Source organism: Coregonus clupeaformis, chromosome 34 (assembly GCF_020615455.1).
Source record: "Coregonus clupeaformis isolate EN_2021a chromosome 34, ASM2061545v1, whole genome shotgun sequence".
NCBI classification, from domain to species: domain Eukaryota; kingdom Metazoa; phylum Chordata; class Actinopteri; order Salmoniformes; family Salmonidae; genus Coregonus; species Coregonus clupeaformis.
In genome coordinates, this window is record NC_059225.1 from 28,941,254 (window position 1) to 29,011,744 (window position 70,491).

The 70,491-nt window shown below is 39.5% G+C and overlaps 1 protein-coding gene across 1 annotated transcript; it reads right to left on the reverse strand.

The window, feature by feature from the left end:
• Positions 1-3,074: 3,074 nt before the first annotated feature.
• LOC121549550 (coagulation factor XIII A chain-like) lies at positions 3,075-39,872 on the reverse strand. The gene is made up of 14 exons (XM_041861349.1): positions 39,848-39,872; positions 39,325-39,507; positions 37,016-37,264; positions 27,930-28,042; positions 27,683-27,790; positions 27,051-27,222; positions 23,181-23,328; positions 22,417-22,526; positions 8,707-8,795; positions 8,366-8,528; positions 6,212-6,505; positions 5,605-5,765; positions 4,983-5,119; positions 3,075-4,870 (listed from the first exon to the last, which is right to left on the reverse strand). The coding sequence occupies exons 1-14, from the start codon at positions 39,870-39,872 to the stop codon at positions 4,729-4,731; spliced, it is 2,094 nt and encodes a 697-aa protein (XP_041717283.1). The 3' UTR covers positions 3,075-4,728.
• Positions 39,873-70,491: the final 30,619 nt, after the last annotated feature.

Sequence of the window (70,491 nt, forward strand, 5' to 3'; positions counted from 1 at the left end):
GTTCCCACCATAATGCATGGAGGAGGAGGAGGAGTTAAGGTGTGGGGGTGCTTTGCTGGTGACACTGTCTGTGAATTATTTATAATTCAAGGCACACTTAACCAGCATGGCTACCACAGCATTCTGCAGTGATACGACATCCCATCTGGTTTGGGCTTAGTCGGACTATCATTTGTTTTTCAACAGGACAATAACCCAACACACCTCCAGTCTGTGTTATGGCTATTTTACCAAGAAGGAGAGTAATGGAGTGCTGCATCAGATGACCTGGCCTCCAAAATCCCCCTACTTCAACCCAATTGAGATGGTTTGGGATGAGTCGGACTGCAGAGTGAAGGAAAATCATCCTACAAGTGCTCAGCATATGTGGGAACTCCTTCAAGACTGTTGGAAAAGCATTCCAGGTGAAGCTGGTTGAGAGAATGCCAAGTGTGCAAAGCTGTCATCAAGGCAAAGGGTGGCTATTTGAAGAATATCAAATATAAAATACATTTTGATTTGTTTAACACTTGTTTGATTACTACATGATTCCATATGTGTTATTTCATAGTTTTGATGTCTTCACTATTATTCGACAATGTAGAAAATAGTAAAAATTAAGAAAAACCCTTGAATGAGTAGGTGTGTCCAAACTTTTGACTGGAACTGTATGTCTTTGAACATAGGTCCAGCAACAATACCCAGATAATTTTACATGGCGATGGAAGTGGAGCCGATTTTGGGGTTGGATAATCCTTGTGAGAATCAAAGACAGTGGACATTAGGTAACATATTAAAATTGGCAGTATATATGGGCGAGAGCACAAATGATATTTAGGAATAGTCCAACTTTGTATCACGCCGCATTAAAACAATCGCTAAAGGGTGTATATTTGAGGGTTCTGTGTTGGTACAGTGTGTAGTTAATTTGTTATTGGCGTAAAAAGACGAAGAAACTCATACAGTGGGGAAAAAAAGTATTTAGTCAGCCACCAATTGTGCAAGTTCTCCCACTTAAAAAGATGAGAGAGGCCTGTAATTTTCATCATAGGTACACGTCAACTATGACAGACAAAATGAGAAAAAGAAATCCAGAAAATCACATTGTAGGATTTTTTATGAATTTATTTGCAAATTATGGTGGAAAATAAGTATTTGGTCACCTACAAACAAGCAAGATTTCTGGCTCTCACAGACCTGTAACTTCTTCTTTAAGAGGCTCCTCTGTCCTCCACTCGTTACCTGCATTAATGGCACCTGGTTGAACTTGTTATCAGTATAAAAGACACCTGTCCACAACCTCAAACAGTCACACTCCAAACTCCACTATGGCCAAGACCAAAGAGCTGTCAAAGGACACCAGAAACAAAATTGTAGACCTGCACCAGGCTGGGAAGACTGAATCTGCAATAGGTAAGCAGCTTGGTTTGAAGAAATCAACTGTGGGAGCAATTATTAGAAAATGGAAGACATACAAGACCACTGATAATCTCCCTCGATCTGGGGCTCCACGCAAGATCTCACCCCGTGGGGTCAAAATGATCACAAGAACGGTGAGCAAAAATCCCAGAACCACACGGGGGGACCTAGTGAATGACCTGCAGAGAGCTGGGACCAAAGTAACAAAGCCTACCATCAGTAACACACTACGCCGCCAGGGACTCAAATCCTGCAGTGCCAGACGTGTCCCCCTGCTTAAGCCAGTACATGTCCAGGCCCGTCTGAAGTTTGCTAGAGTGCATTTGGATGATCCAGAAGAGGATTGGGAGAATGTCATATGGTCAGATGAAACCAAAATATAACTTTTTGGTAAAAACTCAACTCGTCGTGTTTGGAGGACAAAGAATGCTGAGTTGCATCCAAAGAACACCATACCTACTGTGAAGCATGGGGGTGGAAACATCATGCTTTGGGGCTGTCATTCTGCAAAGCGACCAGGACGACTGATCCGTGTAAAGGAAAGAATGAATGGGGCCATGTATCGTGAGATTTTGAGTGAAAACCTCCTTCCATCAGCAAGGGCATTGAAGATGAAACGTGGCTGGGTCTTTCAGCATGACAATGATCCCAAACACACCGCCGGGCAACGAAGGAGTGGCTCGTAAGAAGCATTTCAAGGTCCTGCAGTGGCCTAGCCAGTCTCCAGATCTCAACCCCATAGAAAATCTTTGGAGGGAGTTGAAAGTCCGTGTTGCCCAGCGACAGACCCAAAACATCACTGCTCTAGAGGAGATCTGCATGGAGGAATGGGCCAAAATACCAGCAACAGTGTGTGAAAACCTTGTGAAGACTTACAGAAAACATTTGACCCGTGTCATTGCCAACAAAGGGTATATAACAAAGTATTGATAAACTTTTGTTATTGACCAAATACTTATTTTCCACCATAATTTGCAAATAAATTCATTAAAAATCCTACAATGTGATTTTCTGGATTTTCTTTTCTCATTTTGTCTGTCATAGTTGACGTGTACCTATGATGAAAATTACAGGCCTCTCTCATCTTTTTAAGTGGGAGAACTTGCACAATTGGTGGCTGACTAAATACTTTTTTCCCCCACTGTATATATGTGTGTGTGTGTGTATTTGTGTTGTATTGTGCAGGGCACATTTGAAAAAGAGATCCAGGCCTCAATATGTCTTCCCTGGTAAAATAAAGGTATCACCTGGAACCATAGATATAAAACCTGTGCCTGAAACATCAGAGACTGATGAACTTGGTCTAATAGGATCTCATCCCAGCCTGCTATAATGTTACTGATTTAAGACTGAAGTAAAAGTCAGCTATTATTGTGCTTATTTTAATGAATAGTTTTTAGAGCTTCCTCAAATTAATTTACAGTGGTTAATATGGAACCAATGTCTTGTAGATGGTCTGAATGTTTTCTAGCACTATGCGCAATACCGTTTTTTTTTTTATAAAAAGGTTGGAGTGTCTGTAAGGTGTTTTAGAAATAATTTTTGAATGAAACGGGACCAGTGAACATAACAATGATATTGGCAGTTACAGTGGCCTGTTTACTTTAACCCACCCCATCCGGAAATGTTTTAAAATATTAAATGATTACAAAAAATTGAATGGTGTGACAACAGTATTGTTTTTGAAAATGATTTTATTGTTAATCAAAAGCAGTGCATAGCTGAAATGTTATAAACAGTTAATGGCAGTGAATTAAAATATTTAGTTTGACTCAAAGCCTAAAATTATGGTTTTCCAATATTACTGGTTATACAAAAAACGATCAAACAAAATAACTGAGGAATGGTGCCCACATATGGATTTTACATGGTGTGTTGTTTTTTTTTACATTATACTTTTAAATCTGATGTCAAATTATTTATCTAACGTTAATAGTTGGGTGATGTGCAAAGTTTTTGCAACCAAAATCCCAGTCCAAATAAAAAAAAAATCATGTTTCCCAAATACGCATAGCTTCTTTAAATGCAGTACCTTTTCTGCTTGATTAAATCTACTTCAGATAACACTGGACCGTTGATTAGATTGAAGGTCATGATTGTGTGAGAAATGTACAGTCAAAGGTTTGTAAGATCGAAAATAACAGAAACCGAATCTGAGTCGGCTCATTCGAAACCAAATTAAATCCCTGAGATATAAATGCCATCTAATTAGAATGCATAAAAAACTCTATGCATCATATTCACATGGATCATAACTTTTAAACATTTTGGTCCCTGAGAGTCTTTGGTAACACTAGTGAAGGGATACTGTGACATAACAAAAACGTCAGCTTGCAGTTCTACTGATTATGAATGTAGCATATATGGCTAATGAATGTGTTATGAAGTCCTTATGTAGGTGCCCTTCAACTTTAAGTGTCACCAATGCCTGAAAATACATTGATTTGATTGATATTTGGCATTGCAGAAGAAATAATAAGATAAACTGATGCGCTTGTTGCGGTTTGGCCCTTCCGCTTCTGCCCAATTCCAAATCAACTCTTAGCCCCTAGCCCTAGGCATTTCTGGAAAAAATCTTATCGGTGTAAGAAATCCCTTACAGAAAAATCACATACATTTCACATGTGCTAACATGTGTTTCACATCTCTGCAGTTAGCAAAAGACTGCCATCTGCACTTCTATTTTAGTTAATCCGATTATTCTCTCATCATAGATTTCATATACTTATACATTTCATATACTTATTTAATAAAATAATTTTCCTTGATTGAATTTTTAACAAGCTGATATTTACTTTACTTAAACCCAAAGTGTAGGAATACAGGTGAAATCTGTAATTGACACCGACTTGGTGGTGTAGCAGGAAGGTCGGGATGCCGTGAACCAAGAGTTTGTGAGATCAAAACCCTATAAATACAATGTAATCATGTGTGTCAAATATGTACGTTGAAAACACTATGTTAAAAGCACTGTTTGTGTGTATCCTAACGACTCAATTTTGTTTGCAGGGCATCATCTGTGAAATCTCATTTGAAAAATATTCACGTGAAAGGTCATGTGATCACATGTAAAATCCACATGTGAAACTTCAGCGTTCCAAAAACACATGGCTTCACATCATTTCACAGGTGGACATTTCACCTGTGAAATCATGTTTTTTTTCCGTAAGGGATATGTTATTTGCTTGCCCTCGCCCTCTCATAGGCTAGGTGGAATTTCTTATTCACCAATCAAATCCTTTCAGATCTACACAAGAGCCTCTATTCGTGCATGGTTCTCCGGTCGATGGCAGGTGATTAGCAGGTGGGAGTGGCTTCCCTGGGCAATGATCAGGCCTGGATGCAGATGGCCCAATTGCCTTGGACATTCCCAAGGACCGAGCAGTCCAGGACAGCATAGATCATTGTTTTCACAGACCTCGTAGGGACACATGACTCCATCCAGGAGATGGAGGCGCCGGTAGCGATCTCACTACAAACACACACACACAAACACACACACACACAGATTGGCATACTAAATATACTAATGTAAGTATGAGCATCATCATGATGTGAGATCTTGGAGTTGTAAATCCTGTTACCTGTACAACTTTTCCCGGTATGACATGAAATTAGGCCCTTGCATGGCCATCCTCACGTCACGCAGGCTGAATGGGAACGGGTTGGTGAACTCCACCTTGACAAATACCTCCTGGTTCACTTGCGCTGGTCCACTCATCTGTTCAAATAGAGATAGTCCATTCACAACAATCTATGGTGATATAAGAAATTATAATCATCTAGGGATAATCAACTCTCCTGCGTTGGCTGCATGGATGGTTTTTGGAATGGCTGCTTGATCAAAGGCGAGGAGAGATGCAGCACTCCAGCAGCACAAATAAGGCTTCAATTGGGTACACTACTAATTTACATTAGCTCTTGGGGAAAAACTAAATATCTTTCAGATATACTTTTACAGAACACTTGAAGGGATAGTTTACCCAAATTACAAAATGACAGTTTTTCTTTCCATGTCAGCAGTCTATGGAAAAACATAAGAGAGCAATCCATGATTTGGTTTTGTTTACCTGGCCACTGTCACCAAATTACTGCTGACAAGGTAAGGAAACCAAAAGGTATTTTTCTTTTTTGGGCGAACTATCCCTTTAAGGGAATAAGGAAATACATCCTAATAAAGAGGACTAATGGAACTTCCAGACCCACCGAAAAGAACAGCTCGGGGCCTTCCAGGTTCACTATCTGCATGGCCGTCATGTCCTGGTTGTTCTCCATGCTCTTGGCCGTCACCACGAAGCGCAGATTGGACTGGCAACCCAGCTTGGGCATGTACTTCTGGGCCAGTACGACCACCTGTACCCTCGACGCTGTTGGTTACACGGAGACAGAGTTTTGACAATGAAACAAATTCAATCAACAACAGGAGTACATTTTTGGCAGCACATAACTTTTATAATAATTACCTGATAATTAATATTTTGATTATTTGGGATTCACCGTTGTTTACCATTTGGTACCAGGTTGTTACCTGTAAAGTCTTTTGATGTAAGTACTAGAGAGTATCCCATCATTACCTCACAATCTCTTACAATACAATACATACACACATACCTGCTGTAACAGGATGGTACCGTAAAGCTGTAAAATGACTGTAAAGCATTTTCTATTAGCAGTTGAGGATTTTATTTCAGAGGAGTGGTCTGAAAGCTTTGCAGGACTATCGTACAAAGTTGTGATACATGGAGACATTCTCAAGCCTATAAAGACATACAGTACAGTACGTATGTAAAGGGTCACCCCAGTTTCCACTCACTCTCCATGGGGTTCAGAGTGATGTCAAAGCTCTCCTGCTTGAACTGAGCTTTTTGGATGTTGGTGTAGTACACCGTGGAGCCCACCAGAAAGCCATGGATGGTGCGTGTGTCTTCACTCAGGTTCCTGAAGACCACAGCCATCTGGAAGTCATGGCCAATCATCACCGGCTCCACTGGTGTCTCCAGCGTCATCTCCACGTTAGCCTGTGGGATCTCCTGCTCGTCGTCGTCTTGCATATGTAGCTTGTAGGTTCTCTCGGCTTTCTTCATGGTCTCTTTATCCTTATCGCTGCCTGTGCATGTGTGGGGAGTTGGAGGGGAATAGAGTTAACATGGGACTGGTGGCCTAGGGTGGTCTAGTGATCTAAACCGCTCTCTTCGGAACACATATATCGCTGCAGCAACGGTTTGAATCCGGCCCACTGCTATTTTATCTTTTCTCTCTCTCTATCAAATACAATAGACAAAAAAATAAGAGAGGAGTGGGACTGCCCCACTCCTTAAAAAAACAACCATGGGACTGATATGAAACTCATTGGCAATTTTATTTCACCTATAGGAATATATATACTGTATAGCCCAGGACCTCCACAGCCCAGGACCTCCACATCTGGCTTCTTCTGAGACCAGCCACCCTGACAGCTGATGAAACTGAGGAGTATTTCTGTCTGTAATAAAGCCCTTTTGTGGGGAAAAACTCATTCTGATTGGCTGGGCCTGGCTCCCCAGTGGGTGGGCCTGGCTCCCAAATGGGTGGACCTATGCCCAGGCATTTGGAATCCATAGATTAGGACCTAATACATTTATTTCAATTGACTAATTTCCTTATATGAACTGTAACTCAGTAAAATCGTTCAAATAGTTCCATGTTGGGTTTACATTTTTGCAAAGTAATTTGAAAAGCAGTAATAGCAAAGTCATTTCTATACTTCATTCTTGTTGCATTAGTTTCATGAGATATTTTACAAATGTCACGATCGTTAACGGAAGATACGGACCAAGGCGCAGCGTGATAAGCGTACATTTTATTAAGTACTTAACTCACGACAAAACAACAAACGAGTGGATCCGCTGACTGGAGTTGGACCGGACCCCGGTGGAGCGGATTGCTCTGGCTCCGGAGTGGAGCAGCTGACCGGTGCCGGACCAGGCACCGGTGGAACAGGCACGGACCGTGCCGGACTGGACACACGCACCACTGGCTTGGTGCGTGTCGCCAGCCCGGTCCGGCCTGATCCTGCCCCTCGCACCAAGCCAGTGGTGCGTGTGTCCAGTCCAGTGGTGCGCGTCGTCAGCCCGGTCCGGCCCGTTCCTGCTCCCCGCACCAAGCCAGTGGTGCGTGTGTCCAGTCCGGCACGGTCCGTGCCTGTTCCACCGGTGCCTGGTCCGGCACCGGTCAGCTGCTCCACTCCGGAGCCAGAGCAATCCGCTCCACCGGGGTCCGGTCCAACTCCAGTCAGCGGATCCACTCCGGAGCCAGAGCAATCCGCTCCACCGGTGTCCAGTCCAGCTCCGGCCAGCGGCTCCAGTCCGGAGCCTGTACGGTTTGATCCACCGTCGTCGGGTCCAGCTCCAGTCAGCGGTGCCAGACCAGATCAGGGGCGCAACAGGGAGGTGGAGAGAAAGTGGTGGTCACGCCCGGAGCCGGATCCGCCTCCGAGGCGGAATGCCCACCCGGCCCCTACCCTGTTGTGTTTGTGTGGTGCGGTCGCAGTCCGCGCCTTTGGGGGGGGGTACTGTCACGCCCTGGCTCTGGGGACTCTGAAATGTTGAGCCAGGGTGTGTAGTTTCTGTGTTATATTTTCTATGTTGATGTTCTAGATCGTTTAGATCTATGTTGGCCAGGGTGGTTCCCAATCAGAGGCAGCTGTATGTCGTTGTCTCTGATTGGGGACCATACTTAGGCAGCGTGTTTGGCACTAGTCGGTGTGGGATCTTGTTCCATAAAGGTTTGTTTTGTGTAACCTAGGACTTCACGTATCGTTTGTTTGTTGTTTTGTGTCGTGTTAAGTACTTAATAAAATGTACGCTTATCACGCTGCGCCTTGGTCCGTATCTTCCATAAACGATCGTGACAACAAACTGCCAATAACAAACTTTAAACGTGCAGTTGCACCCTTGCCAGCCTACTCCATTGTCCAGGTGCCACATACCTTCTGGGTGTTTGTACGTCTCTGTAATGTCCATTGGCTCATAATTGTTTCCACCAATAGACTTCGTCACGAGTTTCCTGCCGACATAGGTTGTGTCCACGCTTAGTAACTCAGTTTTCCCAGTTTGTGGATTTAGCTTGTATTTGTGAACGTCGCTATTCACCTGAGGTTAAAATAAATAGATACATGTGAATATTAAGACTGATTTTAATTAAATAAAATGCATTGCAAGTAATAAAGCTTAACTGTGTTATGCTTCATAGTGGCATAGAATGACAATGAAGGTATTCAACAAAGTGTTACTGGTCAAGCATAAAGAAGATGTATTATTATTGTTTTACCTCAGCAAACACAAACGGGGCATCAAATTGATAGCTGAGCATTCCTTCCTTGATGGCTTTGACAGAGCAAGGTCCACAGCGGTAATATCCTGCAAAAACAATATCAACAACCCATGACCCTGTCTGTTTGACTTTTAAAGGGATAGAACACTTTTTAAAAAATATAATAGCTTATTTTCTACTTCCCTAGGGAGCTGTTGTTTCATCCAACCCGTTTTGATATGTCGTTAGCTGGTTATTTAGCATTGTCTAGCATATATTGGCTAGCATTTTTTCAGAATATAGTAATGCTATTGGAAACAGATTGTATTAGTTATCAGGGCATTGCTACATTCTCCAAAAATGCTAGCCAGGAGAATCTGGATGTTGTTAAATTACTTAGCGATCATTTTCAATCAATGCTTTTCAGAGCCATTTTCTTCATTTTATTAATTTTAAGTGGCGCAGTGGTCTAAGGCACTGCATCGCAGTGCTAGCTGTGTCACTAGAGATCCTGGTTAGAATCCAGGCTCTGTCGCCGCCGGCCGCGACCGGGAGACTCATGGGCGGCGCACAATTGGCCCAGGGTCGTCCAGGGTAGGGGAGGGAATGGCCGGCAGGGATGTAGCTCAGTTGATAGAGCATGGCGTTTGCAACGCCAGGGTTGTGGGTTCGATTCCCACGGGGGGCCAGTATAAAAAAAATATGTATTCACTAACTGTAAGTCGCTCTGGATAAGAGCGTCTGCTAAATGACTAAAATGTAAATGTAAATGTCATAGTTGACATGTAGCTATGATGAAAATTACAGGCCTCTCATCTTTTTAAGTGGGAGAACTTGCACAATTGGTGGCTGACTAAATACTTTTTTTCCCCACTGTAATTCCCAATTTCTTCTAAAATAAGTTGAAATTGAAAAAAATCTTTGGTGAAATGACATAGACAAAATTATTACCATCCAAGAGCTAATACCTGGTTGCACAGCCTTTGGCCAAGATAACTGTCAACAAACGCTTCTTGTAGCCATCAATGAGCTTGCTGCACCCCCCCCCCAAAAAAATCCTCAGCTGCAAACTGCTCCAATTCCGCAATATTTTAGGGATGTCTTCCACCAAGTGCTGTTTTCAGTTCTCGCCATAGCTTTTCGATGGGATTCAGATCTGGACTCAATACTGTCCACTCCAAAATAGTCCGGCTTTTCTTCTTGAACCATTCCTGGGTGCTTTCTGATGTGTGTTTTGGGTCGTTGTCCTGCTGGATGACCCCCAACCTTCGACGGAGACTCCTTTTCTGGACACTGATGACTCACAAAGGTCTCTAGCAAACAGATGCGATGCTGTAATTCTGATTTATAATTACCATATTTATCTGCAATCTGTAGGGCTGATCATTTTAGTTATCATTTTGCATAGCAATGCACCATAATCCGTTTTTCCCCAACATTCACAATCCCTGCAGCCCATAGACACGTTTTTCCTTTTCATGACTCATCTTTCACTGGGTCTGAAGCAGAGGGATCTGGCCCACAGATTCAACATCCACCAGCAGACTGTGAGCTGCATCGTGACAACATGGGACAACTTTCTTAACACATTTCTTTGTTTCAGCCCTATATGGAGGCTCTGTCAGTGACAAGGAGATCCTGAAGCAGTCCGACATCGTTTCTCTGCTGAAACCAGGGATGGCCATAATGGTGGACAAAGGTTTCCTTGTGGACGACTGTGTGCCCTGCAAGGCCTTTTGATCAGCTTTCCTCTGAAAGAGAGCGCAGATGCCAGCAGCAGAAGTCAGGGAGACGCAATACATCTCGGCTGATGGTCCCCGTGTAGCGGCTGATTCGTAGATTGAAGGAGCACAAGCTGTTTGACACTGTCATCCCTCTCTCCATCGCTGGGAGCATCAACCAGCTCTACACCGTTGCCTACCTCCTCATTAACTACCAGAATGGGCCCCTGGTCAAAGTACTAGTGAAGCTGTCAATTTCAATACTATTAGACTGGTAACTGATTTCCCTGTTTGTGTTTCTGCTTCAGTTTATGTTCATTGTTGAAAGTCTATAGCCTGTGTTTAACAGCTACATTCAGAACCTCTCTTGAATATAAATTCCATTATGTAGGCCTGCACTCTACGATTTTGTCCAGTGTTCTCACTAACAAACCAACATGTTTCCCCAAAACATTTGACATCACTATCATTTTAACTACATTGTTGGATTCAGGGGGATAAAACAGTTATCAACTGTTTTCATAATCTAAAGCCTTATAATTCATAACATTAGGAAACATCTGCTGAAATAATCACAGATATGGTGAAGATGTACAAAAGGTGTTTTAGCTTGTAAGATTACAAATCATTAGAGAGAAACAACAAGAAGGCACAACGGACATTTGTAATTAATATTTTAACAAGTCATCTCTGGAAAAAAGTTATATATTTATTTAAATGTAAATTACACATTTGCATACATTTCGACGAGGAGATCGTTAGGCATCTCTGCAAGTAAGAGTAAAAAAATTAATGGTTAACCTTCTCTCTGATTGCTTCCCAAACTTGCCGATCTCTGTGGATGCGCTGGATCAGCATGTCCTCCTGGGCATACACCACAAAAATAACACCACTCCAACCCTGAGATCAGCATCTGACCTTGCACCTGCCAGTGGTTTGCATGCTGGTGTACCATTCTGGGCCTTGAGGTAAGGGCAGACCACGTAGCTCTTGACATTTGGGCACTCTCTCTCAAATGATGGACGCTTTGTGGGGTCATAGATGAGCCCATCAGGAGATGCCCCAAGCCAAGGGGCATCTGGGTGGATAAGAAATCCTCAGGGGTAATAGTTGACATTCTGGAAAAAACGGTATTCCTCCACAGCAGAAGAGTCCATCTCCAGACCTCTCTTCATCTCTGCAGACAGATAAGTTCCCCTGAGGATTCTGTCAGCCAGGTGTTCTGCAGAACTCTGCACCCTCACATGGCAGACCTCTCTGAAGCGGGAGGAGGTTATCCGTGGCTTGCGAAGGTGATGCCACTCCAGCGATAAGCTCTGCTCTCTCGTAGCACTCAACTTTGTGGGTCGTTTCCAGTGTAGTTGCCAGCCCATGTGTAGGAATTCATGCTCACTATGGACAAACGACTACACAGCTGGGTCAAGGCTGTAACCATCAAATGGCAGAGGTTGTGAAGGGGGGGCATCTTCATTGTGAAGTGATGTTGCAAGTTGTTGTAGCAGGCTGCTGGTATGCCAAGATGTTCCCTGCCTGGATGTCAGAATCCACTAAATGGGACCTCAGTGGACATGTCCATTGTAGTGACCAAAGGGGCTGTAGCGTTGACGAAGTCCCTGTACACCTCTGCCACTTGGAGGACAGAGAAGTCAGAACCCCCACCCCCCTATAAATGGTATTCCTGTGATAAAGACAAATAAATTATTTCAGTCATAGGGCCTGTAGCAACTGATAATGTAATAAAATGCCAATATTGTAATAGCTGCTAATAATGTAATAACTTTTGCATTTATAATGTAATAAATGCTGATAATATAATAAATTGCCAATAATGTAATAAATATGCTGAACGCATAACGTAATAACGTTTCTGCGTATAATTAATAATGATTACATTGTGTTATTATAAAATGATGAAGTGGCAACAACAACAAATATTCATGAATAGTGTAATAACTTTAACCAATAATGTAATATTCAAAATTTTTCCCATGCATATCAAGTGTCATGCTTCAGTAATAGCTTACGACACACCAAACCACATTCCTGAATCCTAGCACTAAACCTGACTATAGCAGTAATATCAAGACTTTCAAATGACACAATTGACCCGCCAATAAGTACTGTGCAGTTTGCGAATGATTCGTTCTCTGTGAACAACTATTTTTACTGACTCGAGAGTCACGATTCGTTTTTCTGAATGACTTGTTTATTTTAGTCGTTTGTTTGACCTGCTAGTGCTGGCCGCAATGAGTCCTACAGCAGGATTAATACACGCTCCTCCGGCTCAGCGGCTCCAGAGATGTGCTCCGAACACCAACTGTCTGTCATTTGCTAGCAGGGAAATAGATAATGAGCATAGAGAAGAAAAATACATGTTTAGAACTGATAATTGATCGCATGGTGGAAGAATGACTGCAATTAAATGATTATTGAACGTTATGATGGACACAGCTTTGTAGAACAAAAACATACACAGTTCGAGTTCGTGAACGACCGTTTTACCAACTTGCCTATCCTATGTAACCACTCGATTCTTGACTGATACGCATACACAGGACCATCGGGTTCAGGCGAGTGCCCCGTTTATTGTCTGGCTGGCAATAAAGCACGCAACGTAGGTGTTCAAGTTAGAATCAGACGATTATGAATTTACATTCCTCCAGCTCCATCTTCGCCATAATCCGAAATGAAAGGGCAAACATGGCTATAATAACACAATGTGATCCTATAGTTTTACATAATTTAAAAGAATAGAACCCATTTTTTTCTTTTAGGGAGAGATTGAAATGTATACAATAGTTACCTGGAGGAAAATGGGGGAGTGTCATGCTTTTTCAATTTCAGTCAGGGGGAGGGTTTAGTGTTAATTTTTGTATTTAGTCCAGGGGAGGGTCATGTCATTTGTAATCAATGAAATGTCATATTTCTCAGGGTTTGAGAATGAGTTGCTTATTATTGTATCTCATGTGTGCCTGATGCTGCCCATCATCTCTGATTCTCTGCTGGGCGCACAATATCAAGTGCACCTAGAGTGGTCTCAATAAAATGATCCATAGCCTATACTATAGGCCAGGGATCATCAACTACATAAATGTGTTGGCCGAATCAAAATAATTTGTAGACTGCAAATTGACCGCAAGAAGCCCAAGCAGATATAATATTTGACTAAGACATAATCATTTCAAACCTTGCTTACATTTGTATATGATCACGTGTCTCTCTATTATATGTGGAAATAATTGGGTACAGATTTCCCAAATGAAAATCACTGGGAGCTGATATCCTGGTATTTTAAAAATGTTTTATGTACAACAATGAAAGTGCCAAATAAAACCACCCGCGGGCCACCAGTTGGGTAACCCTGCTATAGGCTATAGGCCCAAGTTATACAAAGAGCATGCTCGGAGAAGCACGGGGCAAAGTTATATTTCTAAGAAAATGTACTTCTTTCCTGAGTTTTTGCGCTGCTGGGATGGTGTATATAAAACTGCAGTACACACTGCAATGGATAGGCGTTCCCAACCATGAGCCCAGGTCAGCCCTGCTCTTGCTGATGTAAACCCTTTTGTGCTGCCTAACCAATGACTGCTGTGTACTTCAGGAGGTGAGTCAATTTGTTAAAAAAATGCAATATCTGTGTGCACGGACTGGGCCTACGGATCTCCTGTTGATTGAGTTTGAGAAGGAGAGCATGAAGATGAAAAGGAGGACTGAAGGTAAGCTTGCTATTGCTATAATTGATTTTAATAAAAAACTATTTGTTTCGTTGCCCCTGATGAAGCTATTTATGAGAGTTATTGACCTCACAATAAGTCATTTTCGAGAAATGTACCTAACTTACATTACTTTGTAGTGGTAGCCGCGGAGATGTACAGCACATGGGTGCAGAAAGTAGGCTAATTCGAGAAGGCCTAATTCATTTAAACAGTTTTAATTTTAATTTGACTTTAGGCTACTAACAACAAGAAGCCTATTTCTTCCTATTCAAGAAATAAGAGGTAGGCCTACCCGTTTGACAGATGGAATTATAGTCTACTATCCATAGATTTTGTCAGCCAATTCTTTCAGTCACCATTAGCGTTGAATATTTTCCCAGTACACATGTTCCATCCCAAGAATAATTCAATTTTCTGCCAAGTAACCCGGTATTTCCCACCAAAACTGGAAGTGTCATTCAAAAGCTTAGAAATATGTCTGGATTTGATTAGAGCTTTGATCGGCATGAAAATTCAAGCCTGGTGCTCCCTGAACCTGATGAGCCATATATTAAATACATTTTATGAGCCCTACATTAAAGATATTCTATGAGCCCAAGCCCAAAAAAAGCCCAAATGATTGTGCTGTTATCCAATGCATAACCCATGATATATAGGCTACCGCACATTACGCATGACAGAAAAACATAAAAGCCCATAGATGTAGCTATGCTCTCTTGGGTAAATAAATTAAAGAAGCTCCAGTAATATTTTTTAGTGTGGACTGTATCACTGGACTGTATTGTTTTATACTGTATTATATGGACTGTAATTATGCACCTCGCGCAAACCATGAAGCTGGGATAGAACATGCCATACTAGTGCAGGACATGCGGCCTACAAAGTTACAATTATAGGCTAGCGAATTTTATTTTATTTTTAAATATAATAGGGCCTATTTTACATTTGTATAAGTAGTAGGCTGACGCGTATATACAGTACCGTTCATAATATTTCCCCTAATGTTATTAGCCTACCTCCTTTTTCTCTCTCTATTGTTGCTTCATTCCTTTCTCGCTTTCAACAGTTAATTTAAATACATTTTGATGTCCTTATCATCATCATTCTAATGACATGCTTGAATAATATAGGACTAGAATAAGATGCAGATGGCTTTCACTCCTCTTCAGGAAGATTGAAACATTATGGTCTGAATAAATAACTGCTATAGTCTACCGCAATTGCGCATTCTCTGTTCTTTCAAACTACCCGTGGGTTCTATGGGCTGCTGTATTTAACATTCAGCAAACAAGAGTTTGCATCCCTCTTCAAATAGTCTATTAGTATAAGAAATCCTAAAGAAAAATGTCCAGCAAGCTATTCTAGTTTAGCTTTTCCTGGGACTCCAAGAGCTAAGGAGCATTTTTTAAGGAGAGAGGCCAGCAGAGCACAGGTGCATATTGCGCAAGAGACAGAGGCTATAAGTCATTAGCCTATTATGCATAACTGCGCTCCATACTGAGATGAGCTGTCTGTCCGCATCCTGAGCGTTGATGATTGATCATGCAGATAGCTGAGAAAAGGCCTTAGAGAAGCCAGATTTAGACATTGCATATAATTTAACAGTTCCATTTCATGTCATGCTGTTCATAGAAATAATGTATTATAATTTACCAGTTTCTTAGAGTTATTTATTCCTGGAAAAGGGAGTGGGTTTGGGTGGGAATTTTCGGTAAATCTTGTTAACCCGGTTCCCGCTATTCAACCCTGGTCACCATGCACCCCTTAAATATCTCAGTGTCAGTGAAGAGCTTGGTGTGTTAAGTTAAAACAAGGGCTCGAATTGGGGGGTATCTGAGGGTATTGTGGCTATTGTTAAATAAAATGCTAAAAGCATAGGCCTACCCCTTGTTATCTTAAGATTAAAACATTAAAAAATTGACCTGATTATATAAAGCGGTCTATAACGACACTTTAGTCCGCAATGCTTTATGTTAGAAACAAACTGTAAAATACCGGGGAAATACGTGACCGATGCATATGGTATATCTTTGGTTTGTCTCTATGATATTCAGATGCTGCACTACAACCTTCTATATGAGACAAAAAAATCGACTTTACTTGGGACAAACAACAATTTATTTTGTTTTATTGGCTGGGTGGAATTGTCGCCATCTTGCTTTTACCTATCCCTTTTGGATCTACACAAGGGTCTAGAGTGTAGGGACCACTAGGGATTGTTTCTGGATTGGCATAATCTCATGTAGCTCTTGTAACTGAGGCATATTGGCTACACAATCAAATGTATTTATTTAATTGTAAAGCAGTTGTCAAAGACTAGCTCAGGTTATGATAAATGCTCAACATTTTACCTCACTCAGCCAGTCTCTTTGGGTCTTGCTGACAGGACCACTATCCTGTTAACAGGGCCTGGCTTCACACCCTAGGAATACCAAGGGGCACTAAGAACAACACATTCACATCACTCATTTATATTATTCATATTAGCTTTCGATAACCATCCACAAAGCCTTACCATTGTTCTTGGCTTGTGCCACCTCTGGTCACTTTCAGTGCAACTATGGACAGGGGGAACCGCACCAATCCAAAGTTGTGAGTAGTGGGCTGTCTGGTAGAGCAGTTCAACTGTGTGGTTGCACAAAGTAGTCCCAGCAACACAGGAACAGTGGGCCAGGATGACAGGGAGTGAGTCCTTTAACACAATCTGTGAAGATAATGAAAGGATAAAACAATAATTATTTCAATAACAGTGCTGTTCAAATGTAAGTCAAGAATAATAGAAACAGAATGACAACACAAAGAAAAAGATCCTCAAACTAGTTTCTGGGGAGCCTATCCTAAATTCACAAGTCAATTATTTTGAATATGACCGTTAAACTGTACTATGTTGACAACACTAGAATCAATTTCCAAGTAGCCTCACCATTATTTTAAGACACTTATGAATCCACAGGAACTTGTTTATAACAACCAGAAAAGTAAAGCTTTGTGCTTACTCTGTTCATCCTACTCTCAAACTGTGTGGCTTTTCAGATTTCCTCATTGACCTGTAACAAGTCGCCCTCACGCTGATCTCTCTTGTCACCTGATCTTTATTGGAAACTGAGAAATACAAATAAATAGAACAACTTATCCTTTTAGAAAAAAATTCTGCTCATCAATATCAAAATCAAGGGGAACTGACCTAATAACAAATGGGTAGTTTTAACCCATCTAGATAGATAACTAAGAATATGATCTAAAGTATAGCTAGCAAGATAAATTGAAAACGTTAGTCAAGCTGAGAGACTGAAAGCTTGCAGCTAGCTAGCTAGTTGAGAATACTCACCCTCGTAGTTGTCGATGTAACTCGATATGTACATCCATTCTCTTTTTACGTTTTTGAAGCAACAGCTGATGCTCTCACGATACGGAACATTGTTCACCGTAATACGGGGGAGGTCTTGAAGGCAACGGGTGTAGAAAGACATTTCGTGTTTACTGTGTTTTGACAGCTGTCAGTACAGAAGATCGCGTCAGGTGGTACACAGGAAGTCGCTGGGCTGATGGAGCTTAAAAGTGGAAGTGGGCGTGCATCAATGGAATTAGATTTTCATAATTGCAAGCTAGGACTGATGGTTTGGTTAGCCAAGATAGCAAGTGTGTTTGTTTGGTTACCAAGGCAACTACTCATGTAGCTACACTATATAGTGAACTTGCTAGCTACTTAAGAGGATGTTGAACACATTTCAATTATAGCCTTGGTATAAGAGGGATAATCAACTTGGGACTCATAACGCAACTCTGTGGAAGGTTAGTTCCACTCTGCTAATGCGTCGTGGAACACACCTTCCACGTCGTTCATTATTTTCCATAGAACGCATAGCCCCTAGTTGATACTCTGAGATGATATTCAAGAAATAATAAGGAATTCCCCTTGACCACGCCCACAAATTGGGGAAAACAAACATTCTTTCCAATTGACCCCCATTTTAAAAAAGCAAACTTTGCCATCTATTTTTTTTGTTATACAGAAACAACAAAATATGACCATGTGGTGAATGTTGGACGGAGTCAGGCGCAGGAGTAAAATAACTGGATTCAGATGTATTCCTTCCAGACATACAATGAGCCTACAACGGCAATCGAAACAGGTACAGGGGAAAGAATCCTCCCTGACCAAACACAGTCTCAGAAAATACAATAAATGTAATGACACAGGGGAAAATCAACACTAGCTAAATAAATGAGAGAGTATCTCAACCGAGCTACTCTCCTCCCACATAGAACAATCACTCACAAAGACAAGGGGGCAGAGGGAACACTTATACACAGACTAATTAGGGGATGAGCAACCGGTGTGTGTGATTGACAAGACAAGACAAGAGGAGTGATGAGAATGGGAGCGGCAGTAGCTAGTAAACCGGTGACAACGAACGCCGAAACCTGCCCGAACAAGGAGGGTAGGCAGCCTCGGCGGAAGTCGTGACAGACGAAATGCTGCTGTGTTGTTCAATGTACATGTAACCAGGCCAAAAATCCCGACCTGTGGTTCCCAATGGTCCCAGGTAGGGATATAGAGCCTGCGAGAAGAGCCCTGTGGCTTCAGGCTATTTGGCATGGGAGAGTTGGAAATGTGGGGAGCTGTGTGTGGAAAATATTTATTCACAGGTAAGACATTTAACTTGATTAGTATAGTCCATTTGTAACTCCACTCACTACTTGTAGCTGTATAGTCCGTTTGTTTGTGTTGTTGGTCTTGGCAAGCTTAACTAGTCACTCAAATTGCTGCTAGCACCGCCATTAAAAGGGGCATGAGGGAAGCCCTACAATATTACATTTTTTCTAAGTAGTGACAACGCCCAATGTTGAAAAGTAATCTTTAGACATGTTGTGCTTTTCTTAAAGGTAGTTTTGTAATTGACTAAAACAAGCAGACAACAAGAAAATTGCGTTTGAAAAAAGTGAAGTTTTTGTTGTGAGCCAATTGGGTAACCACAGGTTGTTTTCCCCACAGGCGGGTAGGGCAGCAACGTTCTATCTAATACTGACTGGGACTATTACATAATGCTCATTCAGGAGCTAACATGGCTGCCATTTAAATGTTGTAGTGCTATGTGAATGCATCATAATGCAGAAACCTCAATGTCCCAACTCTCTAAACACGTGGCTCTGGATATAGCGTGAAGTGTGTAGGATATCTTATTTTGCAACAAAACACATTCTAAAGCACATCTACAGTAAATGTTTTAAAAGTATGAGAACAGCCATAATTCATATACATAGAAAGGGCCCAAGAGCATTCATTTCAGATGAATAAATGCAAATGTGAAAACATTTGCGTTTATCACATTTTGGAATCAAAACCTTCACATACAGTGGGGTCCATAAATATTGGTACCCTTGATAAAGATGAGCAAAAAAGACTGTATAAAATAAATGATTCTAATACAAACACTGAGCTACTGTATATTGTATAAAAAATATATACACTGCTCAAAAAAATAAAGGGAACACTTAAACAACACAATGTAACTCCAAGTCAATCACACTTCTGTGAAATCAAACTGTCCACTTAGCAAGCAACACTGATTGACAATACATTTCACATGCTGTTGTGCAAATGGAATAGACAACAGGTGGAAATTATAGGCAATTAGCAAGACACCCCCAATAAAGGACTGGTTTTGCAGGTGGTGACCACAGACCACTTCTCAATTCCTATGCTTCCTGGCTGATGTTTTGGTCACTTTTGAATGCTGGCGGTGCTTTCACTCTAGTGGTAGCATGAGACGGAGTCTACAACCCACACAAGTGGCTCAGGTAGTGCAGCTCATCCAGGATGGCAAATCAATGCGAGCTGTGGCAAGAAGGTTTGCTGTGTCTGTCAGCGTAGTGTCCAGAGCATGGAGGCGCTACCAGGAGACAGGCCAGTACATCAGGAGACGTGGAGGAGGCCGTAGGAGGGCAACAACCCAGCAGCAGGACTGCTACCTCCGCCTTTGTGCAAGGAGGAGCAGGAGGAGCACTGCCAGAGCCCTGCAAAATGACCTCCAGCAAGCCACAAATGTGCATGTGTCTGCTCAAACGGTCAGAAACAGACTCCATGAGGGTGGTATGAGGGCCCAACGTCCACAGGTGGGGATTGTGCTTACAGCCCAACACCGTGCAGGACGTTTGGCATTTGCCAGAGAACACCAAGATTGGCAAATTCGCCACTGGCACCCTGTGCTCTTCACAGATGAGAGCAGGTTCACACTGAGCACGTGACAGAGTCTGGAGACGCCGTGGAGAACGTTCTGCTGCCTGCAACATCCTCCAGCATGACTGGTTTGGCGGTGGGTCAGTCATGGTGTGGGGTGGCATTTCTTTGGGGGGCTGCACAGCCCTCCATGTGCTCGCCAGAGGTAGCCTGACTGCCATTAGGTACCGAGATGAGATCCTCAGACCCCTTGTGAGACCATATACTGGTGCGGTTGGCCCTGGGTTCCTCCTACTGCAAGACAATGCTAGACCTCATGTGGCTGGAGTGTGTCAGCAGTTCCTGCAAGAGGAAGGCATTGATGCTATGGACCGCCCGTTCCCCAGACCTGAATCCAATTGAGCACATCTGGGACATCATGTCTCGCTCCATCCACCAACGCCACGTTGCACCACAGACGGGCGGATGCTTTAGTCCAGGTCTGGGAGGAGATCCCTCAGGAGACCATCCGCCACTTCATCAGGAGCATGCCCAGGCATTGTAGGGAGGTCATTTACATTTTACATTTTAGTCATTTAGCAGACGCTCTTATCCAGAGCGACTTACAGTTAGTGAGTGCATAATTTATTTTATTTTATTTTGCATACTGGCCCCCCGTGGGAATCGAACCCACAACCCTGGCGTTGCTCTACCAACTGAGCTACATCCCTGCCGGCCATTCCCTCCCCTACCCTGGATGACGCTGGGCCAATTGTGCGCCGCCCTATGGGTCTCCCGGTCACGGCCGGCTACGACAGAGCCTGGATTCGAACCAGGATCTAGTGGCACAGCTAGCACTGCAATGCAGTGCCTTAGACCACTGCGCCACTCGGGAACGAGGAGGCCACACACACTACTGAGCCTCATTTTGACTTGTTTTAAGGACATTACATCAAAGTTGGATCAGCCTGTAGTGTGGTTTTCCACTTTAATTTTGAGGGTGACTCCAAATCCAGACCTCCATGGGTTGATACATTTGATATCCATTGATAATTTTTGTGTGATTTTGTTGTCAGCACATTCAACTATGTAAAGAAAAGTATTTAATAAGATTATTTCATTCATTCAGATCTAGGATGTGTTGTTTAAGTGTTCCTTTTATTTTTTTGAGCAGTGTATATAAATGTTATTATACTAATACAATTGCTCATGTCATATGACCATACAGTAGCACCACCTGGAGTTTAATAAACAGCATTGGCACATGGATTGGAACCAGTGCTGTGGTCAGCGGACATGAAAATGAGGCTCTTTGGCCACGCACACCAGGTTTGGTGTTGAAAAACAGAAGCATATGTAGAAAAGTGCCTCATACATATGGTAAAATAAGGTGGTGGATCTTTGATGTTTTGGGACTATTTTGCTTCCACTGGTCCTGGGGCCTTTGTTTAGGTCAATTGCATCATGAACTTTACCAAGTAACAGGACATTTTAGGCAAAAACCTGGTTGCTTCTGCCACAAGGCTGACACTTCGCCGCAAGTGGATCTTCCAGCAAGATAATAATCCCAAGCACTAATCAAAATCCACAAAGAAATGGTTAATTGAGCACAAAATCAACCTGTGGTTTGAATTGAAGAGGGCAGTCCATAAGCGCAGATGAAAGATATCAAAGATCTGGAAAGATTCTTTATGGAGGAATGGTGGTCTAAGATCACTCCCGACGTGTTTGTTCTCCAATCTCATAAAACATTGAAAGGCTTAGTGTCGTTATCCTTGCAAGGGGAGGGTGCTAGAGTATTGAAAACAGGAGTGGCAATAATTTTGACCCCTATCTTTTTTAGATTGTTTTGTATTACTTGTTAAACAAAATATATTTCGCTGAGCAATTGTATTAGTATAAAAAAACAATTTATTATTTTTTTGCATACAATATAGCTCAGTATTTGTATTATTTATTTAGCCTAGTGGTTATCAAGGGTGCAAATTATTATGGAACACACTGTATCTTAAATGGTAGTGTTTTCATTAATTTGATTATGCAATTTTGAAGCCCATTCTAAGCCTGCAAAATGTGTATACAGAAGTGAAAATTAGGTCTCCCTCTCCCATCATCCTATTTTCTCTCTTACCATCACTGGTTTCCTGGGGGGTTGCATCCACCACCTGCCAGCCACCTAAGTCCTGGTCTGCGGGGAGGTCAGATCTGGACAGGTAAGCCTCGTTCCAGCAATGGTAGTTCCTGTGGAGACAATGTACACCTCTCACAAACACTATCTGGCATCCTGCACCTCTCACAAACACTATCTGGCATCCTGCACCACTCAGAAACACTTGCTGGCTTCCTGCACCACTCATGAACTTACTTACATTAACTTACTACATTCGCACACACTGTGTGTATGTATGTATGTATGTATGTATATATATATATATATATATATATATGTATATATATATATATATATATATATATATATATATATATATATATATATATTTTTTTTTTTTCTGTTGTATTTTTGACTTTATATTTTGTTTACCCCATATGTAACTCTGTGTTGTTTTTTATCGCACTGCTTTGCTTTATCTAGGCCAGGTCGCAGTAGTAAATGAGAACTTGTTCTCAACTGTCTTACCTGATTAAATAAAGGTGAAAATAAAAAATGAACATGAAATGAACACTATCTGGCATCCTGCACAACCATTTTCTTTTTGGAGCACGACCCAGTGATATAAAGATAACAGGGACATGTAGTCCATTTCACCCCCCACCACGCTATGACTAAACTGTTCTTACAGTACGTAGAGTGAAATAAATATTGAAGATATAGAAACCTACGTTCTGGGATTTCATTTTCATTCAATACAAATGGATAAGCAGAAATATAACTACCAGATAGAGTCCCTGGTAAGGCGCTCGTTCAGTTCAAGTTGATTTCCCACAGAGTTGAAGATGAGATCCGTGATTATGTTCCCTGTGTTGTCGTGGGCGGAGTTGAAGTTGCTGACCACCCTGGCAGGGATTCCCAGGCACCGCAAGACTGGGGAAGGGGAGGGGACACCGTTAAAGAGGCAACACTTCAAAATAAGCACAAATTAATTAACATGCAGTCGTTAACAGGAATGCATGTTTAACTAATACATTCAATCAATTGATTAGAGTGGATTTATGGACATAACATTCAGAAGTGTGTTTGATTTGCACAGCAGCGGGCCTTGTGAGGAAACTGCTTCCTATTTTTTTCTGTCAGTGGGAAATGGGCTTTGGGGTTTGTTCACCTTAATTACACATTTTCCACATCTTATGCATACCTAGAAAGTGGCCTATGGGCCAGACTAGTCAGAAAACCGAGATTTGTATATCGAGCTATGGCTTAGCATTAGCATCTATGGCAGTGGCTGTTGGTGCCGTTTTAAGATGAGGTAGGATTATTTAGTTTTTTATGAGCATGGCCTTATTTCTATTACAGCATATTGGATGACTGTCATTCATATTCCATTCACCAAGCTCAATGTAACATCCATAGGTTTAGGCTACTACATGATACAAAAATTCAGAAACCTGAAAATAGCTGTGCAGCGACACTCCCCATCCAATCTGACAGAGCTTGAGAGGATCTGCAGTGAAAAATGGGAGAAATTCCCCAAATACTGATGTGCCAAGCTTGTAGCATCATACCCAAGAAGACTCGATGCTGTAATCGCTGCCAAAGGTGCTTCAACTAAGTACTGAGTAAAGGGTCTGAATACTTATGTAAATGTGATATTTCAATGTTTTATTTTTTTTTTATAACTTTGCAAAGATTTCTAAAAACCTTTTTACTTTGTCATTATGGGTTATTGTGTGTCAATCAATTTTAGAATAAGGCTGTAACATAACAAAATTTGGAAAAAGTCAAGGGGTCTGAATATTTTCCGAAGGCACTGTATAAATGCCTGTAATATTTCCATTTTGGAGAATCTCTTATACAATGGGTTAAAGTTATGCATAGTAACCCTAGGTGTAAAATATGAAATAATGGCTACTTCTCAGAAAGTATTAAACCGTCAAAAGGAGTAAAAAAAGATTGTCCACTATGGACATGTCTATTTATTATGGTCATCGAAATGTTAGCTATTCAAATCCGATCCAACAATAATATCAAGGGGCTAGAATTCCAAGACTTAAAAACAAAGATGGCATTGTACGCTGATGATTCATGTTTTCTTTCAAATCCACAATTTGGATCCCTCCACAGCCTCTTAGAGGATCTAGATAATTTTCCTAACCTCTCTGGATTACAACCAAATTATGATTAGTGTACTATATTACTTATTGGATCACTAAAAAATTTAACTTTTACATTACCGTGTAGTTTACCAATAAAATGGTCTGACGGTAAAGTGGACATACTCGGTATTCATAGAAATTATCTCACGTCAATAAATCTTAATAAAAAGTTAGCAAAAATAGATAAGATCTTGCTACTGTGGAAAGGAAAATACCGGTCTATTTGAGGAAAAATCACCCTGATTAACTATTTAGTCATATCCCAGTTTACTTATTTGCTTATGGCCTTGCCTTCACCTAGCGACTTGCTTTTGAAATTATATGAGCAAATAATATTCCACTTTATTTGGAATGGCAAGCCAGACAAAATTAAACGGGCCTATTTATATAATGAATATTAATTCAGAGGGCAGAAATTATTCAATATTAAAGCATTAGACCTCTCACTAAAGGCTTCAGTTATACAAAAGTTACAGTATACTTAAATCCATACTGGTTCTCTGGCAGATTAGTAAGAATGTCTCTCCCCATGTTCAAGAATGGCCTTTTTCCCTTTATTCAGATTACAACCTCTCACTTTCAGTTATATGAAAATTAAATAATCTCCAAAATATCACTATTTTTAAAACAAGCAATATAAAGTTGGTAGCAATTTCAGTTTAATCCACCAGAAAAGACAGAACAAATATTATGGTTATTATGGTTTGATCAAAACAATTATATATTTGGAAAAATGTTTAACTGGACTGGTGGAGTTATCACATATGCAGCTAACACAAATATATGGAAATGTCTGCTCTTCTAAAAATTACAACCAACTAATTGCAGCATTACCGCAAAAATGGAAGAGGCAAGTGGAAATGGGAGAAAGTAAGGAACTTGTCTGTCGGAACTTGTTAAAGACCAACATTGGTTAAAGAAAATGGTGATGTATAAAAAAAGTATATCAGTTTCATTTAGAGCTGTGCATATAGATGGCAAAATAGTTGAAAATAGATTTTTGATGTACCGATTGCATGGCACATGGTTTATGAACTGATATGCAAACCGACGCTGGATTCTAAACTTAGTTTTTCAATTTAAATTATTATACAAAATTATTGCAACCAATAGAATGTAATACTGTATATATGGGGGATACAACTATCCCAGCTCTGCAGATTTTGCTGCAAAGAGACAGAATAATTAGATAATTTGTTTTGGTACTGTCCATTTGTAGCTTGTTTTTGGTCGCAGGTTCAGGAATGGCTGAAGAATTACTAACTCTGCAAATAGCACTGCTGGGTGATAAAAAAAAAAAAAAGCCATAGTCAATAGATCAATAATATAATAATACCCTTAGCAAAAAAAATATATATTTAACTTACAATCTGTAGAAACTATGAGAATAGAAAGGTTCAGAACTTTTGTGAAACAGCACAGTTGAAAAATATATGGCAAATAGAAATCAAAACTGGATGGTCTTCAGAGATAGTTGAGGGTAGCTGAAGGATGGGACTAAAAACAAACAAAAGATAGCTATTATAAAATATACTGTGTCTGTAAAATGTATATAGTGTATATATAAGCTGGAAGTAGAAGCCTAAGTGTTGTTGTCCATTAGTTTACTCCAATTAGCGGAGGGGTGGTAGGGGAAAATAATAAAGGAAAATATATTTGTACAAAAATATATTGTGGCATACTACAGGTTAGCCACCTGCTGGAGGGATTGATGGTCAATAGAAAACATGCCCATCCAGTTATAAACTGCAGTTTTCAACTAAGAAAAGGTTGCCTTTACAAAAAGAAAAATTGATCAGCTTTAATATTGCAGATGGATTGTGGCTTCCATCAATGTAATTGTCTGCTGGACATGCCAGGTCTCGACGGGCTCTCCGGCCAGGACTAATTAGGGTTGATTTGAGGTTGGTGAGTAATCAAGGGGCTGATTGCTCACCAGCCGGACGTGTCCCATAAAGTTGCCAGAAGGGCAGCACATGCAAGGTTGGGACAGGGGAAGAGAGGTTGCTCCCGTATAGTCGTGCTCAGGACCAGACAATGGAGGGAGCTCTGTTTGTTACCCTGGAGCCCAGAAGACGGTATTCCATTCTCTTTCTTTATTATTTAAATAAACACCCTTGAAACCAAGCTATCACACTTGGGTCTGATCAGTGTAAACGTCTTGACAACACCCCCTGATCTGCCACACTATGTATATTTTATGTATATATTTACAAAAAATAATTATGGGAGATTGGAAATGATGCAGACAATTACATTGATGGAAGCCACAATCCATCTGCAATATTAAAGCTAATCAATTTTCTTTTTGTAAAGGCAACCTTTTCTTAGTTGAAAACTGCAGTTTATAACTGGATGGGCATGTTTTCTATTGACCATCAATCCCTCAGTGCAAATCACAGGTGATTTGGAAGACGTGACCAATGGTGTGGGGTGGGCATAATAAAGTTGACTGAATTTGAAAATGAAAAGGGTATTTTATGGGGCACTCACAGGTGTTGAATGTCCCGGCATAGACCCAGCACTGGGCATAGCTGACAGGCCCTTTGTTGGCGTACTGGAGCAGGATCTGGTCGCTGCCAATCCAGAAGGTTGGTGCAGTGCCAAGGGAGTAGTCCTCACTCCAGTTGCCCACCAAGACCCCGTGGTCATCTTGGGAGTTCATCTGGTTCCACAAGGAATGGAAAGATATTGACCAAAAAAACAAAGAGATTAGTGCCCCAGGCATAAGGATATGTTAGTTTGAAATTAAATGTTCAGAGTAAGTTGATAAAAGCATGCAAAACGAAATTGTGTGTTTAATTAAGGCCGGTACCACATCACTAACAGGGACATTTTTTCCTTTATTCATATCACAATCATCCAGTTGAATGTAGACACAATACACCTTTTTTAAAACACTTTTTCCTGAAATATTATATAAAAATAAGCAAATGAGGCAATATCTCATTCAATATGTACAGTATCTACTGCAAATCACATTATGTGGATGCAGACTGAAGTACAGGTTAAATGCTTGGTATGTCTTGTGGTTGTGAAAAGCACTTGGCTCTTCTCAGTGCTTATACTAGGGATCATTTTGGAATTTATGTAGTGTGCTTATGTTATCTGCAAATATCACTCACCATTGCAGCTCCTATCCTGCAGACTTTGACAGCATCGGCTCTGTTTACTAGAGGCATGTGTGAGTCATCCAAGATTTTGATACAGGCATCGAGAATCCCTTCCTCAAACTACAAGAGAGAAATAGAGCCTTCAGCCTCAAAAAAGGAACAATATTGACAACTGTAAATGTGTGTGTAAAGTATACAGTATATTGCAGCATCTGATCAGTGTGTGCGTGGGGCGTGAGTATGTATTATTTTACTGTACCTGACCATAAAACCATTGCCTTCCACCCCCTGATTCCATTTGGTATATGCAGCCATTGTCGTTCATCACGTACTCCCCCCTGTCTTCCTCGTTGGGCATGTACACTTCATCATCTAAAGAAATGATAAATAAATTGCAGCCTCATTACCAGAATCTGGTAATTTGTTACTTTAGATGTGACTACATTCTTCAATTGTCCAAATAATTGACCATAAGCATTGTAAATATGAGAATTGGATGTTCATCATTTATTACTAATGCCTAACCTGTGTTTAAAAATGCATCCCTGTCACGTGAACTAATTGAGATGGTGGTCGCATGTCCTGGAATGAAGTCACATCCAGTTGAGCTCCGTATACTGTCTGGTGTCCAAGTCTTAGTTTTCATACAGCTGATGTTCCACTATCCAAACCCTCCTAATGGCGCATTACATTGGTGGCAGCTGTGTTTTTGAGCGTTTTTTACGTCTGTGGAACCTATGTCTTCGGAAGTTATCGCTGGACTTAAGTGATGTGACCACGCTAGGCTGCATACATGCTAGCCAGGCCCACTACTAGCCCTGTGGAGTTAGCATACGAAGAGGAGCGTGGGCAGCTGTCTCTCACTCACTGCTAGCTGTATTAGAACCCATGTCTGAAACGTCATTACCAACTAAGTACATTTTACCCTGACTTTTACACATATTGGACCTTTCTTTTGCTTTGTGGACGTAATGGGAATGGGGTTTCTCCCGCCATTCTGGACTGTCTCGAGCCTTGGATTCTACAACTTGGATGCAACAACAATTCTAACTATGTGGCTGCATGGAGGCGCGCTCGAGTGGGAGAACCCTGCTCTCCGATCGGCTGGTTATCCATATGGGATGGATGGAGCTGCCTACCTGTGTGCTGCGTGGGAGAACTATGCTACCGGCTACTGTTTTTGTGAGTGACTTGTGAATGTGGGACCGAAGGAGGCATTGGGGATGCGTTTCCCATATGACTGTGGGCCTGCTGTGTGCATGCGGACCGCACCTGATCCTCGTGGACTTCGATGGTTTGGTTGGTTAACCTCTACGGGATCGGTGTCCCCTATACAGGACTGTTGAGCTAACGTGCGCTAATGTGATTAGCATGACTGTTGTAAGTAACAGCAAACTTTCCAGGACATAGACATGTCTTATATGGGCAGAAAGCTTACATTCTTGTTAATCTAACTGCACTGTCCAATTTACAGTAGCTATTACTGTGAAAGAATACCATGCTATTGTTTGAGGAGAGTGCACAACAACAAAAACGTTTGATACATTCACCTCTGAAGGTAAATAATGTACTTACATTCAGTAATCTTGCTCTGATTTGTCATCCTAAGGGTCCCAGAGATAAAATGTAGCATAGTTTTGTTTGATAAAATCCATTTTTATATTCAAATGTAGGAACTGGGTTCTACAGTTTGAACCCCTGCTGTCTCTGGCTCCACACCCACACCGCCCTGCCATCTAGATGTGTGAAAGTTAGTGTATAAGCTAATGATCCATCATGTATGACATTCCTGGGTGTGTAAACTTACATTTTGTATTACCATATCATTTTTGTATGTTCTCTATAGTTATGTACTTGAAAATGTATCAATTGACCAATTCGGCACATTTGGGCAGACTTTATACAAAATAGTCCAGTATTGCAATGCTTCACTGGATCAATCTTAAACTTTGCACACACACTGCTGCCATCTAGTGGCCAACATCTAAATTGTGCCTAAACTGCAATATTATACTGTGTCCTTTCTCTTGCATTTCAAAGATGATGGAAATAAAAAAAAATATTTTACCAGATCTAATGTGTTATATTCTCCTCACATTTCCACATATTTCAAAGTGTTTCCTTTCAAATGGTATCAAGAATATGCATATCCTTGCTTCAGGTCCTGAGCTACAGGCAGTTAGAATTGGGTATGTCATTTTAGGCAAAAATTGAAAAAAAAGGGTTCATCATTGAATACTATTGTCCAAGTCTTAGCTTTCATATAGCGGATGTTCCACTCTCCGAATCCTCTAAAGTGGGCATTACAGTATGTTAAAAATGACACATGCATTGGGGCAGCGAATTCCCTGGGATGTTACTGAGCAGTCCCATAGTTGTCTGACACCTATTTAGGCAGTGTTCATTTTATTAATGTCCCTTACAGAAAAACCAACATGATTTACACTTGATAACATGTGTTTCAATTGTGATCTTATGTGAAGTTAATGTGATAACTTGTGGCAACATGTGATAACATGAAACTACACATGTGAAAACATGATCTTGTGACATGAATGTGACAACATGGGGATGCAAAATTTCAACGCAAGAATGCTAATTTGATTTTCAAGTGAAAGTTTTTCACATGTGAAAATGCAATTCCACGTTTGAGAGTTAGAATCTTCAATTCACGTGACGTGAAGAAGTGTTATTTTCCTCATGTGAAAAGGTGGTGTTAATATGAACTACAGGTGGTGCAGTGTTTTAATTTGCAGTTTCACATATGGTGTCTCTTTTATTATTTATTTATTTTATTTTATTTTTACATGTGAAAATTTCACCTCAGCATGTGAAAACAGCTATTTCGCAAGTAAAAATGTGATTCCACACACTTTTTTTTTGTAAAGGGAATGAAACAATATGGGGGTTTCAAAGTAAGTGGTACAATGTTCAGCTAAAATAGTGTAAAAGTATTTAAACAATGACAATATGATTACATTTGACATGATCACTTAGTACTGACTTTTCAATATGACCCCACCTGGGATTTGAACTCAATCTCTGGATTTGGGATATGCTGATCGTTCTGCTGCAACACAAAGTCTGTAGCATTCCTCTACACATTCATCACCTATAATACATCTCTGCACTTAACAAAATACTTCCATCTGCACTTCTATTTTAGTTAACAGTTAATCTGACTATTCTCTCATCATTGATGATGTGAGGGGTTTTCTGTTTAGTTGTCTTATGTTGGTGGGGCATATTATTATTGTAAATATAATATTTTTAACAATGCTGAGATTTACTTTACTTAAGTCCAAAGTGTTGCAATACAGGTGAAATCAGTCATTGACACAGACATGGTGGCGTAGCAGGAAGATTGGAATACCTTCAACTAAGAGGTTGTGAGTTCATATCCCAGGTGAGGATATTTCAGATAGATTGTAACTTCCATCAATGTAATTGTCTGCATCACTTCCAATCTCCCATATGTTTTTATTCTTCTCGCAAATATATATATATATATATATATATATATATATATATATATACACACACATATCCTTTTTTAAAATATATTTCCCTTCATTACTTTCCAACCCCACCACCCCTTCCCCAATTGGAGTAAACGCTTAGGCCTCTACTTCCAGCCCATACACACTATATACATTTTATGGACACAGTCAAATTCTACAATAATTATAATTTGTTTGTTTTTACTCCTGAACTTCCTCTGATCATTTTCATGATGTCCATCTGGTTTGATTCTATGTGCCATATCTTTCTAACTGTGCTCTTTCACAAAAGCTCTCAACCTATAACCTATATACTTATTATGGACACAGTATGCTTTACATTAGTTACCTTGTTATTAGTTGTTGTTATTAGTCCCATCCTTCAGCTCCATTCAACACCTACCATCTATCTCTTAACACCATCCATATTGGACTTCTATTTGCCATATATTTTTCAACTGTACTGTGATGTTTTACAAAAGTTCTGAACCTTTCTATTTTCATTGTTTCTACAGATCGTAAATTGAAAATAAACATTTTTGCAAAAAGTATTATTATATTATTGATCGATTGACTATATGACTTTTCAGATCACCCAGTAGTGCTATCTGCAGGGTTAGCTCCAGGTAAATATTGCAATCCTTTAGCCATTCCTGGACCTGTGTCCAAAAACAAGCTACAAATGGACAGTACCAAAACAAATGATCTAATGATTCTGTCTCTTCGTAGCAAAATCTGCAGAGCTGGGAAGATTGTATCCCCCATATAAATAACATTCTATAGGTAGCAATAATTGTATATAATAATTTAAATTGAAAAATTCTACATTTTTGAATCCGGCGTCATTTTGCATATCAATTCATAAACACTATGCCATGGAATCGGTACGTCAAATCTCTTCCCAACTATTTAGCAATCTATATGGGATGGCTGTCAATCCTTTGGTCCTTAAATGAAACTGGTATACTTTTTTATTTATCACAATTTTCTTTAACCAATTATATTCTTTAATGCAAGGCTGACAGACAAGTTCCTTACTCCCCCCCCCCTTCCACTTTCCTTCTCCATTTTTGCGGTAATGCTGCAATTATTTGGTTGTAATTTTGGGTAGAGCAGACATTTCCATATGTTTTTGTTAGCTGCATGTGCGACAACTCCACCAGTCCTACCGATGATATCATTTACAAAGACTATAATTCGTATATTTGAGTTTAACCACAATATTTGTTACATTACTTGTTCTGTCGTTTCTGGAGGATTAAATTGAAATTGCAACCAACTTTCTATGGCATGTTTTAGAAATAGTGATATTTGGGAGATTATTTCCTTTTTAAAGAACTGAAAGTGTGAGGTTGTAATCTGAATAAAGGGAAAAAGGCCATTCTTGAACATTGGATGAGACAATCTTACTAATTTGCTAGAGAACCAGTTCGGATTTAATTATAACTTTTGTATGACTGAAGCTTTTATTGATGGGTCTAATGCTTTAATATCTAATTATTTCTGTCCTCTGAATTCATATTCATTATATAAATAGGCCCGTTTTAATTTTGTCTGGCTTGCCGTTCCAAATAAAATGGAATATTTCTCATAATTTTAAAAAACTGTTTGCTAGGCGTAGGCAAGACCATAAGTAAATACAGTGAGGGGAAAAAAGTATTTGATCCCCTGCTGATGTTGTACGTTTGCCCACTGACAAAGACATGATCAGTCTATAATTTTAATGGTAGGTTTATTTGAACAGTGAGAGACAGAATAACAACAACAAAATCCAGAAAAACGCATGTCAAAAATGTTATAAATTGATTTGCATTTTAATGAGGGAAATAAGTATTTGACCCCTCTGCAAAACATGACAATACTTGGTGGCAAAACCCTTGTTGGCAATCACAGAGGTCAGACGTTTCTTGTAGTTGGCCACCAGGTTTGCACACATCTCAGGAGGGATTTTGTTCCACTCCTCTTTGCAGATCTTCTCCAAGTCATTAAGGTTTTGAGGCTGACGTTTGGCAACTCGAACCTTCAGCTCCCTCCACAGATTTTCTATGGGATCAAGGTCTGGAGACTGGCTAGGCCACTCCAGGACCTTAATGTGCTTCTTCTTGAGCCACTCCTTTGTTGCCTTGGCCGTGTGTTTTGGGTCATTGTCATGCTGGAATACCCATCCACTACCCATTTTCAATGCCCCTGCTGAGGGATGGAGGATCTCACCCAAGATTTGACGGTACATGGCCCCGTCCATCGTCCCTTTGATGCGATGAAGTTGTCCTGTCCTCTTTGCAGAAAAACACCCCCAAAGCATAATGTTTCCACCACCCTGTTTGACGGTGGGGATGGTGTTCTTGGGGTCATAGGCAGCATTCCTCCTCTTCCAAACACGGCGAGTTGAGTTGATGCCAAAGAGCTCGATTTTGGTCTCATCTGACCACAACACTTTCACCCAGTTCTCCTCTGAATCATTCAGATGTTCATTGGCAAACTTCAGACGGCCCTGTATATGTGCTTTCTTGAGCAGGGGGACCTTGCGGGCGCTGCAGGATTTCAGTCCTTCACGGCGTAGTGTGTTACCAATTGTTTTCTTAGTGACTATGGTCCCAGCTGCCTTGAGATCATTGACAAGATCCTCCCGTGTAGTTCTGGGCTGATTCCTCACTGTTCTCATGATCATTGCAACTCCACGAGGTGAGATCTTGCATGGAGCCCCAGGTCGAGGGAGATTGACAGTTCTTTTGTGTTTCTCCATTTGCAAATAATCGCACCAACTGTTGTCACCTTCTCACCAAGCTGCTTGGCGATGGTCTTGTAGCCCATTCCAGCCTTGTGTAGGTCTACAATCTTGTCCCTGACATCCTTGGAGAGCTCTTTGGTCTTGGCCATGGTGGAGAGTTTGGAATCTGATTGATTGAATGCTTCTGTGGACAGGTGTCTTTTTATACAGGTAACAAGCTGTGATTAGGAGCACTCCCTTTAAGACTGTGCTCCTAATCTCAGCTCGTTACCTGTATAAAAGACACCTGGGAGCCAGAAATCTTTCTGATTGAGAGGGGGTCAAATACTAATTTCCCTCATTAAAATGCAAATCAATTTATAACATTTTTGACATGCGTTTTTCTTGATTTTTGTTGTTGTTATTCTGTCTCTCACTGTTCAAATAAACCTATCATTAAAATTATAGACTGATAATTTCTTTGTCAGTGGGCAAACGTACAACATCAGCAGGGGATCAAATACTTTTTTCCCTCACTGTAGGTAAACTGGGATAATACTAAAGATTTAATCAGGGTGATTTTTCCACAAATTGACAGGTAGCAAGATCTTATCTATTTTTGCTAACTTTCTATTAAAATTTACTGGAGTGAGATCATTTATTTCATTTGGGATATGTATTCCGAGTATATCCACATCACCATCAGACCATTTTATTGGTAAACTACATGTAATGTAAAAATTGTATTTTTTAGTGATCCAATACCTAATATAGTACATTTATCATAATTTGGTTGTAATCCAGAGTGGTTAGAAAATGTATCTAGATCCTCTGAGGCTGTGGAGGGATTCAAGTTGTGGATTTAAAAGAAAACATGAATCATCAGCATACAATAACACCTTTGTTTTTAAGCCCTGGATTTCTATTTTAATTTAATCCCTTTATTATTGTTGGTTCTGATTTTAATAGCTAACATCTCGATGGCAATAATAAATAGATATGCCGATAGTGGACAACCTTGTTTCACTCCACTTGACAGTTTAAAACTTTCTGAGAAATTACCATTATTTACTATTTTACACCTAGGGTTACTATACATGATTTTAACCCAATTTATAAGAGATTGTCCAAAATTGAAATGCTCCAGGCATTTATATATAAACCCGAGTCGTACTTTATCAAATGCCTTTTCGAAGTCTGCTATGAATAGTAGGCCTGGTTTCCCAGATTTTTCATAGTGTTCTATTGTTTCCAGTACTTGCCTTATATTATCTCCAATGTATTGCCCATGTAAAAAACCTGTCTGATTTAGAATGAATAATGTCCGACAATACCTTTTTTAATTCTATGCGCTATACATTTTGCTAGAATTTTTGCATCACAACACTGAAATGTAAGGGGCCTCCAATTTTTTTTAAATGTACTGGATTTTTATATTTTCTACTTGTATCCTGTTTCAGTAATAATGAAATCAGACCTTCTTGAGTGTCTGATAATTTACCATTTACATAGGAGTGGTTAAAACATGCCAATATCGGTCCTCTGAGTATATCAAAAAAGGTTTGGTATACCTCGACTGGTATGCCATCCAACCCTGGAGCTTTCCCAGGCTTAAAGTCTTTAATTGCATCCAGAAGTTCCTCCTCTGTAATTTCACCTTCACATTAGTCTTTCTGTATGGCTGTTAATTTTACATTATCAATAGAAAAAAATCTCTACAATTTTCTTCAGTTAGAGGAGATGGAGGCGACTGAAACGAAAACATATGCTTAAAGTACTTTATTTCCTCCTTCAAAATATAATTTGGTGAATCATGGGTGACTCCGTCATTTGTAACCAGTTTCAAGAAGAAATTTTTGGTAGCATTCCTACGTTGAAGATTAAAAAAGAATTTGGTGCATTTTTCCCCATATTCCATCAAGTTTGCTTTATTTTTATAATACATTACACTTGATATTTCTTGAATAAGTTTCTCCATTTCTTTTTGTTTTTCCTCTGTTACGGTTTTTATTGCTATCTATCTGTTCTGTTAGACCTTCTATTTCCTTTGTTAGTGTGGACTCTTTTGACCTGAATTGCTTTTGTTTTCGAGATGAATACTGAATTGCATGGCCTCTAAAGATACATTTTAAAGGTGTCCCATACAATAAGGGGATTTGCTGTACGTATATTATGTCGGGAAAAAAATCTGTTATAAATTCCTCTGTCCTAGTTAAAAACAAGTTATAATCCAATAGGCTTTGATAAAATTTCCAATATCCTCGCCCACGTGGAAATTCAGTAAGAGTAATGTATATGCCAATTATATGATGGTCCGACCGCATTCTGTCCCCTATCAACACTTTTTAAACTTTTGGTGCCAACGAGAATGACATAAGAAAGTAGTCAAGACGACTAGCTTGATTGAGTCTCCGCCATGTATATCTCACTAGATCAGGATATTTAAGCCTCCATATATCTACTAGTTCTAATGTATCCATGACATTCACGATTTCCTTAAGAGCATGAGGGTGATTGTTTGTAGTGTGATTTCCTTTACGGTCCATTGAGCTATTTAAAACGGTATTATAATCTCCCACCATAATAATAGTCTTGAATTGCTTGCAGAGTTGATAATTCATTATATATATTGTCAAAGAAGTGTGGATCATCATTATTTGGTCTGTAAAGGTTAATGAGCAATATCTGTTCATGGTCCAATAACATATTTAAAATAATCCATCTACCTTGCGTATCTGTTTGGACAATTTGCACATTCGGATCGAAATTACTGTTAATTAATATCATCACCCCTTTTGAGTGTCTTTGCCCATGGGAGAAGTATATTCAAAGCACTGTTTGTGTATGTATCCTAACGACACATTTTTGTTTGCAGAGGCATCACCTGTGAAATCTTGTAATTTGAATCCGCATGTGAAAGGTTAGGGGATCACGTAAAAATCCACATGTGAAACTTCATGTGAAATATCATCACGTTAAGTGTTCCAAAAACACATAGTTTCACATAATTTAACATGTGGAATTTCACATGTGAATTCATTTGGTTTGTCCCGTAAGGGGTGTATAATGCATATGTTTTTTATCTTATCTTAAGCGGTCCTCAGAGGACAAACAAAAATCCACATAGATTCCACTCACTGGACGCCCAGGCGTTGAACAGGAGGTAGAAGTCTGTTCCAGTGTCCTTTGGTGTCCTGGAGATTTCATTGGAACCGATGACCGCCACATTCGTGTAGTACTTTCCGATGATGGCGTTCGCGGAAGGGGTGATTCCCACCACGCACTCATCCCCTAGTTGCTGTATCATGCGGCCGGTCCAATTCACATTTTGCGAGCTGTCAAAGGAGACGATAACCTTTGTGCCATTCAACACGTTGGCATCGATACCTGAGGGAGAAGGTGACATGACAGGGGAAACGTCAACACATGTAGACACTCATGTTTTCACTGGTACTAGCTTAGTATTCAATATAAACTATGTGGTAACAACTGATACTTTCTGGTACATTCGTCAAATAATTAACCTCAGTTGGTAACAAATGGTACCAAGTTGCTACTTGTTGTAATGAGTCTTGATGAAACAAAGCAAGTAAATCACAAGTTAGTACTGTGTAATTACTGTGTTACCATGACATTTATTTTATAAATACCTGATAATTTTCTGTACTGTAAAAAAAAACAGTTGAGTTAACAGCACATCAACCAACACAAGTCGAGGTCTGTTCAATATCACCACAACATTACAGAAGATAGGCGGTAGTCTGTGCAGTGCAACTGCAATAAAGGGGACCAGAAATTCAACAAACCATCAGTAGTGGAACAAGTACTCAATCGTCATACTTGGGTAAAAGTACAAAGTAAAGGCTATACATCAAATTCCTTATATTAAACAAACCAGACGGCATTTTCTTGTTTTTTTTAATTGACGGATAACCAGGAGCACACCAACTCTCACACATATTTTACAAATGCAGAATTTGTGTTTAGTGAGTCCATCAGATCAGAGGCAGTAGGGATGACAACACGTTACATTGATAGGTACGTGAAATGGACCATATTTCTGTCCTGCCTGAGCATTCGAAAAGTAATTTTGGCTGTCAGGGAAAATGTATGGGAGTAAAAAGTACTTATTTTCTTTAGGAATATAGTGGAGTAAAAGTCGAAAGTTGTCGAAAATATAAATAATAAAGTACAGCTACTCAGGGAAAAAATTTACTTAAGTAGTACTTCAAAGTATTTTTTACTTAGTTACTTTACACCACTGCAAACCATTAACTGCAGATGGATTACTAGGCTGCTACTAGTAAGCTGCTGTAGCTGCACATAAATCAATTCACATACTGTATCTTCATAACACTTTCATAATTTCAACAAGGATGATGCATGTCCGTTTGCACCATTATTTTAGAAGTGCCTCACAATTATCAAGCAACCTCTCACTTAAATCCAATAAATGTAGGCTAAAGGATATTTTGTGTAATATTGCGCTCTGTCTGCTTATTTTTATTATTCCCTATTTTCAAAACCTTTTGAACACAGTAGACTAAGAATTTCACAGCAGATGTAAGAGAAGAACACCACATTCAGGGAGATAAAAATATATTGAGCATGAAAGCCTTTTCAAGGCATAAGTAAAAGGTAAGTCAGTTGAAGATAAAAAAATGGTCACTCTGCTGTCGTTCCAGCTTTGATTGTACTTAGTTGACATATTGCTGACACTAAAGGGCCTAGGGCTCGATACAATCCATATCGCAGAAGTTCCGTGCTATAGCGCCATTAAAATTTAAAGGCAATGTTCCTACGTTTGTGGAGACTGCGTTCACAGTAAACACTGCCAGCTCAATCGGAAATTACCTTTAAATTTCAATCGCGCTTTAACGCAGAACTTCCGCAATATGGATTGAATCGAGCACATAGAGCAGCAACCTTTTTCATCAATTCCACTGTGAGTATGACGTAAGCATTCAATATAATGTGTGAGAGAGACCCTGGACACGTCCCTATTCTACACCCTTCTTCTGAAGTGTGCACGCTCTTTCATGGATTCAACAGTGGTGGAAACTCCCTAAATCCATATTGGGAAGTGACTTGGGGAGAAGTGTGGAGAATTGGGAGGCACCCCAAGATTACTATCAACAGATGTTACAGATGTTTAGATGGGAATATGTCAATAATCTGTTTTCGTTTCAACTTGGCACTTTTATCAATTAGTGGTTCTAATTGGCTACAGAGGCTAAACACAGATGACGGAGAGGAGACTAGGGTAGGAACAATTGTATTATTGAGATGCACCTTCGCCTCTGAAACACCAACTCCTCTCATTTAAACTATTACCAAATGGTGAACACTGTAATTCATACATCACCCTCAGTCAAACAATGCATGTAATGCCATTTTTAACCAACAGAAAGGAATTTATAGTATATTGGTGGAAAATGTGTTCTTACCAATGTAAAACTCAATCTGGAATTTGTCAATGGGATTTACGGGCTGGTTGAAATGGAGGGTCATCTTAAACTCCTGGGCCCTACGGATGATGAGAATGTTGTCTTTGCCTCCATACAAGTGACAGTGGTGGTCCATCTTGTTCTCATTTTGCATCATGTCCACTTTCACACATTCCAGGGTGGCTGCAAATAAGGAGATCACAGGCAAAATAATGATGTTTAAATAACCAGGTAACAAACGTAAAATGGTAGAACCCTTCATAGAGGGTTCTAGGTAGAACCATATACAGGTGGTTCTTTGAAGAACCCTACCATAGAGGGTTCTAGATAGAACCCTTTGCAAATTATTCCATCCAGAACCAAAAAGGGGACAACCGAAGAAGCCTGTATGGTTGTACTTAGCACCTTTTTTTTCTAAGTGAATGTACATTTTTGTATTTATTAAATAACACAATACCGTACGTTCTTCATGAGGCCTTATTTTGAGGGCCTAGTTTTACGCTAATACAGCTATTGATGTTACGTTTGATACCGAAGCTCAGAGGCATGTGTCAAAATCCCTAAGCAGTTTATTTTTTCTTTATTTAACTAGGCAAGTCAGTTAAGAACAAATTCTTATTTACAATGACAGCCTACACCGTCCAAACCCGGTCTACGCTGGGCCAATTGTGCACCGCCCTATGGGACTCCCAATCACGGCCGGTTGAGATACAGCCTGGAATCGAACCAGGGGGTCTGTAGTGACTGCTGCGCCACTCAGGAGCAGTTTACTTCGAAGCAGTGTGCCGGTGCCTCTGTCACTTTATCAGAAGCATGTGATCAATGACGTCCAAAGCTTTGTTTCGATGAACAACCACTTGATTGGTTTGGTATTAGTTTCAGTAGAAGACAAAAAGACTACCCTGCGCACACGCTATGGCAGCGTTTCCCACATTTTAGTTTTTGCCTCAGCACCACACAGATTATTCAAATAATCAAAGCATGATGATTTTGATAAGGCAAAAACCAAAACGTGCACTTGGGTTCCTTAGGACTGAGTTTGGAAAACGCTGCCCTACGGCGTGTGGGATGTCATCTATAATTTCCCAGCATGCGCTATTGCAGGTAGATTTTTTTTGAATTGTTTGTTTTAATATCTACGTTTGTGCATGTACATTGATAATCTTATGGTACACAAAGATAAATAACATACAGTTTTCTAAACTAATCCTATCAGTTCATTCACATTTTTTGCTCTCGTTACAGAAATGTTTGTTGCAGTTTAAATGTTTTAGGTAGTCTCCACACAATGTTCCTAACCCTGGCACTCATTCTGAATGCAGGTTGTAGGTGAATAAAACATTCCAACTGTTGCTTATTTCAACTCTGGCTGGATTCCAATAAAAAATTACACATCACTTTGCAAGCCAGCATAATGTGACTTGCAGGTAGGGTTGCAACATTCTGGTAACCTTCCCAAAATTCCCAGGTTTTCCAGAAACCCTGGTTGGAAGTTTCCTTGAAACGGAAGCAGAAAATCCTAAATCCTTCAACCACGGTTTTTGGACAATGTTGGAATTTGGGGAAATTAACAGGAATTTTGAAACCCTACTTGCTAGCCCAATGTGGCCTGAGGTATGAACTGGGATACAATAATGCACTTATAACTAAAGGTACAAAGGATGACCTTACAGTGTACCACTACTGTGACAAGTGTTTGTACCCCCCTAAAGAACAAATCTAAATTTGAAACTCATGGTTTAAAGTAGTGATGGGGAAACGAAGCTTATTGAAGCATTGAGCCTTTCAAGCCAATTGTGTCTAAAATACGTTCATTACTCAAGGCTTTGATCAACACAGTGTACGCTAGTGGCGCCGTAGCGCTTGCACAGTGCAGCCATGTCAGGTGGTTATTTGACAAAACAAAGCTTCGGACATCACTGATCACGTTTTTCGGATAAAATGATACAGGCATCGGCACACTGCTTCTAAGTACACTGCTTTGCAATTTCAACATATGCCTGAATGTAACATCATTAGTCTACAGGCCATATCAGGCATGCAAATCACATTATGCTGACTTGCAAGGTGATGTGTAATTCCTATTGAAATCCAGCCAGTGTGGGGATTTCCAACTTATTGAATTTTTATCAACAACAACCAGTATTCAGAATGACTTCCATAATAGATGAGACTACCTAAACCATCTAAACTGGAACAACCATTTCAGTAACGGGTGCAATAAATCCAAGTAACATATTGGATTAGTTTAGAAAATGTTTGTAATTTATATTTGAGTAGCATAAGAATAATGAATTAATCATTCAATCATGCACAAACATAGATACTGAAACAAACAATTTAAAAAATCTGCTTGCAATAGAGCATGCTGGGAAATATGATAATGATGGGCATGGTTTTGGTTATGAGTGGGTATGAGTTTCAGGGCCCTGTATTAGGATAAAACAATGCCCTCAAAATAAGGCCTTTTGAAATACATATGGTATTGCTTTATTTACAGTACCAGTCAAAAGTTTGGACACACCTACTCATTCAAGGATTTTTCTTTATTTTGACTATTTTTACATTGTAGAATAATAGTGAAGGCATCAAAACTATGAAATAACACATATGGAATCATGTAGTAACCAAAAAATGTGTTAAACAAATCAAAATATATTTGAGATTCTTCAAATAGCCACCCTTTGCCTTGATGACAGCTTTGCACACTCTTGGCATTCTCTCAACAAGCTTCATGAGGTAGTCACCTGGAATGCATTTCAGTTAACAGGTGTGCCTTCTTAAAAGTTAATTTATGGAATTTCTTTCCTCCTTAATGCGTTTGAGCAAATCAGTTGTGTTGTGACAAGGTAGGGGTGGTATACAGAAGATAGCCCTGTTTGGTAAAAGACCAAATCCATATTATGGCAAAAACAGCTCAAATAAGCAGAGAAATGACAGTCACAACTCAACATCAACTGTTCAGAGGAGACTGCATGAATCAGGCCTTCATGGTCGAATTGCTACAAAGAAACCACTTTTAAAGGACACCAATAATAAGAAGATACTTGCTTGGGCCAAGAAACACAAGCAATGGACATTAGACCGGTGGAAATCTGTCCTTTGGTCTGATGAGTCCAAATATGAGATTTTTGGTTCCAACCACCGTGTCTTTGTGAGACGCAGAGTAGGAGAACGGATTATCTCTGCATGTGTGGTTCCCATCGTGAAGCATGGAGGAGGTGTGATGGTGTGGGGGTGCTTTGCTGGTGACACTGATTTATTTAGAATTCAAGGTTTGCGCTTAATGGGACTATCATTTCATTTAACAGGACAATGACCCAACACACCTCCAGGCTGTGTAAGGGCTATTTGACCAAGAAGGAGAGTGATGGAGTCCTGCATCAGATGACCAGGCCTCCACAATCACCCGACCTCAAACCAATTGAGATGGTTTGGGATGAGTTGGACCACAGAGTGAAGGAAAAGCAGCCAACAAGTGCTCAGCATATGTAGGAACTCCTTCAAGACTGTTGGAAAAGCATTCCTCATGAAGCTGGTTGAGAGAATGCCAAGAGTGTGCAAAGCTGTCATCAAGGCAAAGGGTGCCTACTTTGAAGAATCTAAAATCTAATTTGTTTAACAGTTTTTGGTTACTACATTATTCCATATTTGATGTCTTTTATTATTCTAAAAAAAAAAACTTGAATGAGTAGGTGTGTCCAAACTTTTGACTGGTAGTGTGTATGTGTGTGTGTGTGTGTGTGTGTGTGTGTGTGTGTGTGTGTGTGTGTGTGTGTGTGTGTGTGTGTGTGTGTGTGTGTGTGTATGTATGTATATTCACTTAGGATCTCACTTGGTGGATGAATGCAACAACCATGTATCTGTCACTAACAAAGCAGTCATGGGTGGTGACTCCACAGTTTACTCAGAAGGCAAGGCACTCTAGGAAAGGTTTGAATAAGACTTTACACTAAGCAGTTTCTTAATTGAACACTTTTCCGGTGCCTATATGGGTCCACAGACTCAATGGTTTCAGTGTTGATTCAACACTTTTTTTTAACACTGAAGAATTTGCTGTGTAATGTGTGTTGATTGTCATTTATCATAGAAGCCCAAGGACTCGGGTAAGAAATGGTGCTGCAAATTTTTTGGGGGGTATTTTAATCTGATTACACAGATTTAATATGATTTAATCACTTACTTACTGATTACAGAGAATTAACTAGTTGTTTTTTCTCTCGCACACTCGCACACACACACACTCCCAACACTTATTCTATTTTTCTTGTACCATCACTGGAGGGTCCACGGGGCACTGCCACAGCCTCCCCAAAGGGCTCAATTTTGGGCAGATGGTGGTCATCTTGCTCAGCATTGGAGCTACAGATGGGGCTTTTAAGGCGCCCAAGGAATTTGGTCCCGAAACAATGTGCAGAGTAAGGCATGTTGAACGCAGGGGTCAACAGTTGAAGCTGTTCTGTAGATAAAAAAAAAAAAAAAGATAACAAGTGGTCAAGGAGATATGTACTGTATTCACAAACAGAAAATGCAATTGTATCTATGGGAATAGCATTACAAATTGCAACCAGGGCCGTAGCTACATATGAGGACACCGAGGTCCAGACCTCGGTAATATTTTCGAAATTAAAAAGAAAATAATGCTTTTTTACAAATCGAAACTCAGTCGGGTTCTCAACTTCAAATCAAATAGAATTTTATTTGTCCCATGCTTCGTAAACAACAGGAACTTTACTGTTGAGAGTTAGAATAGCAGAATTCACAAGATGCAATTTCGAAACTTGGTTGTGCATCAATTAACCCATGTCAGTTAAAATGTTTTAGGTTGGTATGTATATTAGTCTAGGTAGTCTAGCCAGCTAGCTAAATTTGTAGTAATCCTGGCCAAATTATCGACCCGGCTGTGCCCAGGGTACCTGATCTCCAGGGGGCCCCCATTGATTTCGTTAGTCACTCTCACATTTTAGATATCACAGTAACATGGCATACATGTAAGTCATGGGAAAAACTATCGGTGAAAGATACACAACAATTGGTCAAAATGCATTGAAATATTTCAGGTTGGACAATAATCTGGAACCACTGGTTCAGGCACATCAATATGCATGAGCTAACATGATGCACCACTGGTTTGATTGATATCAAAAGCTAGTTTTCCATCTAGTTGGCAACAGATTTTCCTTGGAATGTTCTAAGATCCGCATAAAAACCATATGCACATTTTCCCACTAGATGTGTTTCCATCAAATTGACTTGTTGCAGATAAAAGGCTGAGCGTGATGACGTAGCGCACATAAAAATAACTTGAGCGGTTAAATTCCCATGTTAAATGGGTTTCCATCTCATTTTCAACTCTACTGTTGGTTTTGTCACGACAAATGTTGCATTATATAGCAAATCTGCCCACTCTGGTCTTGGCTCGTGCGTTCTAGCAAACAGCTTGCAGATACAGTGCAGGTATAGCCTACATGATGAGATTATTACGGACAAAAGATAAAGATTATTTTTATTTGTCAAATGGCAGTCAAGCATCAATCATCTTGTCACCATCCTGTGAAGTATCTTATTTCATCTGTAGCCTAATAAACTGCATGCTTTCGCGAGTTGTAGTTGGAGGACATCACAATATTGGGTACCGGGGGTAACTAGCCCCCTGGGGTAGTTACCTGTCATTTAGACAATGACTATCCCAATTAGCACTAGTTTATTCTAATTTGCTAGCTAGCAACTTCACTAGCAGTAAATGCTAGCCAGCTAGCTAGTTAGCATAAGCTGCTAGGAGTGCTAGCCATCAACCTTACTACCAAATCGTCTGAGGTAATACATTAAAAAAGATAACGTAACTTAATTGCAGTTGTAAATCTTTCCACTAGTGACTGATAGCTTTACAGTTAATGTTACTTTATAGCCTTTTAGCTATTTTACACAGCATTTTATGTCATATGGCTAGCTACGTTTTTAAGAGAGCTTTTCAATTGGCATCTCTCCCCCTGTTTTCAGTCACAGGTGGGGACTGGAGTAGGTGTGAGCAGTGCAGGAGATGGGCTCATGAGTTGTGCTCCAATGGTACTGGAGCGTTATTTGTGACCTTGGAACAAATTTGAATTGTGCAATAGCAGAGCATAAGAGTTGCCACATCAATGTTACACTGAATGAATTAGCTAAGTTATTATGAGTTATTTTTGTTAAATGTTATACTCCAATGTTAATTAATATTATTAGTAATATTATATTCCAATATTTTATTCCAATGATTTTTTTTGTATTATTAGTTAAAAACAAATAATGAAAACCTTTTGGTCCCGAATGTCATTTTAAAGACTGCTGGGATTTAAAATCTTACATTATTCAAATAATATTTAGTGCAATTTGTACATAATGGATTGTATGGAAAATGAACAACAAAGAAAGGACAAAGAAATGAATGTGCAGGTGAGTTAAAAAGAGGGATTTTACATCAAATCTCCTCATAGTGCAGATATTAATGGGGACATGTGCAACACCATTTCCCCCCCATGTTTTATTTAAATAATTCAAACAAGACAACTAGACTTTGCTTTTAAGTATTACTTCCTAAATTAAATGGTTAAATGGGGGGGAGGAGGAGTTACCCCAGTACTTAAAAAAAACGCCCCTTTTCTAAAAACAACATTTCATGAAATGCCTAAAAAAGTGTAAACTGTAGCCATTTATTTCCCTTTATAGTTTATTCGCCTCAGCATGACCTTCATCCACATACAAAAAAGCAACGTTTAAACAAAAAATTTTTTATCAGTAACTAGACATTGTTCTTAGGGGGGGTTAGTCACCCTTTAGTACCCTATCATCACGTGACTCCAAGTTTACTTCGATATGATGGTTATTATATCAATAAGGCGTTTCCACCCCCATTTCTCACATAATTATTTTTACAGACACCAGCAAATCCCACCTTGTCTAGCGTATTTTGTTTTGTCGATATTTGGAAAGTTTATCGTCAAATTTGCTGTTTCCATCAGGCTTATCATTACATTTTATATTCAACATACTTTACTCAAACAAAAAGGTTGGATGGAAACCTGGTTACTGAGAGAATTATATTGCTCTATTGTTAAAGAATGACACATAAACTACACACACACACACATCCAAAGATTGCACTTTACATTAATGTATTAATCTATAAAGGTTTAGATGTAGTTAACTGTTTATTATTCGTTTTTCATAGTTTATACATTTGTAACAAACAGTTATAACACAAAGGTTAACATTTTGTGATTTATTATTTTGGTGCTTGCCAAATAGTGAGCTTGTGGGCCTATTGCAACGGACATTGGCCAGCATACTAACACCAGGTAATATCTCATTAAACCGCACAGCTGATCTCATTTGCAACCATCGTTTGACACCGATTTAACGCTCCCTAAAGCGGATGTCGAGCTTATCTTTTAGTCCTGATTGGTGGCACCATTTTTCAAGACTATTTAGCCCTCTGGTGATTATTATCATCAGAACAAACAGACTAAGGGCGATTTTTGTACTTGACAATCGTTCCATACAACTGAAATAAACTTTTTCCTCATTTACCATGGTAAATATACGGTCATTTACCCCAAGTTATGTAATCCATTAATTAAAGTTTGTCTTTAAAAAGTATAGTAATTTCTTATGAAGACCGGGGGGAAATATCCCTGCACTTTCAACAATTGAAATGTGTAACTAAAGCAAGTAATAGTGATGACTTATATAATCTTTTATCAAATGAAAATGTTGGCTAGTCTAATAAAGTTATTTCAAATGGCACACATATTATTTTGCCATTTTTAAGATGAATAATGTATAATCCTACTACTCCAAATTCTTATAAGTATTTTACATTCATCAGCCTTACGGTTTTCGATGCTCCTGATAAGTTGTTTTTCATTGGAGACGGGAATAGAGAGCATAGACAACCAAAGCTGCAGCTGTCTGGTATCAACGTAAGATCAACTAAATCACTGGTTTATTCGTGTGGGTTTTTCATTGCAATCAAGTTTATTTTAGCACACAGGTGCATGTAACCTCCTGTTTAGTATCGGTTTCCATGTGAAGTTCCATGTCTTCGTTCCAATCCACCCTATATGACTGAATTGTTACTGACTATAATGTTATTATTATGTTATTATTGCCAGCCAGTGCAGCATAGGCTCAGTATTCAGGAAATAAATAAATGGCAAGCCCACAATTTCAAACAATGTGCTTTAACTGTTTGTTAGATTCATAAACATTGTTAGATCGATAAACTAATGCTTAACAGTTTATAAACTCTGTATGAACCCTTTATACATCCTTTCTAACATAAAACTTTATGTAAAGTGTTACCCTTCTGAAAGATGATAGACTGTTATGGAAATCATGATGGAGAGCTTGAACACAGCCTGTCAATATCATAAATGGCAAACGTTGATATTTCTCTCCTTCAAGAAAATGCAATCAAGATTGTTCAAGTGAGCCATTATAGATTCATTTTCAGTGCTATATGGACATCTCATTTTGATCCAGCTACATGACAAAAATACATATCCAGCCACACATCTTTGGTCGCAAATTTCAGTCACAATATAGGGCCAGTTTCCCAGACACCGATTAAACCTAGTCCTGGACTAAAAAGCATGCTCAATGGGGAACTTCCATTGAAATATATTTTTTTGTCCAGAACTAGGCTTAATCTGTGTCCAGGACACCAACCCACAAAAAATATTGAGAAAATAATTCCCACTCACCTTAAGAGGTCAAAAGCTCAGGTAGATATGCAGTTGGAGGAAGAGTCACGCCAACAGATGTCAAGTGAATGTCGCCCATGTGTTTATATAGACCATTGAGTTCCCCTTCCAAAACCTGCCCCTGTCAGTGCCCACCCTCACCCGTGTCATTTAGGGGAAGTCCAAGACAAAAGTTGCTGACAGGAGATTTTTGAGTGAGGTCGTTCTGACCTTAATGAAAACTGCTTTGAAGTCATAATTCTGTATTTCAGACATTTTTTTTTTCTCTTAAAATATAAAGAAATCATCAATATTACTGTAGGTCACAAAGGACATTAATTGAATTGAATAAACCTTATTAGGTTACACTTTATTTGGATAGTTCCCTCAAGATGATCTACAGATACAGTGGGGAAAAAAGTATTTAGTCAGCCACCAATTGTGCAAGTTCTCCCACTTAAAAAGACGAGAGGCCTGTAATTTTCATCATAGGTACACGTCAACTATGACAGACAAATTGAGGAAAAAAATTCCAGAAAATCACATTGTAGGATTTTTTATGAATTTATTTGCAAATTATGGTGGAAAATAAGTATTTGATCACCTACAAACAAGCAAGATTTCTGTCTCTCACAGACCTGTAACTTCTTCTTTAAGAGGCTGCTCTGTCCTCCACTCGTCACCTGTATTAATGGCACCTGTTTGAACTTGTTATCAGTATAAAAGACACCTGTCCACAACCTCAAACAGTCACACTCCAAACTCCACTATGGCCAAGACCAAAGAGCTGTCAAAGGACACCAGAAACAAAATTGTAGACCTGCACCAGGCTGGGAAGACTGCATCTGCAATAGGTAAGCAGCTTGGTTTGAAGAAATCAACTGTGGGAGCAATTATTAGGAAATGGAAGACATACAAGACCACTGATAATCTCCCTCGATCTGGGGCTCCACGCAAGATCTCACCCCGTGGGGTCAAAATGATCCCAGAACCACACGGGGGGACCTAGTGAATGACCTGCAGAGAGCTGGGACCAAAGTAACAAAGCCTACCATCAGTAACACACTATGCCGCCAGGGACTCAAATCCTGCAGTGCCAGACGTGTCCCCCTGCTTAAGCCAATACATGTCCAGGCCCGTCTGAAATTTGCTAGAGTGCATTTGGATGATCCAGAAGAGGATTGGGAGAATCTCATATGGTCAGATGAAACCAAAATAGAACTTTTTGGTAAAAACTCAACTCATTGTGATTGGAGGACAAAGAATGCTGAGTTGTTAAATAGAAATTGAATTACTAAGTGATCAAATGTAATCATATTATCATTGATTAAAGATTTTTACACTATTTTAGCTGAACGCTGTACAACTTAACTTAAAGGGGCAATCACAGTTGCAAAATCAATTTTTGGACTTATAAATTAATTATATGTACCCATTGATTCTTGAAGAATATTACTTATAAATGCCTCATGAGCTTAGTTCAACTGTCATACCCCATCAGAACCCAGAATATCAGCTTGTTTTACTCCAATGTTTGTAAACAAAGTACATGTAAACAAAGGCTGTATAAACATTTTCAGATGTATTTAGTGTTAAGTATTTCATTAGGATCCTCATTAGCTACTGCTAAAGCAGCAGGTACTCTTCCTGGGGTCCACACAAAACGTTTTCAAACCACCGCTTTACCCATGTGTTTTCTGTCTCTGGCCCAACCCATGTGTTCGCATTTGGTGAAAGGTGGGGAAGGTACTCAGATCCAGGCCGAAGCAAGGCTACATGTGAACATTGCACAAACATGGCCAGCTTGAGTGTCAATGCATTTATCAACAAAAAAAATCTATGGATGTGTTTTTCTTACAAAGACATCATTCTGATTTGCTTATAAAGACAGTATGCCTACACTTTACCTAGCAAATGAAAATAAGTTGTGTGTAGAGTACAACCACAGATAGAACAAGGAGCAGAAACATATTTAGTCCAACTTCAGCTGTCCCAGAACTAGCAAGGTATTTAATTATATTTATATGGTTTATTCTAAGGATTTGACTGTCTAACCACACACTGCCATGCACAGCTCTCTGGATGAGGTTCTGTCTTCAAGTCTTCAGTGGGTGATGAAGTCCCTTCCATCTATGTAATGCATTACAGGTTATGGACAGGTACAGTCAGGTGGCAAGAGGGGTGGAGTGCATGACAGTGTTCTGCTGATATAACAATGTAAAGATATTACACCTGTGTATCATCTTCTATTGTCATTCAGAGCCGATACAGATACTGGACCTATCAGCATTTTGTCTGGTGGTAGATGTTAGTCATTATCCCTTCGTATGGTGTCCCAAATAATGTTTGAAGGATACACAGAGTCCCCCCGTACCATTCAAATCAATAATAACTAAAGATGATGAAAAGTAATAGATGTGTCTTGTTTAATTTTAATGCTGAGTGCAAGGTCTCTCCCAGTTCAGACATCTGTATCAAGCTGTCTTATAATCAGGGGATTCCATGACAAACCATCTCTCCTGTCCTCCATCTGTAGAAAAATAATGTAGAGTTGATACACACAGCACTGATAACATTACCAATGGTTGTTAGGTGAATTCCAGGACAGACAAGTGATAGTATTTTGACCTATAACCAGATAAAATGTGACCAACCTAAAGTGGGACTGGTGCCTAGCCACGTACTGCCTCAGTCTTCTGCTCATGATATGGTAGGGGGGTTCCCACGACACTGCTGAACAGTTCAAATGAATTGGCTAGCTAGCTAGCTAACGTTAGCTAGCAGGGATCTCCTTCGCTAGCCAGTTTGAGTTGAAACATTATCGATCGCAAGCTGGCTAATGTTACATCCTATCAAACCTTATCATCAGGTAGTGGGTTCGATCCCCGGGACCATACACAAAAATGTATGCACGCATGACTGTAAGTCGCTTTGGATAAAAGCGTCTGCTAAATGGCTTATTATTATTATTATTATTATTATTATTATTATTATTATTATTATTATTATTATTATTATTATTATCAGGTGCAATGCTAGCAATGCAAATCTTCCTCTCTATGACATTACATCACATCACATTACGGAGAGGCTATGTATTTAGCTAGTTACATCATAGTATCACTGTATCATAGCTAGCTAGCTACTCACCACACACTAGTCACAGCCATCATGTCGTACGTTTGTGGTATCTAATCCATTCCTTGCCTCTTGCACAATATAGTTGAATGCATCAGAAGTTTACACCAACTTTATGGAAGACCATTTTCAATCCTATGTCGAGCAAGTATGCGTGCGTTGCAGATTTGACAACCTTTCCACAACACATGGCAGCTGGGGGTGGACCACACCTTGATGTCTCTGGGCAATTGGACATCATTGGCAATGTAAGTAATCCATACCAAACCCATCCATACCCGTCGTGATGCACTCACTTCCAAATCTCGCTTTGGACGAGACTGACATTATGACCATAAATATCCTATTTACTATTTGTAGTCAATTTTGACACCAGAATAATTATTTCTGACTCATATCGATGCCACATAGGCCGTTTATAACCAGAAAAGTTGGTTCTAGGAGGCAGTTCCTCTTGAACCTTTTCACATGTGAGGAGAATAAATGTTTTCACCACACGTGATTTGCAGTTTTTCAAGTGGAAATTGTAGTTTTACGTGAAAAACTTTCATGTGAAAAACAAATTAGCATTTTTTCAGATGAAAAATGTTCACGTTAAAATCGAATTTGCACTTTCACACAAAATTTCAAATGTTGTTGTCAAGTGTAGTTTCATGGTGTCACATGCTCAAATGTTGCATCCCCATGTTGTCACATTTATTTCACATGAGATCATGTGCTTTTACATGTTGTCACATCTTATCAAATTAACTTCACATGTGATCATGTGAAATTCATGTGTTTTATCCGTAAGGGGTAACTTCAGCCAAATGGTTAGTTTAGCACCCCTTGTTTCTAGGAAACCATAGACAAAATGAATAATGTGACCAAATATTTAGGAAGAGGTCATCATTTCATGGAGTCTGTGAAGGAAGAAACCACATGGAAAAAGTGGTAAGAACGTTAGTCCAAAAAACTGATTTTCACAAAGTCTAATTAATTTTTTGTGTTATAGGTTTCATGATGCTTGCGTCTAAACCAAAGTAGATAGCTAAAAAAATATTGTACATCAGTTGGGGCCTCTATAAAATACAAAATGAGGTCCTAAACCTCATGAAGCTGGTTGAGAGAATGCCAAGAGTGTGCAAAGCTGTCATCAAGGCAAAGGCTGGCTACTTTGAAGAATCTCAAATATAAAATATATTTTGATTTTGTTTAACACTTTTTTGGTTACTACATGATTCCATATGTGTTATTTCATAATGTTGATGTCTTCACTATTATTCTACAATGTAGAAAATAGTAAAAAAAATAAACAAAAACACTTGAATGAGTAGGTGTGTCCAAACTTTTTACTGGTACTGTATGTTTACGTGAATTATGATTATTTCCAGGGATATACAATATCCTGAAATACATGTAGATACATTTGTTAGAAAGAACACAATATTTGCCTTGATATAGTGATGCTGAATAAAAAATTGTCTCAACATACCCACGTTGAAAAACGTATTATTAGAGAATGATTTTAAATAAATAAATAAAATGTTGTTTCTACTCGACTCTAGAGTAATTTCTACTTGGGAAGTTCTACAGCTGTACCATCGAGAGCATCATGACTGGTTGCATCACCGCTTGGTATGGCAACTGTTCGGAATCCGACTGCAAGGCGCTACAGTGGGTAGTGCGTACATTCCAGTACATCACTGGGGCTGAGCTTCCTGCCATCCAGGACCTCTATAACAGGCGGTGTCAGAGGAAGGCCCTAAAAATTGTCAAAGACTCCAGCCACCCAAGTCATAGAGAGCTCTCTCTGCTACCGCACGGCAAGCGGTACCAGAGCGCCAAGTCTGGGCCCAAAAGTCTCCTTAACAGCTTCTACCCCCAAGCCATAAGACTGCTGAACAGTTAATCAAATGGCTACCTGGAATATTTACATTGACCCCCTTATATGCATTGACCCCCTTTTTTATGTTTAATTTTTTGCACTGACTCTCTTGTACCGGCTCTATGTACACGCACTGGACTCTAACCACACACTCACACATCCTACACTGACACTCCAACACACACACACACACACACACACACACACACATGCATATTGACACCACACACACGCACACATTCCTTCACACTCTTCACATTCGCTGCTGCTACTCTCTGTTCATTATCTATGCATAGTCATTTTACCCCTACCTACATGTACATATTACATCAACTACCTTGACTAACCCGTACCCCTGCACATTGACTCTGTAACGGTACCCATTGTATATAGCGTTGTTATTATTATTTTATTGTTACTATTTTTCCATTAGTTTATTTAGCAAATGTTTCTTACTTACTTTTTTAAAACTCTGCACTGTTGGTTAACAGGGTACTTTGCAGTGGGTATTACTTAAAAGTAGGCCTACTGTACTGAAAACTCTAGTGTAGCAACTTAATACACTTATTAGATCACTCACACAGAACACAAGAACCATTCGAAATACACTTGCCATTATTATATCTTTACGCATACTGAACTAATTTAGAGCAGCATACAATGAATTGTTTGACATCTTCCTCTCTACATGTCAGATATTAAAACATGACAGTGCAATTTCTGCGGCTAGTTGAAGTTCCTCATTTGAACACTTCCTATAATCTAGATTGAGCAGAAAGCATCCCAGCTGGGTCATTCAGACCCTTTCTCAGTAGGTCACTGGCTGCTGACAAGTCTTTGACATGACTCGCTCAAACTACTCAGCATGACCTGCGTTGAGATTCCTCAAAGATCTCCTCTTGATGACTCTCTGCAAGCGATGGCCGTCACGGCTCATTTTCCCATTAAGACTCATAGAGTCAATAAAAATATGTTTTAATTGAAATATTAGCTTTTGTCTGAAGTCGAAAATAGACGGAACATTTTAAATCTTATTTTACCAATGCACTAACAAGGCTTTTCAGCATATGCAGCTTGACACCTGCTAGATTACTGTAAATATATTGATATAATGTACTTCAACAACAGATGTACTCACATTGGATGGGTTGATTTAGGATTCAAACCTTCTCTCAAACAGCATAATGCATACTCTTAGAGTAAGTTTACCCCATTAATGTACTTGGTAATGTAAACGTGTTTTTTCATGTAAAACATCATCCCATTCCACTCATCCCATTCCACTTCTTTCTAGTCCAGGACTAGGTGTAATCTGTGTCTGCGAAACGGCTCCTTTACCCTACATGTGACCTAGACTAATACATAGGCCTAATCCCTAGATGGGAAATGGACAAGGTAGTTGACAGCTTTTGGAACAGATTTTGAAGCTATAGATGGTGTATGTTCCTGTTATAGATAATGGAGTAATGCAACCTTATATTTTGGGTTATGATATGGTAAGACAGTTGCGCTATGCTCTTAAGACATTTTCAAGTTATATTATTTAAAGGGTCAATCTGCAATTGAAACATATAATGTTTTACTATTAAATGATTTACACACACTTATTGATTCTTGAAGAATATAACTTATATAAGAAATGCCTCATGAGCTTAGTCCAATTGTCATACTCCATCAGAACCCAAAATATATGCTTGTTCTACTCAATTGTTTGGAAACAATATAATTGTATTTTCCTCTGAATATGATTGAAATTGTCATTTTGTATCATTACCTCTATTGATTGATGAATTTGAGAGTGGTTACATTTCTCCACCCCAAATAGTCACTTTACCCCTACCTACATGTAAATATTACTTAACTTACCTCGACTAATCCGTACCCCAGCACATTGACTCGGTACCTGTACCCATTGTACTATAGCCTCGTTATTATTATTTGATTGTGTTACTATTTTTCCATTAGTTTATTTAGCAAATTTTTCTGACTTACTTTTTAAAAACTCTGCATTGTTGGTTCAGGGCTCGTAAAGCATTTCACGGTAAGGTCTACACCTGTTGTATTCGCCGCATGTGACAAATAACATTTCATTTGATTTGATTTAAAGTTGTGCCAAGGGACCCCTTATTTTGGAAAAGTTATGTTTTGAAAACTGTTATGTTTATATGAATTATCATTTATTTCCAGGTATACACAACATCCTGAAATATATGAAGATATCTTTGATAGAAAGAATACTATATTTCCCTTGACGTAGTGATTATACATTTTCTATTTAAATGCTCAACATACACAAGTTGAAGAACTTCTAATTAGATAATCAACTTTAATATTTTTCTAAATAAATATATTTTTTTGTTTCTTCTCGACTCTAGAGTCATTTCTTCCTGTGAAGTGTACAGGGAAGAAAGTTAACAGGGTACTCTGCAGTGCCTTATTACTTCAAAGTAGGCCTACTGTACTGAAAACTCTAGTGTAGCAACGTAATACACTTATTAGATCACTCACACAGAACACAAGAGCAACCATTCATAATACACTTGCCATTATTATATATTTTAGCATACTGAACTAATTTAGAGCAGCATACACTGATTTGTTTGACCTCTTCCTCTCTAAATGTCAAATATTAAAACATGACAGTGCAATTTCTGCGGCTAGTTGAAGTTCATCATTTGAACACTTCCTATAATCCAGTTTGAGCAGATAGCTTCCAAGCTGGGTTACTCAGACCCTTTCTCAGTAGGTCACTGGCTGCTGACAGTGCTTTGACATGACTCACTCAAACTTCTCAGCATGACATGCGTTGAGAATCCTCAAACATCTCCTGTTAATGACTCTCTGCGAGTGATGTCTGTCACGGCTCATGTTCCCATTGAGACTCATAGAGTCAATAAAAATATGTATAATCAATTAATTCAAATAAACAATGTTTTAAGTGAAATATTAGCTTTTGTCTGAAGTCGAAAATAGACAGAACATTTAAAATCTTATTTGACCTATGCACTAACAAGGCTTTTCAGAACATGCAGCTTGACACCTGCTAGATTACTGTAAATATATTGATATAATGTACTTCAACAACAGACACACTCACATTGGATGGGTTGATTAGGATTCAAACCTTCTCTCAAACAGCCTAATATATATTATCTTAGAGTAAGTTTACCCCATTAATGTACTTGGTAATGTAAAAGTGTTTTTTCATGTAAGACATCATCCCATTCCACTCATCCCATTCCACTTCTTTCTAGTCCAGGACTAGGTGTAATCTGTGTCTGCGAAACGGCTCCTTTACCCTACATGTGACCTAGACTAATACATAGGCCTACTCGCTAGATGGGAAATGGACAAGGTAGTTGACAGCTTTTGGAACAGATTTTGAAGCTATAGATGGTGCATGTTCCTGTTATAGATAATGGAGTAGTGCAACCTTATATTTTGGGTTATGATATGGTAAGACAGTTGCGCTATGCTCTTACGACATTCATAAGTTATATATTGTGGTCCTCTGTAGCTCAATTGGTAGAGCATGGCGCTTGTAACGCCAGGTTAGTGGGTTCGATCCCCGGGACTACCCATATGTAAAAATGTATGCACACATGACTAAATCGCTTTGGATAAAAGCGTCTGCTAAATGGCTTATTATTATTTTATTTTTTTGAAGGGTCAATCTGTGATTGATGCATATATTCTTTTTACTTTTAAATGATTTACACACACCCTTTGATTCTTGAAGAATATAAATTCTATAATAAATGCCTCATGAGCTTAGTCCAATTATCGTACTCCATCAGAACCCAAAATATATGCTTGTTCTACTCAATTGTTTGGAAACAATGTAATTGTAATGTAGTGTATTAAGATTATGACTTTGATAAGGTTTTAAGTGGAACCTGGGAGGATGTTTATTCAGTTTCAGAGGGAGCCATTTTGTAGTGACACCCCTGTTCGTTGGAGACAGGTGATTGGACAGTAGAGGGAGCCACCCATATTTTTGTATATCTTATAAGTATAGGCTAGAGACAGAGAACGTTAGAGCGGCCATTGCAATTTGGGAAACACTGCTCTCCGGATGCTATATACATCTGTACACTTATGCTGAAATCTTGTGATATGAATAAAACTTATGATCAAAGTTCAGTATAAGCGGACTCCTTTGTTACAGCATTATTAGCAACATTTGACTCGACACTACAAAATGGCGTCACGAAAAGGGACGGTCTGCGTCTCTCCTATGTTCCATTCATGGGCGCCGAGCTGACTCTCGTTCCAAAGTCATGGCCAGATAAGGGTGAGTTTCCTCACCACTTTGGGCATTTGTTAGTTCGAAGGCTATTTGAGTGTGCGCTGGGGAGATGTACCGTAAAGGACCGAAGTGTGCTGTGTTGCTTTTATTGCTGAGAAAAGGGGTCTGGCCTAACCATTCTAAATTTGTTTGTACTGGTAAACAGCGCAAAAAGGGGGGAGAGTGTCTATAGATTGTCTATAGAGATATTTTGCTTGAATAAGAGTTCAAGAACAATCGATTGAGAGAGGAATAAGTAATGAGGCCTAGGCAGATGTATGTAACTTAGAGCCGCTGTGGATCATGGACAAGCCCTGATACAGGCGACCTCTTTAAGGTGGGCCAGAAATCCTATAACGCGTTAGATGTGTTTTAGGTGAGTCCTGAGGACTGGAGACCGTGGTATATTGATAATGCATATTACCGCTCAGCTGGTGGTTGACGAATTGTTTGTTTGATGTGATCTCTCGTATCGATTCCACTGGGTTCTCGTGGTAGCACAAATTTAGCTAACAAATTGAATTTTACGGCACGGCGGAGGGAGAAATGCTAACGTGGCCTGCTAATTATGCTTCATGCTACATGCTAATGCTAATGCTAAATGCTAAATGCTAAATTCATGCTACATGCTAATTTTTGATGCGGGTTATGATTAATATTTGTTCCTTGGTGGTCCATAGGAATGGGACGAGCCACCAGAAATGTGTTTAGTTAGCTTGGGCTTGGTGCCTGGTGTTTTGTGAGCTCTGTTAAGTGTTATTGTTTGACTATAAGGGGTAAAGGAGAGGAGCTATAGCAGAATGCTAACGTTCTGTTGTCTGGAGCTGAGAGGGCTCCCTTCCACGGTGAAATCGTGTTGATGAATGTACTGTGCATACGTGTGATTTTACGACACTAGAGTGACGTAGGGGTAAATAGGTCACTCCTCTGCTACACTGTGCAAGGGGGGAGACACAGACGAAGGAACAAAGAGAAGACATTTAGAGTCTAATGGTGTATTCTGGTTGTTACATCAGCTGTTGTTTGAAGATGAAACTGTTTTCTTGAGACCTATTGAATTGATAAATTAGATATATGTTGACGGATTAAAATAAATAAAATAAAAATGTTATTGAGTTATTTATGCGATTCCTGAGTTAATTCTTAGAGCGAATGTGACTGGAGGAATATTGAATGGTTGAAGTGGCTCAGTGATTGCATAAACTACTAAATTCTTGTCTGTTTCTTTGTTCTTTTGTCATTTGAGAGACGATAGGAGGAGAGGAGAGAGAGAGAAAGAGAGGAAGGGCTGACGTGTACATCACGTGACAGGGTGTGACGCGACAGAGGCTGCTGCGACAGGATCTCGTCAAATATCAGGCTAGTGCTGTTCTGTTTACAAAGGCCTTCCCCTACAGGATATTTGATGTTATGACAATTTGACAAAGACTTGGCAAAAGACTGATCAATTGAAGTAATTGCATTTTGGAGTTTTTGTGCATGAGTGAGTTTGATTACAGTTGTGTTGGGAATCGAGTACTGATATTATTCTGTAAAATTAAGATAATTGGATGCTTATTAAGCAATGGGGTTTATGAGTACTGTAGTGTTGCTGGATTATAGGTATTATACATACTTTTCCTGATTGAAGGTGGTAAGATAGCTACTAATTGATAAATTAGTAAAATAGGAAATAGAAATAAATAATTATTTTGGATTATTCATAAATTTATTGATTCATTGTTTAATTGGAAGAAAAAAATATATACATTAATTAATTATTTTTGAATATTCATATTTTTTATTGATTAGTTTTTATTATTTAGGAGAAGAAAAAATTTGGGGGTTTATATTACAAATTAAAGGGAGGACACTATAGGCTATATATTCTAAAATAATAAAAATAATTCACATTAAAGGAATATAAAAGAGTTGTTACAATGGGGAAAAAGGATATCAGGACTATGAAGGTAATTACACCTGTTGATATAGTACAAAATAGCAATACCATTAACTAAAGTATTGCTAGGTTATCCGGCAAATGGAACAAACGTTGGCCTGACATTGAACAACCATGGCCAGTGGAAGGGACTCTTAACCCTGATGTAATCAACATAATGAAAGTGCTTCTGTCAATTCATAAAGCAGATCAAAAGAAAGTGAAAAAAGGGAACAACGAAAAGAAAAGAGACAAAGAGAGCTGGGTGTTCTTAAGCTGTTTGAAGATGAAGGACAAAAACTGATGAAAGATACCAACGATAAGAGAAACAAAGGTATAGAGAAAATGCTAAAGGAAGAGAAGGCGACAGAAAAACTAATGGCAGAAGTTAGTACACCTTTCTCACATACGGATTTAGCAAAAAGACCCCCACCTTATGAGAAAGAAGTAGAGCTTAAGGACGTCTATCCTCAGCTTCCGGTAATCGTTCAGGAGGGTGATTATTGCATCAGAGATGAAGATTAACAAATAATTGAGAGAGGACAAGCAGAAACGACCATAAAAATGAATCCAAAACTCCAGAAGTAAGAAAAAACCGAGATGTCTGGAAACTAAGAGAAGAATGAGGTTCGGAAAGATGAAGACAAAGATGAAGACTTGGAGATTAAAGGTGCTTCATATTCAAGAGGATTTTATCCAACAATGATTAGCAAAGAAGAAATAGAAAGAGATATAGACCGATGCGTATCATGCCTGGATAAAGCGAATGATTTTGGAGAAGTAAAAGAACTGGAGGAACAACTCAAGAAGCTGAAGATACAGAAGAAGAAACCCAAGATCCCAAGAATTGGAGGAGAAGAATACATTGAGGCCAAGGAAAAAGGCCACTAGTAAGAAGATGATGGAAGATGATATTTAGAGAACAGAACTTAGAATATAACCTTTTGAAGAATACTGATATGTCAACAACCAGAAAGAACAGGACCAAGAAACTCTCAGAAAACTCAATCAAATACAGCTGGGGGAGAATAAGAAGGAGAAGAAACAAGCTTTGGTTATGAAGAATTGGGGTGCACCGAATCAACAATCACTGCCACAGCTTCAACAGGACCAGTTCCAATCGCAATTGTATCAGCCACCAATAGCGGTTCCAGTTGTTCCATATCCACAGCCAGTTTCTGGACAGACACAGAATTGGAGAGGAAGAGGACGAGAAGGCTTAGAAGGAGGAGGAAGGTTTCAGCCACACTTCCAGCAACTTTCAGAAGTGTGTTATAATTGTGGACAGGTTGGTAACTTTGCCTGTGAGTGCGATGCGCCAGGAGGAAACAACAGAGGAAATTTCTGAGGAAGATAAAGGAGCAAGTGAAGATCACCTGTCTTCCAGGTGAACCCTTAAAGGAGCAAGGATTCTAGAGTGCCTAGAAGATCCGAAGGGGGGTGTCAGATGATAGCACCGATTTAGGGAGAAAAAATATCTAACAATTGAAGTGAAAACAAAGGACTAGGAGAGGTGAATAGTGGAAAAGCTTTTATCTGTGTTGAGCCTAAAGAGGTTAAACATCTCACTATGTAAAATTAACTAATTAGGATAGGGATTTGAGGGAGTAAAACAGCTGATTACTCTTAAGGAACCAATTGAGCTCTGCTAAAAAAAAAATCAAAGAGAAATTAAAATACACATACTGGTATTAGAACATATACCTATTGCATTGTTGGGAAGAGATGCATTGTGTAAATTGAACTGTACAATAAGATGTACACTAGACGGCTGTCTGGTAGAATATTTTAAAAGAGTAGGGTTTTTGGGAATCTATTAGACTGCCTATTAGACGATCTGTCTGAAAAATAAAGTTAAAAGGGGTGACTGTTATTCTTGGTTACATTCCTACACCAAGAGGGGAAAGAGATTTCAAACTAGGCTAAAATATGTTTAATCGTTTGCCAAGTCTGTGTGTAAAGAAGTCAGAAGCAGGTGGGGATTACCCAATCACATATTCTAAAAATTGGTGGTAAGGGATTTTGTGAATAAATCAGTGAAAGGGTTTTTAAAAAGTTAGGAGAACTAGGGTTGAAGGAACTCTAGGACAGTAAGCTAAGTTTCAATGTTAGTTAGTAGTAAGAGAGAGAGAACTAGTGGTGATAGATGGAAATACAGGTAAAAAGTTCAAAGCTTTAGGGAGAATGGATGAAGTAACAACAAGGACATCAACACTTCAGCCTATTATAACAACAGTGAGAAGCCAATTTAACTCTTTCAACATTGATAGTTATTAAAGCCATAAATATATCGCATTTGATTACAAGGGAGCAGATGGCACCAGCACCAATTTTAGAGGAATTTCATAGTCTGGGAAGCCTATCATTGGAGGATAAGTCTAAGAGAGAAGTGGGGATTTTTCCATGGTATGGTGTAAAATTTGGGAAGATCATATTGATAATGTTAGCTATACTTTGATTCCAGATAGTTCAGATAATAGCACTAGTGTTATAGATGCATTGAAGAATATAAGGGATGCATTTGGTAGATCTGAAGGAGCTGGATGGTCAGCGAAGTCTTGGTTGCAAGATCAGTTAGGCCCAGTGGGAGCAGTGATGGTTCAGATTTTAATAGCAGCTTTGATGGCACTGTGTGTGATGTTTTGCTTTTGTAAATTGTTACTGACCTTTGCGAAAGCTATGATATTGAGATGCCTGGAGACAACACTCAGATGCCGTTGTTGACTGTTCCTGATCTGGATGAAGAGGGACAAGTGGGACTGGATGGAGTATTGATGGATAAATATCCTTTTTGATTATTTGATTATTTTTTAAATGTTTTTCAATATTAGTGTGATTTTAGTATTTTGTTATGAATCAAAGGGGGGAAATAGGATAATGTGATTCATATATCATTTATATATCATTTTTATATTCTTAGTTGATATTGATGTTTTAATTTGAAAGTGTTGTTTTGCAAAAGATACTGTTTGGACCTTTCTTTTCTTCCAGAAGCATTTGGGGGAATATGTAGAGATTGAAATACTCAAACAAGGAGAATATGAAAGGAGAATATGAAGGGACTGGAGGAGATGCAACAAGGAAGGTGTGGAAATGTTCCGATTCCATCATCAACGATGCATTGGAAGTCGAGACTGCTAAGGAGATGAAGTGTAGTGGACTACATTCCAGTGTCTGCAATGAAATATAGACATATTTGCATGTGTAATACATAATTTGTGTCATATTCTTTCTGTATTAATTTTTGTAGAATGATATTTGATGTTATTGGATACATGTGGGGATCTTAGATGCTTTTGTTTATTTCGTGAATGCTTAGGGACATGGAGTCTAGGCAGGGATAGAGATGATCCACTGTAGGGTCCGATGGGTCGACCAGCCTTAGTGTGGAAATTTTTTGGATAGTATTTTGTTTGCTGGGGATTTCATGTGTATTTAATGGCAACATAGTTTCAAATGCATTGATAAAGATTTATGAATTGATCTGGAGTACCTAGGTGGTTGCCTGGGGCAGAGGGGCCGTGAGAGAATTTTACTGTCTTGATTGATGGATGGATATTTGGAAAGAAGGCTGCCAGACAGGTTTTTCGCTCTCACACTACATAAAGATTTGTTCATATTTCATAGTAATGTATTCACACTTCATAAAGATTTGTTCATATTTCATAGAAAGGTATTTACACTCCAGAGAAAAGTGTTTTGGGGTTTATTGTTAAAGATACTCAATAAGAGAAATTGTTACTTGTCATAATCCTATTATTTTTGTTTTCGAGACTTTTAGTTAGTCTCGAAGGGGGGAAGTATGTAGTGTATTAAGATTATGACTTTGATAAGGTTTTAAGTGGAACCTGGGAGGATGTTTATTCAGTTTCAGAGGGAGCCATTTTGTAGTGACACCCCTGTTCGTTGGAGACAGGTGATTGGACAGTAGAGGGAGCCACCTATATTTTTGTATATCTTATAAGTATAGGCTAGAGACAGAGAACGTTAGAGCGGCCATTGCAATTTGGGAAACACTGCTCTCCGGATGCTATATACATCTGTACACTTATGCTGAAATCTTGTGATATGAATAAAACTTATGATCAAAGTTCAGTATAAGCGGACTCCTTTGTTACAGCATTATTAGCAACATTTGACTCGACACTACAGTAACCAAACACTGTTTAGTCTCTGAATATGGTTGAAATTGTAATTTTGTATCCATAGCTCTATCAATGAATTTGAGAATGGATACATTTCTCCACACCAAATTACTCATCTTTTTACCAAACAGTGGCGGGGTGAGGGCTTTGTAGTTTTTTGACCTGCAGATTGCCCCTTCAATAACCAATGGGTATACAGTGGGGGAAAAAAGTATTTAGTCAGTCACCAATTGTGCAAGTTCTCCCACTTAAAAAGATGAGAGAGGCCTGTAATTTTCATCATAGGTACACGTCAACTATGACAGACAAAATGAGAAAAGAAATTCCAGAAAATCACATTGTAGGATTTTTTATGAATTGATTTGCAAATTATGGTGGAAAATAAGTATTTGGTCAATAACAAAAGTTTCTCAATACTTTGTTATATACCCCTTGTTGGCAATGACACAGGTCAAACGTTTTCTGTAAGTCTTCACAAGATTTTCACACACTGTTGCTGGTATTTTGGCCCATTCCTCCATGCAGATCTCCTCTAGAGCAGTGATGTTTTGGGGCTGTCGCTGGGCAACACGGACTTTCAACTCCCTCCAAAGATTTTCTATGGGGTTGAGATCTGGAGACTGGCTAGGCCACTCCAGGACCTTGAAATGCTTCTTACGAAGCCACTCCTTCGTTGCCCGGGAGGTGTGTTTGGGATCATTGTCATGCTAAAAGACCCAGCCACGTTTCATCTTCAATGCCCTTGCTGATGGAAGGAGGTTTTCACTCAAAATCTCACGATACATGGCCCCATTCATTCTTTCCTTTACACGGATTAGTCGTCCTGGTCCCTTAGCAGAAAAATAGCCCCAAAGCATGAAGTTTCCACCCCCATGCTTCACAGTAGGTATGGTGTTCTTTGGATGCAACTCAGCATTCTTTGTCCTCCAAACACGATGAGTTGAGTTTTTACCAAAAAGTTCTATTTTGGTTTCATCTGACCATATGACATTCTCCCAATCCTCTTCTGGATCATCCAAATGCACTCTAGCAAACTTCAGACGGGCCTGGACATGTACTGGCTTAAGCAGGGGGACACGTCTGGCACTGCAGGATTTGAGTCCCTGGCGGCGTAGTGTGTTACTGATGGTAGGCTTTGTTACTTTGGTTCCAGGTCTCTGCAGGTCATTCACTAGGTCCCCCCGTGTGGTTCTGGGATTTTTGCTCACCGTTCTTGTGATCATTTTGACCCCACGGGGTGAGATCTTGCGTGGAGCCCCAGATCGAGGGAGATTATCAGTGGTCTTGTATGTCTTCCATTTCCTAATAATTGCTCCCACAGTTGATTTCTTCAAACCAAGCTGCTTACCTATTGCAGATTCAGTCTTCCCAGCCTGGTGCAGGTCTACAATTTTGTTTCTGGTGTCCTTTGACAGCTCTTTGGTCTTGACCATAGTGGAGTTTGGAGTGTGACTGTTTGAGGTTGTGGACAGGTGTCTTTTATACTGATAACAAGTTCAAACAGGTGCCATTAATACAGGTAACGAGTGGAGGACAGAGGAGCCTCTTAAAGAAGAAGTTACAGGTCTGTGAGAGCCAGAAATCTTGCTTGTTTGTAGGTGACCAAATACTTATTTTCCACCATAATTTGCAAATAAATTCATTAAAAATCCTACAATGTGATTTTCTGGATTTTTTTTTCTCAATTTCTTTGTCATAGTTGACGTGTACCTATGATGAAAATGACAGGCCTCTCTCATCTTTTTAAGTGGGAGAACTTGCACAATTGGTGGCTGACTAAATACTTTTTTCCCCCACTGTATATCAAGATTCGGACCATGTTTACATTACCAAGTACATTAATGGGGTAAGGGCCAATGTGAGTATATCTCTTGTTGAAGTACAGTAGATTTACAGTACTCTAGCAGGTGTCAAAAGCATTGTATGCTAAAAAGCCTTGTTAGTACATAAGACATTTTTTAATTTAAACAAAAGCTAGCATATCACTTAAAACAGTTTTTTAACATTCATTTCCTGGGGTTTTCCCGGAAGGTGTGATAATAGCACAAGTCCTGCTATATTATATAAGCATTATATAAGATTATGGTATAATTATAGTGTTGCGACCATGACGTTTAGCAAATTCTGACTCCCACAAGAAACACTGCTTTCTTGGAGCCGTTGCAAGCTCGCAGGTCTCTGGAACATTGGTGATTTCATATGTGTGTGTATACGAAATGGATAGCTAGTTAGCAGTGCGCTAACGGTGACATCATCCTTTCTGAGACCTAAAGTTGTTGTTTCTCTTGCTCTGAAAGACCTGTGGTTTCTGTGGCATGACTGGTAACACTACTTTGTGGGTGACACGTTTCGATGTGTTCAGAGAGTCACCGGTTCAAGCCCAGGTTGGGCCAAGGAGATGGATGGAAGCAACACTGTTATCCTCAGACAGTTCACACTCCCTGCAAGGACACCAATGTAATAGTGACCCCTGTTTTACTGTGATACAATTAACTGATACTTGTTAAGAGTGCTCTATGGACAGTATGTTCTTCACACATATTGGACAACATTTCCAGAGATATTGGCCCAATAAGAGCACAAACACACTTTTTGACTGTGACACAATGTACAGATAATTGTGTATGGTTCAATTGATGATATGAGTACACATCAACGTTAAGCTATTAAAACCCAAAAAAATATGTTTTAAGTGGGAATAAGCATTGGTCTGAAGCCGAAATAGAAAGGAAATTCACGAGCACCACAATGCCTATTCCACCCATGCTCTACCAAGGTTTACCAACACACAGCTTTGACCTACTAAAGTAGCTACACTCTTAGAGAAAAAGGTGCTATCTAGAACATAAAAGGGTTCTTCGGCTGTCCCCATAGGAGAACCCGTTGAAGAACCCTTTGGTTACAGGTAGAACCCTTTTTCCCATCTTTTCATGCTTTTATACCTACAAGACCATCAGGCTTGATTGAGCTGTTTTGTCTTGTAGTAATGTGGTGCATGCTTGTATTTCCTTAAACCTTTATTTTAGCAATACATGTCATACAAATAAAAAACATAATAACATCCTTTTTTGGTCAGTAGGTGCCCAACAGGTGGTGGTGTGTTGGACACAGTAGCTCAGATAGATAGAGCCTGTCTGCATTCCTGAATTCTGTAACTGTTAGCTTATCTGTGTAATATTGACATAAGTTCAGAACCACTTGTGTTTCAAACATGGTGCTGTTTTATCAATTGCTGTGCTGATCAATGGACAGTTCATTACCTCGGTCAAAATTATATGTAGCTTCAAGTTATGTTTGTACTTGTATTTGTTTTTGCAATAAAGCTGGTGATGCAACACTAATACACATTTACAATAGGCCTATATCTAACAATACATAAAGCTAATTATATATACAGTACCAGTCAAAAGTTTGGACACACCTACTCATTCAAGGGTTTTTCTTTATTTTCACTATTTTCTACATTGTAGAATAATAGTGAAGATATCAAATCTATGAAATAACATATGGAATCATGTAGTGACCAAAAACGTGTTAAACAAATCAAAATATATTTTAGATTTGAGATTCTTCAAAGTAGCCACTCTTTGCCTTGATGTTAGCTTTGCACACTCTTGGCATTCTCTCAACCAGCTTCACCTGGAATGCTTTTCCAACAGTCTTGAAGGAGTTCCCACATATGCTGAGCACTTGTTGGCTGCTTTTCCTTCACTCTGCAGTCCAACTCATCCCAAACCATCTCAATTGGGTTGAGGTCGGGTGATTGTGGAGGCCAGGTCATCTGATGCTGCACCCCATCACTCTCCTTCTTGGTCAAATAGCACAGCCTGGAGATGTGTTGGGTCATTGTCCTGTTGAAAAATAAATGATAGTCCCACTAATCGCAAACCAGATGGGATGGCGTATCGCTGCAGAATGCTGTGGTAGCCATGCTGGTTAAGTGTGTCTTGAAATCTAAATAAATTACAGACAGTGTCAACAGCAAAGCACCCACACACCATAACACCTCCTCCTCCATGCTTTACGGGGGGAACTACACATGCGGAGATCATCCATTCACCCACACCGCGTCTCACAAAGACACGGCGGTTTGAACCAATAACTTCACATTTGGACTCCAGACCAAAGGACACATTTCCACCGGTATAATGTCCATTGCTCGTGTTTTTTATCCCAAGCAGGTCTCTTCTTGGTGTCCTTTAGTAATGGTTCATCATAATAGCACTTGGTGGTTTTTGCGACTGCACTTGAAACTTTCAAAGTTCTTGAAATGTTCCTTATTGACAGACCTTCATGTCTTAAAGTAATGATGGATGTTTTTTCTCTTTGCTTATTTGAGCTTGTTATGGGAACAGGTATGTGTATTTGTGTTTTTCCTCTCCTTCTGCCCTATTCACAGGTGTCCTTTGTGTTCCTGATTGGTGGTCGTTGGTGTGTCCCACCTGTCAGTCGTCAGTTAATCTGCTGATTGCTGAGGTGGACCAATCAGTGGACACTCCTCCTGATTGCACCACCTGTTTCTGGTTTTCATTACCCAATCACATTACACATCCCTTGGTGTAAAAACCCAGTCAGTTGTGTTTCTCACCAAGACTCTTTTTTTTTTCTTGCTTTCTCACACATTAGGCTACACCTTTTTGATAGACAGACTACTGTCATTCCTTTATACACCACATAGTCATAGCCCATACATCTCACTTTGTCCTGTTCCATGTGAGTATGTATTACTGTGGTGTCTTGTTTGCTATTGTCTAGTCACTCGTTTGCTGTTTAGTCCCTATTTACCTATGTTTGTTGGTGCCTGGGAAAAGGGGATTTTCAGCAAGTCGCCCTTGGGCATACACTACCCGTAGGAAAACGTTGTCTAAAAACACTAGTTAGACCTGAGCGGACCACCCACTGTATTTTTGTATAGTTAGTAGCAAGCTAGAGGTTCTTGAGGCAGGCAGGATCAGTTTAGTTATTTTTAAAATGTATTATTCCTTGGGTTCAGCTCAGCCCCTTTTCCCCAAACTGTTTACCGTGTGTTTAAAATAAACTTTTTTTGTTTGACGTAGGATTGGTTGTCAGTGTATTTTGTTCTCACTGTTCCTTTTCACTATTTTAATTCGCATGAGTTATGTTACGGGTCTTTTTACCATTCACCCTAGGTTCGTAACAGAGCTGTTCTTGCCATAATATGGACTTGGTCTTTTACCAAATACGGCTATTTTATGTATACCCCCTTACCTTGTCACAACACAACTGATTGGCTCAAACGCATTAACAAGGAAATAAATTCCACAAATTAACTTTTAAGAAGGCACACCAGTTAATTTTCATGCAAAGAGTGTGCAAAGCTGTCATCAAGGCAAAGGGTGGCTATTTGAAGAATCTCAAATGTAAAATATTATTATTTGTTTAACACTGTTTGGGTTACTACATGATTCCATATGTGTTATTTCATAGTTTTGATGTCTTCACTATTATTCTACATTGTCAAAAATAGTACAAATAAAGTAAAACCATTGAATGAGTAGGTTTGTCCAAACTTTTGACTGGTTGTGTGTGTATATAAACAGTGCTTTCGGAAAGTATTCAGACCCCTTGACTTTTTCCACATTTTGTTACGTTACAGCCTTATTCGAAAATGTATTAAATAAAACATTTTCTTCAGCAATCTACACACAATACCCCATAATGACAAAGTGAAAATAGGTTTTTATAAATTGTTGCAAATTTACAAAAACGTAAAGATTATTCAGACCCTTTGCTTTGAGACTCGAAATTGAGCTCAGGTGCCTCCTGTTTCAATTGATCATCATTGAGATGTTTCTACAACTTGATTGGAGTCCACCTGTGGTAAATTCAATTGATTGGACATGAATTGGAAAGGTACACACATGTCTAAGGTCCCACAGTTGACAGTGCATGTCAGAGCAAAAACAAAGCCATGAGGTTGAAGGAATTGTGCGTAGAGCGCTGAAACATGATTGTGTCGAGGCACAGATCTGGGGAAGGTTATCAAAACAATTCTGCAGCATTGAAGGTCCCCAAGAACACAGTGGCCTCCATCATTCTTAAATGGAAGAATTTTGGAACCACCAAGACTCTTCCTAGAACTGGCTGCCCGTCCAAACTGAGCAATCGGGGAGAAGGGGCTTGGTCAGGGAGGTGACCAAGAGTCACTGACAGAACTCCAGAGTTCCTCTGTGGAGATGGGAGAACCTTCCAGAAGGACAACCATCTCTGCAGCACTCCACCAATCAGGCCTTTATGGTAGAGTGGCCAGACGGAAGCCACTCAGTAAAAGGCACATGACAGCCCGCTTGGAGTTTGCCAAAAGGCACCTAAAGACTCTCAGATCATGAAAATTAAGATTCTCTGGTCTGATGAATCCAAGATTGAACTCTTTGGCCTGAATGTCAAGCGTCACGTCTGGAGGAAACCTTGCTCTATTCTTACGTTGAAGCATGGTGGTGGCAGTATCATGCTGTGAGGATGTTTTTCAGCGGCAGGGACTAGGAGACTAGTCAGGATCGAGGCAAAGATTAACGGAGCAAAGTACAGAGATCCTTTTGAGAGAAACGTTTGAACGGTAGTGTATATATAGTCTCCCGAGTGGCGCAAGGCACTGCATCGCAGTGCTAGCTTTGCCACTAGAGATCCTGGTTCGAATCCAGGCTCTGTCGTAGCCGGCCGCGTCCGGGAGACCCATGGGGCGGCGCACAATTGGCCCAGCGTCGTCCAGGGTAGGGGAGGGAATGGCCGGCAGGGATGTAGCTCAGTTGGTAGAGCATGGCGTTTGCAACGACAGGGTTGTGGGTTCGATTTCCACGAGGGGCCAGTATGAAAAATACAAAAAATAATGTATGCACTCACTAACTGTAAGTCTCTCTGGATAAGAGCGTCTGCTAAATGTAAATATACTACATGACCAAAGGTCTGTGGACACCTGATCAACGAACATCTCATTCCAAAATCATGGGCATTAATATTGTAAGGGTTGGTGTGAGGTGTGACCCAGGTGCGGTGCAGGATAGACAGTAGGCAGAGATGGTGAAACAAGGATCTTTACTGGTGGTCCCAAAACCAGGATACAAAATAACAGA

Bases quoted from the DNA above. Each gene is read 5' to 3' on its own strand.
- LOC121549550 (XM_041861349.1), bottom strand. From the start codon at position 39,872: ATGCCTCTGAGCTTCGGTATCAAAC. The intron at 37,265-39,324 runs GTAAGAACACAT...CTTCTCCCTCAG, and splicing joins CCAGATTGAGTTTTACATTG to GTATCGATGCCAACGTGTTG. The intron at 5,766-6,211 runs GTGAGTGGAAAC...TGTAACCAACAG, and splicing joins CACTCTGAACCCCATGGAGA to CGTCGAGGGTACAGGTGGTC.